This window comes from Pipistrellus kuhlii, unplaced genomic scaffold (assembly GCF_014108245.1).
Source record: "Pipistrellus kuhlii isolate mPipKuh1 unplaced genomic scaffold, mPipKuh1.p scaffold_m20_p_3, whole genome shotgun sequence".
NCBI lineage: Eukaryota > Metazoa > Chordata > Mammalia > Chiroptera > Vespertilionidae > Pipistrellus > Pipistrellus kuhlii.
Window position 1 is genome coordinate 185835239 of NW_023425529.1, and position 72089 is coordinate 185907327.

The 72089-nt window shown below is 47.2% G+C and overlaps 1 protein-coding gene across 1 annotated transcript; it reads right to left on the reverse strand.

Moving 5' to 3' along the window:
• Positions 1-7441: 7441 nt before the first annotated feature.
• NEIL3 (nei like DNA glycosylase 3) lies at positions 7442-41988 on the reverse strand. Its single transcript, XM_036456872.2, has 10 exons — positions 41752-41988; positions 32608-32723; positions 26146-26280; positions 25415-25628; positions 21581-21655; positions 18923-19089; positions 17031-17197; positions 14498-14915; positions 10446-10620; positions 7442-7895 (listed from the first exon to the last, which is right to left on the reverse strand). Exons 1-10 carry the CDS (start codon positions 41893-41895, stop codon positions 7734-7736), a joined length of 1773 nt encoding a protein of 590 aa, XP_036312765.1. The 5' UTR covers positions 41896-41988; the 3' UTR covers positions 7442-7733.
• Positions 41989-72089: the final 30101 nt, after the last annotated feature.

Below are 72089 nucleotides of genomic sequence, written 5' to 3' on the forward strand. Positions count from 1 at the left end.
CGCAGGCAGGCCCAGGGAAGTCTGGGGGATGCAGGGACGGCACTGTCCTGCCAGTCACACCTGGGAGCGGGCCACTGGCGATCTGAGACATCTACTCTCCCTCCCTCTCTTGGCTCACATGGGGCTCCCGTTGCAGGGATACACTCTCTTGGCTGCTCTGCGTTCTCTCCCTCACGTGGCCCACAGACACGTGGGCCCCCCACGATGGACGAGGGGACTGCACTAGCCTGAGGCTGACCCGGACTGAGCGCCACCTGGAGCGGAAGCTCTGGCCCAGGCTCTGCCTCCAGCTCTGCTGATCCGGCTGCACCTCCTCCAGGCCTGAACTAAGGGGAATGGGCTTCGCAAACCCAGGCATGTAATTCCTCGCCAGTGACAACCACTCATCCTCCCTTGTGGTTCTCAGACAACTCCTTTTCTACGGATACCGTAAGGACCCCGCCAGCCGCAGAGAAAAGCACCCCACGCATTTCAGCGAACATTTGTAAGGAGTTGTCTCCGCCGCCTCCGCTCTGTGACAAAGGAACAGATGGAGGGTGGGGGGAGAAGAAGGACGGGGATGGTTTGTTGCCTCTGCAGTCTGGGACTTGTCCCCAGGCTGGGGGAGGAGTGGCCAGAGCAGGAGCCTCACCCCTGGATCCCGAGGTGAAGTCGCCCTGCCAGAGTCCAGTCAGGAAGATGGAAGACGTAATGGGTGAGATGTTTTCTGTAGAAAACACACGCCCTGAGGAATAGCCAGAACGCTGATGGGCAGAGCTTCCTAAACTCCCGGAGGAACCGGACAATACAGAACCTTGATTGTCCCCAAGCATTTCCAGCAACAACGTGATCAAGGTAAGTGGACGGAGCTGTAACACAATCAAGCCTCACGGCAATCAGTTATAGCGGATGGATCGAGTGCTCTAATCACAATCAATTGTATTGTAACCCACCTGAAGAAAGGCTGTACTCAAGGTGGCAGTGTTGGGGGGGCAGTGTGTGTCTGTAGATGAAGAATCATGAAACCAGAAATCAGCTGAGACTCTGGCTCCCCCCCAGTGTGAGAAGCGGAGGCCCCAGAGCAGCACTGAGCAAACAGGTGGAGTCAGGGCTGTTGCCATGGCACTGAGGACCAAGGGCTTGTGCACAGGTAGACTCTCTCAGGAGAGAGGGCACCTATCAGCAAAGCAGCAGCCCTTGTCAGGTCTGAGGCCAGAGGACGGCATGTTTAGAATTATAGTGATAGCCAAAGCGCAGGCACGGAAATAAAGTAACTGGGCAATATTAACTCAACCACCATTTATGGCAAGCATGTCAAACCCACGGGCCTCATGTGGCCCATAAGGAATATTTTTGAGGCCCAGCCAATATAACGGTATGTAAAAAACATTTTAATAAAAATGTCATAACTTAAGTTTTACGGTATCCTATTATATATAATTATCAATAATGAACTACAATGTTTGCTAATGACTGGTCACTCTAATCACGTTGCATCCATTTCCCTTCCACACCTTCCATGCAGGTGCACCATTTCCCTCCACTAATACTATCAGCAAATATATTAGCAGCCGATGGCCACATCGTTAGTCTTGGACTGACTTGTTTGGTGTGCGCAACAGGAAATATTTCGCTTTCAGAGAACAAGAAAAATAGGTTTATTTGCATTAAACTTCTTAATTTATGCAGTTATTCTGTGTCTGGTAAGCTAATGTTCAAGAAAAAAAAAACCATTAATTTTTATTTAAATGTTCTATTATTTTATGTTAATGATTAGTCATTTATTTTAGCCCTTTGTGTTCAGCATGTCTCTATCGGAATAAACCTGCATTTCTTATGAAAATCGAAGCTTTTGTTTTTTTGCGGCTCACATGAACTAAACCTTATTTATTTGGCCCTTATCAGCCTTTGAGTTTGACATGCTTGGTTTATGGAATTCCTGCTATATTCCAGCCACTGGCCTGGGAGCTCAGGAGTCAGCGTTGAGTGAAAGAACATCCATGTCCACAGGGAGGATTCATTTAAAATTGGCAGACAGACATGCACCAAACAAAGAATTATACAATAAGTCATTTTTTACGATTTTGATGACTTCTAGTTTATCAGTGAACTGTGTGGGTGGCCTTCCTCCATCCATTGCTAGTGGACTGAGGTTCTGGGTTGTATCGCTGGGACATTTCTGGAGGCCCTCCGGGGAGGCGGAGCTTTAGTTGTGTGGCATTACATCCCGGGTTTGTGAAGCCCATTTCCTGAGTCCAGTCCTGGGAGAGGCGCCGCTGGGGACTCAGCAGAGCTGGAGGCAGCGCCAGGGGCCAGAGCCTCCGCTCCTGCAGGAGCCGGATCCGCTTTAGCAGGAGTCTGGCTGCAGTCCGGCAGTCCATTGTGTGAGGCCCCATGGCTGTGGGCGAGGGGAGGGGCCGCAGGGGGACCAAGAGCACACCCCTGCAACAAGAGCCCCAAAGCCCCAGAACACTGGAGCAGCCGGGAGGGAGCACACTAGGGCAGGAACGCCAGAGCTCAAGAGCAAACCGAGAGGATAACTAGAGAGAAACCAACAGGAAAGACCCACAATAAAAGCAGTTCTCCGTGCGTGAAAATCATCGTTCTTAATTATATGTTTACCATCTATCCATCCATCTTACCCATCTCCCTCTCTACCCACTTCACCCTAGGGTGGCCTATAAATAAAATGAAAACTAACTTTTATTAAAAAAAAAAAAAAAGCAAAGAGCAAGTGCTCAATGTAACTTCACAGGAAACAAAAGCATCACAGAAGCATCCAAATAAGCAGCACCTGAGCTTTCAGCGTCATATGACGATGCATTTCTTCCTGCTGAACTGTCTCCTGTGGAGGGTTAGTTCCTACAATGTCCTGCGGCCTTTGCTGGACCCTGAGATCCCTTCTAACCACATCCTCACGCGGAGGAGGGCGGTCCCTGAATGGATCGGAGCACAGCCCTGGCAGGCTCTGAGCGCCTCCCAGCGGACCCATCTCAGTTCTAAGAGCTCCAATTTTAAAGTTGTGGGCTTTTAGAATTAAACCGGTGTCTCTTCATTCTGTTTCCCCGGCCCTGTGTGAAATGAACACATTCTTTCTTTCTCCTGTCTGGGCTCAGATTCCTCCAGGTGCTCACTGCGCTCTGTCAGCATGCTTTCTGAACTAAAAAAGGACAGAGAAGAGGAGTCTGCACTGTTTAGTTTAAGAAAGAAATTACTTAAGTACCTTTGTCAATTCAAGCGCAACTGTACACTTACTGTGCATTTCATCACTCAGATATGAGTCAATACAGTTTCATTCAGAAGGGCTATAAGGGAAATGCGTAACTCAAATCTGATCTAAAAACAAATAAATATGGATGATGCAAACCCATCAAAGGAATCTATCGACTGATTCCAGTATGATCCTATTTCGTTCCATTTCCAGATTTACAAGCGATTTTTTGTTCATGGTGATATCCTCGGCTTTCCTAATTTTCACCTAGCCGCATGTGGCTCTCAGAAGCATCGGGGGGAGTGTAAAATGGCAGGTGCCATCAAGTGCTGGGCTCTGTCCCTGTGTGTCCCACGGTGACCCTCCCACCCGGTTCAGGACAGAGCTGGTCACCCGCCCTGCCACCTCCGAGTCTGCACCCGGATAAAAAATAGAAAGCTGGAGTCTGTGCAGCTGCTCCGGAGCTAATTATCAGCACTCGCTTCTGATTACTTAATAGGCTGTGGTAGGGTGTGTGTTTGCTGCTATGTTGGGTTTACACATTAGTCTTTAATGCGCTGATACGGTTAATTGTTGTCTCGCTGCTGCCTGCTAATAGGCCATTCCTGAAAATGAGACCATAGCTCAGCGGAATGCGCTTGTTTATTTTAAATAAGTAATAACCGCCAACTCAGACCCTGGATCCAGCGATCACCACGTTCAGAACGCCTTTTTAATGCCACATCATTTCTAATGCATTTAAATTATTCACGTCGGGAGAAAACGAGTTATCAGACTAATGAGTCAATAACCAACGCAAATACTTAGAGTTGACACGTCTGCTCTGTACAGTTTCCCAAGTTGTTTTCCACCACTGAGAGCAAAATAAATTCCTTTTTGTGCTGAATATAATAACCTAATCATGACGAAAATAGATGCATATTGAAAGCAGACAAGTATGTAATTTTTAAAAATATATTTTTATTGATTTTCCACAGAGAGGAAGGGAAATGGATAGAGAGCTAGAAACATTGACTAGCTGCCTCCTAAACACTCCCTACCGGGGATGTGTCCACAACCAAGGTACATGCAAGGTACAAGGAATAGAACTTGGGACCTTTCAGTCCGCAGACCGATGCTCTATCCACTGAGCCAAACCAATTTCGGTGACAAGTATGTATTAATCTGTAAACCGGAATGCCGGAGGTGGCTGGGAGGGGCACAGTGTGGACTGGAAGGTGGATGTACTATAGGATCGCCGCAATGAGGCTGCTGATTCGCTCTGCAGTGTGGGGTTTATGACAGCATTTGGTCCTCATAGTGAAAGTGTCCTGTTAAAAATTCAGAAGGCGGTGTTCTGGTTGACTGCCCATCAATGTGTTTCTGATGTGTTGTGGATGGAAGGGCTCCTGCAGGTGCTTTGAGGGTGTCCTTCTCTTTCCCTTTCACAAAGTCAGTTTTTCCTATCGTCACTTTTTCATCTCTCTAAACCTCCTGTCTTTCCCCTCCCTTCCTACTCTTCTATTAGAGAAGGCGATAGGGCTCAAATAATAAAATGTTTAGACCCCCCAAGCCCTTGGCTCTCATTCTTCAACTTCCAAGAAGCAACAACATTTTCTGTTCCTTTAGATAGAGTCCGTTTTAGGTATTCTGATTGCTTCTTGAAGATTTGAACTTTCATCTGGAATCGCTTTCCTTCAGCATTTACTTCAGCGGTCACAGCAGCTTTGAAATTCTTACTTGCTAATTCCAACGTCTCGGTCATCTTGGGTCGGGCTGGTGGATTGTCTTTTCTCTGAAACGGGGTCACATTATTTGGCTCTTACGTTGCATAACTTGGAGCGACTCCTGACCTTTGTGAGCATCACGTGGCGGAGACCGGGTTTGGTCTGTTCCTCCAGAGACCGGATGTTTCTGTCTCAGCAGGCAACTCATCGGGTTGGAGTCAAACCCTGATTTTTCCAGATCAAATCAGGGTTCAGTTCTTCTACCTTTAGCTGCTCTGTGTTCAGTCTGCCCCACCCACTTGTGTGTGACTCAGGGGTCAGCCAAGGACACAGAACTTGGGGCTCCCTTTCTCAGAATGTCTCCTGAGAGCTCCCTCTTTCCATGGCCCGTTTCCCAGATGGCTGCGAGCCCTGCAGGCCTGAGGGGAACGGGTTGTCAGCAGAGCTCCGGCCAGCCTGCCTGAGCCTGACCTTCTCCTAGGGATAAAATCTGTAAAAATCGAAAAATCACCTCCAAGTGCTCCCTTTTCCACGGCTCACACCACTCCACAATCTGCCTGCTCCTCTCCACATTCCAGCGTTGTTTTCTATTTTGTCCAGAACCTGGACTTGGGTTCAGCTAGAGCTTCCTCCACAGCGGAAGCAGAAACCTCCTTGAGATTTTGGCATGAAATTTTGTTAAAACTCAAAATTAGCTTTGGAAGAATGCCATTTCTGAACATCTATCCTTGCCCTGGCTGGGTAGCTCAGTGGGTTAGAGCCTCATTCTGATACATCAAGCTTGCAGGTTTGATCTCCGGTCAGGGCACATGCAAGAAGCAACCAATGAATGCATAAATAAGTGGAACAACAAATTAAAATAATCTCTCAAAAATAAAAAAAACAAATCCTTTCTAAACAAGGTCCTATTTTGCCTATCCGTCTGGCTCTTCAAAGTCCCGCAATAAAGTTTTCTTCATATAAATCCTGCACATTTCTTATTAGAGAAGCACGTAGGCTTATCATATTGAAATTGTGTCGTTTGCCTGTATTTCCTTGTAATTACTTGGCTAATTTTGGAGATGGGACTTGATGGCAGCCAGACTTGGAGCAGACCTTGCCCTGATCCATGGGCAGTTTCCTTCTGAAAGCACATGCTGGACGTCACATGGCTTCACTAAGGCCATCAACGGTCCAGTCTGGTGCCTGGTCTGCCCCGTGGAGTCGCTGCCCCCTTGAGATCTTTGGGTTAAGATCCCTGATCTCAGGTTGGTTCTGATTTTCTCTCCAGTGCAGAGTTCAAACGTAAGATGACTAGAGGCCCGATGCACAAAATTCATGCAAGCGGCTCGGCCCTTGCAGTCCAGGCTGCCTCACAGGTCTCCAGGCCCTGCCCACTAGTCTTCTGAAAGGTCATTCTGCTGTCCTAATGAGCATATTAGCTCTTTATTATATAGGAGTTAATGGGCTCGGTCTTGCTGATAACTTCACATGCTGTTACCTTCAAGACCTCTGCATGGACAATTCAGACAGAATGCAAGCCATTTTCCTTGGCTTTTTTAAATTTTTATTTTAAATTTTAAATAGATGTTACCACCCTGAATGGAAATTTCCCACATATATGCAGAAATACCTTAAGATTGAGTTTTTATTTTCTTTGGGATAAATATTCATCTGGTTACCTGAACTAAATGTGAAGAATAAAAATAAAAATAAAAAGGAGAGCTAATTTAAAACTAGAAACAAAATATAGCTCATTAGTGAGTTTTTGAAGTTGACTTATTTTTAAAAATTAATTAATAGATATTAAAATCAAGATAAGAAAAGTCTAAATGAACTTGTCTCCTAAAGCTATCCAGACAATTTCTGTTCTTCCATGGAACTTGGATATTCTGAATAACTGCAGCTTTCCATGAAAATGCACTTGAAGTTAGGCAAATGCTTGGTATATCTCTAGCATCTAACAGGAATGTGTTTGTTGAATAAAATACAAAGTAAAAAAGAAAACATTCTTTTCCATAAAGAAGATCTAATTTCTTAAATGTTATTTAGAAAAACAAAAAGTTCCTTTAATCGCATACCATATTTTTCGGACCATAAGACGCACTTTTTTCACCCCAGAAGTGGGGGGAAAAAGTCCCTGCGTCTTATGGTCCAAATATAGCCTACACATATACTTTAAAAAAAAAGTTTTTTTACTTGCCCGGCTCTGTGTGGTCTCTGTGTGCTTGCCCGGCTCTAAAATGGTTCTAAATGCTGCTGTTTACTTTACAGGGTTGATTACATGTGTTTATGACTGTGATGTTGGGTTTTAATGCACATAAAATATTTTAGGACACTATTTGTTTCAGAATCTTTTTTTCTTCATTTCCCTTCTCTAAAAACTGGTGCGTCTTATGGTCCGGAGCGTCTTATGGTCCAAAAAATATGGTAAGTAGTGGTGATACCTGAGAAAATTACTCATTTAAGACAAAAGAGCTTAATATTTTATTGTTCTGCCTAATCCTCTCCTAAAAGAAATCATTTCTTCCCCAAAGAAGTCACAAGAGACCAAGAGCATGCTAAAAATACTTTATTGTCATTAATAAACACATTAAGTAGACATAGTAAGTGTAACACACTGTACATTTGATGAAACACAAATAGCATTCATCAAGGTTTAAAAAAATGCAGCCATAGAATGGAAAGATGAAACGCACACAAAAAAATAAACAGTTTTCAGATGCTGCATGACTTCACCATGCGCCATAGACAGTCTGCGGACTTTCTATAAACTCCAGGGGACTGAGCAGGCGTGGTTGGGAGCTGAGCTGCCGGATCTTCTGCAGAAGGAGGAACGTTAGCGCCAGGAGCAGTGCTCACTCCGGGCCTGGGGCCGCCCACTGGAAGAACCGGCACTGAGCTTCTTTACCAAGCGGACACACGAAAAACTGCTTCCCGTTGTTGGGGCCCATCTTCAGCACTGTCCTCAGGATGGAGCGTTTGCCGTGGTCGCAGAACGGGAAGGACAGGTCTGCCCACTACGGGACAAACAGAGAGAGAGGAGAGCATGGAGGAAAGCGAGAAGTACCCAGGGGCTCAGCCTGGGCCCCTTTGATCAGTGCCACATTGCCTCATTGCCTTGACTATCAATTTGACGTCGTAAAACCGACTGGAGTCATTCATTGTTACCATTAAAAAAGCATATATATATATATGCTTTTTTTATATATATATCTCCTGTATAATAAAAATGTAATATGCAAATGGTCTTCAGTGTAACGACTGACCATGTAACGACCGGATCATGGATCAGCAGTGAGGGACAAGTGGGTGGCAGAGCTAAAGGAGGGGGCAGGGCAGTAAGTTATGGGGGGGAGGGGCGGGAGGGCAGAGGGAGCTGCTGGTGAGCTATTGGCAAACGGATTCATGTGCAGGGCTACTCATATATATATATGATATATATGTATATAAGTATATATGTATATTTTATATATAAATAAAAGCCTAATACGAAAAGTGTCCTCTCAAGAGTTCCACCTACCTGGGAGGTTGATAGCTTGCTGTGATGTGCGCTGACCACCAGGGGGTGGCAAGGAACAAAGGGAGGCCCCAGCCAGCAGCCTGCAATTGCTAGGACCCTACCCATGCACAATTTCATGCACTGGGCCTCTAGTATCCTATAAGAAGCACCTCTTACAATTTTGCTATGATCACACAGAAAATTGCCATAATTCAGAGCTTTCCTTTGTCTTGCTGTGAAGCAAACACTAATGTTCCTGCAGATCTGTTTTAGTTACTGGTAAAACTATTAATATCATCCAGTCAGTGTGGGTTGAGCAATTACCTATGAACCAGGAGGTCACGGTTTGATTCTGTCAGGGCATATGTGTGAGTTTTGGACTTGATCCCCAGTAAGGAACGTGCAGAAGACAGCCCATTGATGATTCTCATCATTGATGTTTCTCTCTCTCTGTCTCTCTGTCTCTCTCTCTCTCTCTCTCTCTCCCTCCCTCCCTCCCTCCCTCTCTCTTTCTCTCTGAAATCAATAAAAATGTATTTAAAAAAAAAAAAACACTTTTAAGATAAAAGAACGTCCCTGATTCTAATATTAGACTTCCTTCATCTCCTAAGCAAAGAACAAATCCAATTCAGAATTACCCGAACTAATTTAGGCAGTTCCACTGTGCTACTCTTATTCTTATGAAGTTTGGCCTCAAGATGGGTATCAAGCAGGCTGTGATATGATTAACGTTTCTAATATTTCTCCATTACGCCTGTAAAAGCCTCCCGAGGAGCCAATGTGTGACAGGAGGGAGTCAATCTTGTGCCAGGTTAAGATCTGAAATCATGGTCATATTTTCCCTGGAACTTCCTGAGGAAGACCCTGCACTGAAGACAGACATTTCCCTTCTCAATACGGCCAGCATGAACCTGGTGCTCCAGCTGAGGGACAGGTCCGTTTTTCTCTTCTCTGTTACACACCAGAGGAAGCAGTTGAAAGGCATGTATCTTGAAACACGAGAGTGTTTCAAGAACTCAGCACAGTGGATGCTCAGTTCTGAGGAAAGCAGAGTGAGAATGGACCCAGTTCTTTGTTCTTGTTGTTAATCCTCACCAGAGGATATTTTTTCCATTGATTTTTAGAGAGAGTGAAGGGGGGGGAGGGGAGAGAGAGAGAGAGAGACTTTGACTGGTTACCTCCTTCAGGTGCTCCATGGGGACCAGAGATAGACCTGTAATCCTTGATCAGGAATGGAACCCGATACTCTTCAGTGGTGCATGGGCTGACCTCTAACCACTGAATCACACTGGCCAGGCCCAGAAGGACCCAATTTTTGTCTCCCATTCATATCCAGAGGCACATGCACTGATCAGTGACGTGTGAGGAATTTTCTGTGTCTGCACTGTTACTGTGCCATTACTACTGTTGAATCAAGCTCAAGCAGTAGGAGTCGCTAAGTATAGAGTAAACTCAAAGCATGGTGATGGTTTTCCCATGTACCTCTGTGCAGGGCACCTGAAGGTTTTGATAACAGCACCGAAATGAAGAGTCTGCACCTTGCATTATTTAGCCCCCTGGGAGAATTACTCAAGGCCTTTCTATTTTATAAACCAAGGGCGACACTTCTACATCGTGGCTGCAAAAAGGAGATGCTCTACTATTAATAATACAAGAGCTATCGTTTGATTAAGTTTTTTTTTTTAAATATATTTTATTGATTTTGTACAGAGAGGAAGGGAGAGAGATAGAGAGTTAGAAACATCGATGAGAGAGAGTCATCGATCAGCTGCCTCTTGCACACCCCCTACTGGGGATATGCCCGCAACCAAGGTAAATGCCCTTGACCGGAATCGAACCCGGGTCCCTTTAGTCCCCAAGCCGACGCTCTATCCATTAAGCCAAACCGGTCTTGGCTGATTAAGTTTTTTGAAGAACCACCTTGAATTTTAACTCAGGCTTTAGACTGAATGTCAACATGGCTATTTGAAATTTAAAGGTGAGACCAGAAAAGGATGGTTAGGTGCCACATTTCAATGGTCCCAGTATTCAACTCCACCAGAGCAAGACTGACAAATCTCACACTTACTTCGAAAAACCCGCACTGCGCTTCCCTGGGGAGAGGACACGTGTAGAAGGGCCTGCCCTTGTTCTCGCCGTCCTTTCTCACGACCCGGAGGACGCAGAGGCGGCGGTGCTGACTGCAGCGAGGGGCGGGAGCCATGGACGCACAAGCACCACCCGTCGTGTCCATCTGAGGTTCTCTGTAACGACAGGTGAGAAAACAACTACAGCACCTGGTGAAGGGGATCACGCACAGCTCCTCACCTCATAGAATCCGCCTGTGCAGAGTAATCGTATCAAAAAGTGGACCCTGGTCAACTCTAGGTAACCACACCACTGCTAAAGCTAATCCTTGGTTTTCCCAGGTAAGTCTAACTTACTTCCTAAGTCACCTGTGTACCCAAAGCAGGTCATTTAAATTTTACCTAATAATAGACAAACATGTAAATTGACCATACTGCTGCTATGCCCACCAGCCAATCAGGAGCGAGTATGCAAATTACCCAACAAAGAATGGTGGTTAATTTGCATATGCAATTGCAGAGACTGAAGACAGCATAGAAGGAAGCCAAGCGCTGCAGAAGAGAGTGAAGTGGCGGAGAAGGGAATGAGGCAGAGGAGAAAGGAGCGGGTGAGGCAGAAGAGAAGAGAGACCTATTCTTACAGGAATCTTCCTGCAACAGGCCTCTAGTATGTAAATAACAGCACAGCTAAATGGTGAAGCAACGTAGCCAGCTTCCTTAGCTTGCATGTGGTGGTTGGTTCTTCTTATACCCCATAGTAGTGTGGCCACTTTTATTTCCTCTAAAATATTCTCAGGCCCTGCTGCCCTCCCACCTGGCAAAGTGACTGGACGCAGTCTTCTCTCATTGTTTTCTCACCACAAGCAATCTCTCAGCAATGGCCCTGCCTCCTCAGGGGAGTCACTCCTTCCACTGTACACTTACAAACGGTTTCCTGTGCTTCCCTGAGTCAAGGCTCCTGTAACAGCCACAGCTGCAGTTCAGGGAGGAGCAGGCAGCTGGCAGAGCGGAAACGGGCCTGATGTGAAATGGGTCAGGATCCTTAGATAAGTCTATGAAAGGACAGCACTATTTTAGACTGATAGGACATGCCCAGCCAGTGTGGCTCCGTGGTTGAGCAATCCACCTATGAACCAGGAGATCATGGTTTGAATCCTGGTCAGGGCACATGCCCAGGTTTTGACGCTGGATAAAATTCAAGTGCATCTAAGGACCCATCTGAAAACAGGCCTCATCCACATGTTGATGAGATCAGTAACTAAGAGATCAAAAGGCGAATTGATTATCATACAATTATTAGAGAGAAGCAGAGTGGGCTGCACGGTCTCTGAGGGGAGCACCTGCTCTAAAGATATCCTGCGGAGACCTCCTGCCGGGCGCCCTGTCCACAAATGAATGCTGCAGCTGCCAGGCAGGCGGGGAAATAACCTCAGGGGCAGTGATTTGCGATTGGTTCCTGGGGAAGTGGCCGGGAGCAGGAGGGCTGCTGGGTAAATGCATCCCACCACGTGGCTGATTTTGTTGGCGGCTCTTGATTGGTGCAGAGGCTCAGGCCTGGGGTTCTTCATTCCACAGATGCCCAGCTGCGGCGTCTCCAGGCGAGACCGGGAGCTGTGATTGATCGCACCGCCCTCCTGCTGATGGCTGAGGAAGACATCACTGAAATTTAAGGTTCCGTTCATGTTTTTCTAAGTCCCCAATTCATTAGTGAGATTGTCTGAGATTTTCTACAAAGCACCAAGGAAATAAAAAATATGCCGGGATATTTCATCTGGGTCCAGCAAATGCCATGGTATCTTAAAATGATCACATAGGCTGCTTTTATTCTCAAAAAGGCTCCTTGGAAAGGATTTCCTTACAGGTCTGCTCCCAGTTCAGGACTGCTCCCATCACCGGCTCCTTTGTGAACCTTCATCACGAGCCATGTACTAGGGTTAGGAAGAGAAGGTGGGGTGCTGATGGAGGTAAAGCCTGGCCCCCACACTTTTAGTAAAAGCGTCTATCATTTGAGAGTATGATGGACAAAACGTAAGGCAGTCATTATAAATGACTAAAGGCCCAGTGAACAAAATTTGTGCATGGGGAGGGGGAGTTTGGTCCCCTCAGCCCACTCTGCACCCTCCCAAAATCCAGGACCACTGGCTCCTAACTACTCACCTGCCTGCCTGTCTGATCATCCCCAACTGCCCCTCCTGCTGGCCTGGTCTCCCCACACAGCCTGTTCAGTCGTCCATTAGGTTGCAGTGGTCCTTAGGCTTTTATATATATATATATAGATTATACACAAAACATTTTTAAAAGTCAGCCAGGGATAAATTATTGGGATTCACCGCTGGTAAATTTAGAGTTGGGAAGGGGGAGGGGGGGGGGGGCACACTTGAAATAGAAGCATCTACTGACCAAAACTGACTCAGAAATCTGTTAGGGTTTAAGGCTTCCTGGGGGTTGGTCTAGGAGTGTACGCCCTGGGGTCCCTCATCACGCCGCCCAGAGGAAGACTGTGCACCAGCCCAGACAGAGCTCACCAGAGACTGAGCAGCCAGACCGCTCTGAGGTTACTGAGAGCCTGCCCACCCCACGCTAACTCTCCCTGCTCCGCCCTGTGGGCGAGATGGGATGTGTGGGAAGATGACTCTTGGCCTTCACTTCATTTGGACAAAATAAACTGACACATAAAACAGGACCCGAGGCACAGAAGCAGGGAACAGACTGACCGATCTCAGAGGGGACAGGTGGAGAGAACTGGAGGAGGTTAACCAAAGAACACACACATGCATGTATGCATAGCCCATGGGCACAGACAATAGCGGGGTGAAGGCCTGGGGTGGGGCGAGAGCTAGGTGGAGGGAGGCGAAATAGGGCAGGGGAATGTAATACTGTCAGCAATTTTTAAAATGCTGAGTATACAGCATTTCCCCTCTGAAAGGAAACCTCCCAGCAAACAGCTCGGGGAAGAACCTTGTGGAGGTGGCCCTCTGACGGAGGCCGGGCCAGGCTGGGTCAGCTGGGATGCCGGGGAAAGGACTAAGCCAGGAGGGAAGGAGTGTGGACAGACAGGGCCAGCCGCTCCAATAATCACAGAACAAGAGGCGACAGTGTCATTAACTTTCTGTGTCTCAGCGACATCAACGGGGCCCTCCCCTGGAGGCCCTGGCAGCCGTGTGATGCACCCCGGGCGGGCGGTACATACCGGCTGGGGGCCCAGCCCTCTCACTGCGGACACGCTGCTCTGTGGGCCTTTGTGGTGGAAACACCTCCCCCCCACTGGCTGTCCGACACACAGCCCCTGTCCCCCCAGAAACGCCACTGAAAACATCTCAGCTCGCTCTTTAGCACAGAAGACACTTACTGATCTGCAAACGGCCGCCCCCCTTCTGGAAAAGCGATCTCCCGTTGGAAGGAAATATAATAAGATGAGAATGCTAACAGTGTGACTGAGAACCGGTAAGAGCAGGGTGCTTTAAATGTCTTCCTTTATGGACTTTCCAAAGGGGCTGATCGAGCACACACAGGGCTACAGGCAGAGAAGAGTCACTTGTCACCGAGGTGGGGATTCTGGTTCCCTCCCCTCCCCTTTCACACTGTGAACTGGAGGAGGAGGAAGCAGGTGACTGCCCGGCCCTCAGGGTGCCACTCACAGGACCACAGCCCTCAGCTCCCTCCTGGAGGGGACTCTGAGGACACTGATGCAAAAGTGAAAAGCAAAAGGTTTTAATTATGTAGAAAGGAAGGAAGGAAGGAAGGAAGGAAGAAAGGAAGGAAGGACATATTTTCAAAAGAGGAACCTGACAAAACTGCTTTATCCAGTGGCCCATTAGAAAGTGGATTTTTAAAATGCGAAAATATTAGGTATAAAATGCAATTCAAGGGTCTTTATCTGCATCTATAGCAGTGGCAAACCTAGCCCTAGGTCAAAACCCACCGCAGGGACTCAGTTTGGAAAACTGCTATTAAACCAAGTGCCTGTGATCACTTAAAAACAAACAAACAAACATAAAATAAATAAAAAAACCTTAATGCCAATGCCTTCGAGACCACGGTGGAAGCATCGTACCCATTATTAAGTGCAGGGTGGCGACTCCCGGAGGCTGGCGAGGAGCTGTGGGCGGTTTTCAGTCTTTTGCAGGCGGGTCTGTGTGAGGCAGAGATGGCGGGGAATGCCAGTGGGCTGGCCATGCTGGGTGGTTGAGTCGTGCTGTCGGCTCTTTCCTCGGAGGCGCGAGGCGTGTCCCGGAGAGGAATGTTAGCGGAAAGAGGGCTTTGCAGCTCACCACCGAGCAGCCTGTCTGGGCTTCTCTCTCTTCCCGGAGGCCTGGGTTTCTGGCTGAGATCCGTCAGGACCAGGGTTGTGGTGCCAAAGGCCGTCTTCCTGTTGATCCTCACCTCCGAGCTGGGCTTCCCGAAGCTGCTGCAGGGGTACCTCACCACGTCGCTCAGGGCAGCGGGGCTGTCCTCGCTCTCCAGCCTGGACTCTGGAAGGAGAGGAGGACCTCAGCAGAGTGCCCGTAGATGGAATACAGAGTATTGGAAACGTGGTTGTATTGGATGAAAACTTTTAGTTCACGTATTACAGTGAACTAATATGTAGAATAACACAAAGTGAGCTTGGGCAAGTCACCATTAACCTCCTTTTAGGCAAGGAAGCATAACATGCAACAAAGTTTTAACAACTCCGAGGGAACCGAGCTGGGTTTCACACTTTCACTTGCTTCCTATTGCACTGAGGCATGGGTAGATGCCAAGGGCCATCAGGGATGGGTAGATGCCAAGGGCCATTTGGATATTTGTAACATCATTTTCAGGCCACACAAAACGATCCGCTTCAAAAACCAGTCTGTTCTATTTGGCCAAACATTTCATTAACTCACCCCCAATTCCGTGGCAGGGCCAGACCAAGTGATTTCACAGGCCTAATGTGGTCCTCGGGCCGGACATTCACCACCCCTGCTCTGAAGGTTCCTCAGCTCTCACTTTGGTTACCATCAGGCAGGGGTACAGCAGTGGTAACTGGGAGGTGATGTGTCTAAAAGCTTCAGCGCCAGCAGCTAGAGGCTGTGTCTGGGGCGGGAGGGATGGGGGTGGTCAGGACCGTTTTGGGGAAGGACAAGCCACAAGCAGATGGCTCACCTTATCTAATAATAGACAAACATTTAAATTGACCTTACCTCTGCTACACCCACAGCCAATCAGGAGTGAGTATGCAAATTAACCCAACGACAGAGGTTTAATTTGCATATGGAGGTGTGGGTTGGCTGGGTGGGGCAGGAGGCCTGCTATGATGGGGAGGGCGAGGGCAGAGGGAGCTGCAGGAGCGGTGCTCCAGCTGGAGTGAGGATTTGCAGGCTCCCGGGCGGCTGGAGCAAAGCCAGGGGAAGGAAGGCCTATTCTTGTACGAATCTTCACGCAATGGGCCTCTAGTTAAAAATAAGATGAATTACAGGGATTTAACATCTATTCCAAATGTTTCCACAAAACATCCTCAGATTTTGGAATTTGTACTGTAAGGTATATTCTGGATTGTAGTTAAAGTAACTGTTTATCAGACTCAGAAAACAAACAAACAGGAAAACAGCGAGATGAGGCAGACACTGGAGGGAGAGGCAGACACAGGACAGACTCGGTCCCTTTGTCCCGTCTGCTCTGTGCCAGGGGTGGCGTGGCCCAGAGAACAAAGCGGACAAAGCGCCATCCGACAGCGAACACCGCGTGGGGTCTCTAAGTCAAGGACGAACTTTCTCATCTCTAATGGAAGGAAGAAAGAACACGCTGAGGAGACAGTACAGGCCAGAGGCCGTGTCCACGCGAAGGATCTTAATCACAGGTTTCCTCGAGGCTCCGAGTTCTCCAGATTGTGGACCACAGAGTCGTTCTGCCGGTTTCAATGGAATCAGCACAATTGTCAGGGAAGAGAGTTTAATGACAAAGGGCGGCGGCCCAAAGAAGAGAGGGAAAATGCAGCGCTGTTCTGTCCACCTGCAAAGATATTCTTACCGAGGCCCTCCCCGCCATTGAGTGACAGGCTGCAGAGCTGCTGAAATCTGCATAGAACAGAGCCTTCCTGAATAATTCATCAGCACCCAGAGCGCACATGGATCCTGTCAGTTCTCTGAGACACAGAGGCACACACTTTTCTAGTGAGCGAGAGAGAGAGAGAGAGAGAGAGAGAGAGAGAGAGAGAGAGAGAGAGAAAGAGAGAGAGAAAGAGTTTTGTTCTCCTTCCCGCCCCCCAGAACGTCAGCCTGGGGTACAGGCAGCGGAATGTCGCCCTTGTTCAGAGACATTCAGCTAGACCAGTGGTCGGCAAACTCCTTAGCCAACAGAGCCAAATATCCACAGGACAACGATGGACATTTCTTCAGAGAGCCATTATTTTTTAAACTTAAACTTCTTCTAACGCCACTTTTTCAACATAGACTTGCCAAGGCCGTGGTATTTTGTGGGAGAGCTGCACTCAAGGGGACAAAGAGCCGCCTGTGGCTCACGAGCTGGGTTTGCAGACCATTAAGCTGGAACGAGGTACGCCCCCAACCCGGTGTGATTAAAGGCCTGTGAGAAGGAACACGCTCCAAGTCCACGTTCAGGCTTACCAGCAGGCCTGGGCGCCAGGCAGGCGTCACAGGCCTGGGCAGAAGGCATGTTGATCAGGGTGCAGGCCCCACACGCCCAGGCCTCTTCCCACCTCCTGGCCACGTGGTCCCCAAGACGGTCCCCATGGGGCGTCGGGCCGACGGCAGTGTTTCTCGTTGGCAGCTGGCTGCGGAGAATTTTTACAGTTGACCATCAACGCTGTCATTGCTGCCTCGTTCTCATATATCCGGGGTATTGGGGAACTATGACAGAACCATTAATGCACCCAAATGCCACAGGTTTGCTATGGCAAACCATCTCAATGAAATGCCTTCCCTGGGCCCTGTGACTGCTGATCAAGACAGAAACACCGAATAAAAGATCTTGTTCACCATCAAGGAGCTGTGGCTTTGTTACTGTTCTTTCATACCGACTAAAAATATTTGACATAACCCCAGGCAGCGTTTCTCCAATAACGTTTTAACTAAGTAGTTCTCTTCCCAAAGCAAAACCGAAATATCTTTCTTCAGACAAGTCAGGGGAGAGGAAGTGTCACGTGGACATTAGGACATTGAAAGTGAAATAAAGTTTGCTCTAGCCATTTGGCTCAGTGGGTAGAGTGTCAGCCTGTGAATTGAAGGGTCTCAGGTTCGATTCCAGTCAAGAGCACATGCCTGGGTTGTGGGCTCAATCCCCAGTGTGGGACATGTAGGATGCAGCCTATCAGTGATTCTCACTCATCATTGATGTTTCTGTCTCTCTCCCTCTCCCTTCCTTTCTGATATCAATAAAATATATATATTGGGAAAAAAAAGAAAAAAGGTGAAATCAAGTTTTACACTTTCTTCAGGTGCCTCTGGAATGCTCCATGCAAGCTACTAAGCCCTGTGCCACTGGGCTGGTCTATAATGATGACAAGAATCCCCATCCTCCTATTATCTCACTGTGGTCCACCTGTTAAAGGAGGGGCTAGGGAGGTCAGGTGACCAGTGGCGTTTTTTAGTTCAAGGTCATCCCGCAGTGGGCCCAGTCTGTCCCTGGTCCCCACCTGTGGTTACCTCCCCTGTTCTCAAAAGCATCATTGCAACAGACAGACTCGGCTACCAGCAGAATCACCAGTCAGCTGTTCCACCAATAACACATACATTTTGTAAAGAGATCTCATTCGTGTTTTACGTTATCCTGTATAACAAAGAGGTAATATGCAAATGGTTGTTACTGAGACACGTAATGACCAATCACCAGGAGGGCGGGTCAGTGAGTGACAAGCAGGGGAGAGCTACAGGAGGGCGGGCAGTGAACTCTGAGTGGTGGAGAGCTACAGGGGTGGTGGGCAGGGCGGCCAGCGAGCTACTCGCACACAGATTCACGCGCAGGGCCACTAGTTTATAAATAAAGTCAGGCATTTGAAAATTGTCTTTCCAGTTACTGACATATCTACAAGGCCTCTTAATCGTGCTGCAAACATCTGAGCTGGGGACTTTCCAGAATCAGAAGTGGTCCAAAAGTCACCTGTGGCTCCTCCTGGTTCTTGATGTTATTTACTATTTTAAAAAAAAAATTAAATATATTTTTATTGATTTCAGAGAGGAAGGGAGAGGGAGAAAAAGATAGAAACATTAATGATGAGAGAGAATCATCGATCAGCTGCCTCTTGCCTGCCCCCCACTGGGGATGGAGCCCACAACCTGGGCACGTGCCCTGACTGGGAATTAAACCCTGACCTCCTGGTTCATAGGTTGGAGCTGAACCACTGAACCACGCTGGCCGGGCCATATTTCCTTCTTCCAAGGTTCAAACACTTGTTCGTTAGGTCTTCTTACTAACAGCCTGATAGCTATTGCACTGTGGTTCCCTAATGAATGGCCTTTCATGAAAGTGGGGCCACTGCTACCCCAACCAGACGCCTCACCCTCCGTCGGCCCGGTGAGCATCTTCTGGCTGGCAGTGGGGACAGAAGTACGTCATCCTGCTGTTCTCTCCCAAGCGACACACGGTTATTCTGCTGCGGCACCGGCCACAGTGAGGACGCCCGTAGACCTTATAGTGTTTGGAGACGGCCAGTCCTGCCTTACGGCACTGAAACCAAACAAAGGAACAACGTTATAACGCTATCCACAGAACTGTTGCTAAGGAGCCAAAGACAAGTTCTTGAAAGCCATTTCTGAAAATAGTTTAAAAAAATATATATTTTATTGATTTTTTACAGAGAGGAAGGGAGAGGGATAGAGAGTCAGAAACATCGATGAGAGAGAAACATCGATCAGCTGCCTCCTGCACACCCCCCACTGGGGATGTGCCTGCAACCAAGGTACATGACCTTGACTGGAATTGAACCTGGGAGTTATCAGTTGGCAGGCTGACGCTCTATCCACTTAGCCTCACTGGTTAGGACTGAAAATAATTTTTTAAAAAAATGTACATTTGTATATACTAGTTGTCTGGATAATCTTTTCTTTCATCTGAGAAAAAAAGATACTGACAAGATTCAGCAATATTTGTTAAATAAGATTTCCTGTGACATAATTAAGTAATTATTTTATTACTTATTAGTATTCACAAATTATTCTCTGAAAAGCTTTACCCTCTTATCTAAATGGGATATAAGAGTTCCATAATTCAAAATGTCTTCCATGCTGTTAAGGTTTTAAAAAATTAAACGTAATTATGTAGTTAAAAGAAAAAGAATAGATTAGCGCTAAATCCGATTATCTTGGGAACTCGGAAGCTGTCCACTTTGTTTCAACAGCCACCTGAGAATTTATGGAGACCATCTTCTTTGTTGATCTGACAAAGGAGAGTTTTCAGTTTTTAATCCTTGATTTGCTTAAAGGGAAAATAAAAATTCAAATGCCATCCTAGTAGAGAACAGGCTCCATTTTGGTCTAAGCTCTATTTCAAAAGACACTGGAGATTCTCCGTCAGTTTTGTTCTGTTCACATGAATCTAAGGCTCCCACAGGAAGAATATTTTGGGTTTACATCAGCAGTGTGAAATTTCAAAAGCCCAGAAATATGGTTCACCATAAATAAGCTGAAAATTATACACACACATCCCATTAATTTAAGCAAAGTATTGAAATACCCAACTTAATAGAAATAGGAAATGGGTAGTTGTCTACAATTATACTAGAGGCCCGGTGCATGAATTCGTGCATGTGGAGGGGTTCCTCAGACGTCCCTCAGAGATCGGACCCCAGCGTGTGCCCCCAGCCTCTCAGGCCTGCAGCCCCTCCTGGCATCCTGCCTTGGCCTGGCACTGCCCTTCACCTGCTCCACCATCCCACCATGGTCTTGCTGTTGTTGGGGCCCATTGGGGCTTGCAGCACCTCCATTGCCACCCAATGCCAGCACTACCATGTTCAATGCCACGCCCTGGTGGTCAGCATATGTCACAGTGAGCAGTCGAACTCCTGATCTCCTGGTTCGACCGTCCGAGGGGACAATTTGCATATTAGGTTTTTATTATATAGGATTTCCTTAGAAGAATAAGTGAGAATGCAAAATACTAGAGGCCCAGTGCACGAAATCCATGCATGGGCAGGGTCCCTAGGCCTGGCTGGCGATCAGGGCTCATTGGGGCCATTTGGCCCAGTCCCTGTCAGGGTCAGGCTGGCCAGGACCTGCTGGCTGCCAGACAGAGCCGGAGGGACATGGGGAGAGAAGGGAGGAGGGACCGCAGGAGGTTGGCTGGCTGTGGGAGGTTGGCTGTGGGGTGTACTGACCCCTATGGGGCAGCTCCTGCATTGAGCGCCTGCCCCCTGGTGGTCAGTGCGCGTCATAGCGACTGGTTGACTGGTCGTTCCAGTTGTTCAGTGGTAACCGACACTGAGGCTTTATATATATCAATGAAAACAACCATAGATACTCAAGGCAGATAGGTAAAGCAAGAAGTTCATTAATATGTTAGGCAATTAATGAAGAGTTCCACAACACCAGCCTTTCTGAACATAGTAAAAGTAGAAATTTGGGATACAGACAGTGGACCGTGGAGAAAAAATATTTGTGATGCTTTGCTTAAATGATAAAATGTGTTTATTGAACTCTCTATATATGCATGTACATACGTATATATACGCATAACTATAACTCACAAAGTTATAGTTTAGCAGGTATTTATTTCATTCTCAAAACAGTCTTTGTGGCAGATTCCGATGGTCCCATTTTACAAACAGAAAGCTAAACGTAAAGTTATCTAAATAATCTCAACCACACAGACAGTAGTGGAAAAACCTGACTGAAATGAGGGCCGTTTGAAGAAATTAATCCTCTCCAGGCCTCCTCTATTTTACTTTATATGCCCAGAACAGAACAAGAGTTCAAGTCGAATGCTAACATAGTTGTTCCCCAACGTAGCATAAAGATACTTTAATATAATTGTAGTTGGATAAGTTCGGACTGGCCTGTGACCTAAAATTTTAAGATGTTAATTAGGCCCCTAACAGGACACGCTCTGTTACTGTACTTCCACACTCTGACCACTAGGTGGCTATGCACTGCCTTACCATGTCTGGTAGAATGGAAAGGGAAACCATTGACCTTTCCCATAACTGAAAAACACTTGGTCTTACCTTGTAGAAAAGAAGGCTGAAGTCACGTGTCATTTTCACTAGGCGTTGGATCTGTTCTTCTGTTAACTGACAAACCTGAAAACAGAAAAATGACCGAGGACAGTTGCATAGTTTGTGAACGATGGGAAAAATGATACGCGTCACCAGTGCTAGAGAACTGTAGATTTAAAACACTTCGCCATCTTCTGGAACTCTGTCTCAGACAGCTACTATTTATTGTCATTAACAGTGGTTTTAGTTTTGTTTTTTAATTTAAAAAATATGTATTTTTTATTGATTTCAGAGAGAAAGGGGGAGGGGGAGAGAGAGAGAGAGAGAGAGAAGCACCGATGATGAAAGAGAACCACTGATTGGCTGCCTCCTGCACACCCCAACACTGGGGATCGAGTCCTCAACCTGGGCCTGTGCCCTGGCCAGGAATAGAACCGTGACCTCCTGGTTCATAGGTTGATGCTCAACCACTGAGCCCTGCCAGCCGGGCAACAGCGGTTTTATTTTTAATGCTAGTAGTACAAATTTTAAAAATTCCTATTTATAAATTTGAGTTCTATTTCAAGTGTTTATTGAATACATCTTCTGTATAAGATATCGTCAAAGTCCCAGCACAGACTGTCAATCACCTTAAAATTCTTGCTGGGTTTGCAAAAAGAGAGAGAAAAAGAAAAGGAAGAAGGAGGAGGAGGAGGAGGAGGAGGAGGAGGAGGAGGAGGAGGAGGAGGAGGAGGAGGAGGAGGAGGAAGGAGGAGGAGGAGGAGGAGGAGGAGGAGGAGGAGGAGGAGGAAGGAGGAGGAGGAGGAGGAGGAGGAGGAGGAGGAGGAGGAGGAGGAAGAAGAAGAAAGAAGAAAGAAGAAAGGCACAGAAGTAGTTGATCATCAAGGTCACTACCAGCTTTCAGAAGGTATGAATTTATATGCATGCATTAAGATCAAAGGACTTGTTAGCACATGGAAGACTCAGGCACAGACGTCCCTGCAGAACTCCTGTGACGCGGCCTGGCATACACCCATCACCCTCGCAGGATTAACCATCACGTGGCACATGTGCCTGCCATGGTAATTTCAGAAGAAAAGCTGCCTGATGACTTAGCCTGTGCCACGTGTATGAATGTACCTATGCCCATACACGGCAAAAACTAATGTATTGATGACTGCAAAATCTAAAGCCCTCCAATCAACAAAATCATTCTAAAAGCATCATATACTTCTCCAATTATCTACTTCATGTTTAAAACGTAGGCACTTCTGAAGCTCATCTTTTTCTGACCATAGCTTATGTACTACTATATCCGGTTACAGCTTGAAATGTTGAACTGCTTTTTCAAGGCTAATAGTTAAGCTCCAGAAATGTCATTAATTTTTAAGCCCTCAGACATTATGGGCAAATGACCTTTTACTAGATGAATGGCTGGCTTGGATGTACAGATAAAAAAGTAAATAATCAATTTATCATCAATAATAAGGATAGTCTAGGTGGCAATACTCTGTGTTTTTTTGTTTTTGTTTTGTTTTGTTTGTTTTTTCAGAAACATTTTCCATAGAGGTCTAGGTCAGTGGTCAGCAAACTTCGGCTCTTGAGCCACATGTGGCTCTTTGGCCCCTTGAGTGTAGCTCTTCCACAAAATACCACATGTGGGCGCGCATGTACAGTGCGATTGAAACTTCGTGGCCCATGAGCAGAAGTTGGTTTTTAGTTCTCAAAAGCAATGTCAATTGCTGTACTGTAGATATGTGGCTCTGCTGACTAATGAGTTTGCCGACCACTGGTCTAGGTGATTGTAAAAAGCCTGTTGTTAAATTGTTTCCTTGTTCCCACATTACAGACATTAGGCAGTTTGTTTCAAGTATCAAAAAGCAAAACCACCTGGCTGGTGTGGTTCAGTTGGTTGGAGCATCATCCATACTCTGAAAGGTTGAGGGTTTGATTCCCGCTCAGGGCACAAGCCTAGGTTTTGGTTTGATTCCCTGTACCTGTCCGCACATGTGCCCGAGGCAACTGATGGATGTTCCTCTCTCTCTATTTCTCTCCCTCCTTCTAAAAATCAATGGAAACGTCCTCGTGTGAGGATTAAAAAAATAAATAAATACGGCCGAATCTCACCGAGAACTATTATTAACTGGTTTCTTTTAAAATTTATTTCCTACTGATTTGGATTTCATGAAGACTGTCCAGAAAATAATTATAATTATATACACACACACACACACACACACAGACCCAAAAAGAAAAGAAAAGAAAAAAAAACACACAATATCTTTGTATTTATGTTAAAAAAAAAAAAAAAAAAAAAAAAAAAAAAAAAAAAAGACTTATTAATAGGGACCATGTAAGTCCCTGCTAAAAGCCCTACTGGAGATTTCTTCCTTGGAAACTAAAATATATGTATCCCCCACTCGGCTTAGGTCCTAACCTCTCCGACTGTCTCACAACTTTGTCCTGCTAAACACCCTTCTCTTTTCTACACTTTAACCTCTCCCATCCAACCAGGATTTCTCTCTCAACATAAGAATAAGTTCACATCTCTCCAGTTGAAAAACCAGAAAACAACAATAAAACCAGTCCCTGTCCGTCATCTTCCTTTAATCTAGCATGTTCCCTTTATTCCAGCTGTTTTAACAAGCACGGCCACATTTGGGTCCAGTTTTCACCAGTCACTCACTCTTTAGTCCCTGCTACTTGACTTCCATTCTCATCATTCCATTAAAATGGCCTTTCCTAATAAGCAGGAGACACAAGCCTGGCTGGTGTGGCTCAGTGGTTGGGTGTCACCTATGAACCAGGACGTCACCATTTGATTCCCCATCAGGGCACATGCCTGGGTTGTGGGCTCGATCCCCAGTAGAGGGTGTGCAGAAGGCAGCCGATCCATGATTCTCACCACTGATGTTTTTCTCTCTCTCCCTCCCCCTTCCTGAGATCAATAAAAAAATATATATTTTTTTAAAAAGGAAACATAAGCATGCATTGAGTGTGAATTTAATTTTCCAGATACAAAAAGAAAGTTGTGTGCTGAGTTCACTCATACAGCCAACACATCTTTCTTTAATGCCAACCCTGTGCCAGGCGGTGTATTCTGCACGCGTGGGTACACCGTGAACAGACACACCTTCCACCCAAGAGTCTGCATTCTAGCAGAGAGAGAAGTCAAACAGTAAATATAACAAGCAAAGATCAGATGATGTTTGAATATGATCAGTACGGCAGGAGGAAAATAAAAAGCAGAGCAAGTTTAGGGAAGGCTGGGAGTATGAATGGGGAGGAGGGAATGCAACAGAGATTGTATTACATAATTTTTCTTTTATATTCTCATCCGATATTTTTCCATTAATTTTTTTTTTTTAGAGAGAGTGGAAGAGAGAGGGAACACAGAGAGAAATATCAATGGGTTGCCTCCGTGGTACATGCCCTTGACCGGGACCCTTAGGTTCACAGGCAGACGCTCTGTCCCAGGGGTCCTCAAACTTTTTAAAGTGGGGGCCAGATCACGGTCCCTCAGAGAGCTGGAGGGCCGGACTATATGAACTACTAATTCCTACTGTAACACCTCGGCTGCGCTCACTGCCCAAAAAACCTGGCGGGCCGGATCAGACTCCTCTGCGGGCCGCATGTGGCCCGTGGGCCGTAGTTTGAAGACACCTGCCGGTGTCCACTGAGCAACACCAGCTGAGCACAATAGCAATTGTAAATAGTGTGGTCAGGGCTGGCTCCATTGAGAGGTTGACATGCGATCTGCTTGGGGAGAAGGTCACCACCACCCCTGGGAGTGTCCCGCGCTGGGCTCTCACCAAGTGTAAACACACGGACAGCGTTCCCAAACCCGCGTCACCTGTCACCTACCCTGAGCGTGGGGTGGAGGCCGCTGTCGCAGAGAGCTTCGTTCCTGATGATGTTGCCGACCCCAGGCAGCACCCGCTGGTCCATGACCACGTCGCAGAGCACCCGTCCCTGCTGCTTCCGCACTTCCCTCTCGGCTCGCGAGAAGTTAAACTTAGGCGAACACACGTCTAATTCCCCCATCATCCTGACCCTCCGCTGGCTCTCCGCTGAGTCTCTGTGGGGAGGGATGGGAGACACGTTCACTGTCGGTCTGGTGACGTCACAAAGGCTCACTGAACATGAGCATGGATAGGAATGACACTTCATGTTAACCAGGATATAAGAGTTATACAGCCAAGCGGTGAGGATCCTAACAAACTATAGTATTTGAAGTCTCTTTGAAAATGAGGAATTGCCAGCTGGCATGGCTCAGTGGTTGAGTGTCAAACTATGAACCAGGAGGTCACGGTTCGATTCCCGGTCACGGCACAGGCCTGGGTTGTGGGCTCCATCCCCAGGAGGGGGTATGTAAGAGGCAGCAGATCCAGGATTCTCTCTCATCATTGATGTTTCCATCTCTCGCTCCCCCTCTATTCCTCTCTGAAATCAATAAAAAATATATTAAAATAAAATAAAATGAGGTTTTATCAATTATAAGACATTTTGGAAAATTTATTTATTTCCACACGTAACCAACTGTAGACCCAACCTTTAGAGTTTTGTAGCTGGAGGGCTTTTATTTTATTTTTCACCTGAGTTCTACCGATGAGTCAAAGAAGCAAATCCGATCCTCGCTGAGCTGGACTTCCAGCACTGGACAAACTCCATTTTTACTTTCACACTCAGGTGGGTTGATCCTGACGTAGCCTTTCATTCCAAAATGGACCCTAAATGAAAGCAAACACATTTCTGAGCAGCAGGACGTATATCCTGTGTCCCACGTGTTCCTTCTCCTCACTGTCTGGCTTCTAAGCAAACAATGTCAGTCAGGACGGCACTCTGAAAGGGCCACCATTTCCTGTTCCGGCTTTGTCCCTCCATAACAACTAGAAGATGTGACGATCCATTTTTCAATCCACAAATAAAATACATTATGAGAGAAAGAATAAGACCCTGAAAATAAGCACAAGAAAACCTCCCCGGTTCCACCATCTTGAGAGACAAAGCGTTTTTTATTCACGGGAGAGTCTAGCATCTCTCAGCTTCTGCTCAGATTCAAAGGTTGGGGATGTGTTTTTTATAAATTCTGCAAACCCACCAACACTCAAAGTCCTTATTTCCAGCCACAGTGGCTTGGAAATGTTTCCCACTCCAAAAAGGTATCTACAGTTTGAGACACGTTTTGTTTGTTTGTTTGTTTGTTTTTTGCTCCCCCCTCCCCCCAAGTTGGGGATATACAATGAAATGATGCTCTGTAAAACGTTAAGCATTAAAAAAGAGACAGGTCAAAACGATGCTATCTTCCATTCTCCTACCTTCCCATGTATGGGGAAGAGGGGATATATAAATATTTACGGTGAACTTGAAAGCCACAACGGGGTGATAAAAAATTCAAGACCTTTCAGTTATTATAGGATTGATTAGCATGTCCCATAAAGAAAAAAAGGCAGGTGGCTCTGTGAGGCCTCTGATGAGGAAGATCAAACAGCATTCTCAGGCTGAAATCTGGCCTGCTGCCTCCACATCCTTCTCCTGATGGCTCCGTGAGTTAACAACTACAGCTCCTCTGGCAGCCAATGTTACCGCCGGTGCCTGATTCCACAGCTCTGTGCCCTAACCTGCAGCTCTGTGCCCTAACCCCGCAGCTCTGTGCCCTAACCCGCAGCTCTGTGCCCTAACCCCGCAGCTCTGTGCCCTAACCCGCAGCTCTGTGCCCTAACTCCACAGCTCTGTGCCCCAACCCCGCAGCTCTGAGCCCTAACCCCGCAGCTCTGTGCCCTAACCCCGCAGCTCTGAGCCCTAACCCCACAGCTCTGAGCCCTAACTCCGCAGCTCTGTGCCCTAACCCCGCAGCTCTGAGCCCTAACCCCGCAGCTCTGTGCCCTAACCCCGCAGCTCTGAGCTGCAGGCCGGGGCAAGGTGAACCCGCCTCACGTGAAGCACGGGCTTTAAACTGTGTGCCCTGCCATCCAGCAGGAGTGCCTTTCCCATGCCCGTGGCTCCCGACAGGAGGGACTGCAGCCGTAAGCACTCCGTGATTTACTTTATGGGGCTCGACCCGGCCAGAGGTGGGCACCGTCGTGCCCGAGGGCCCTCGCGCCTCAGATCCCCTCCGCGGCCTGGCTCGGAAAACGGGTTCTAAATCACTCTCCGTAATGAAGCTGCAGCCACGGAAAACAATCGCGAAGGTGAAGACGCTGCTCAAACGCTGGCGTGGCCCCAAGGAGGACCTGAATCCGAGAGCCGGGCCATTTTTGGTCTTCTAAGGCAATCTCTTCAGTTCAGGGGGAACTATGCCTAGGATAACTATTTTTTTTAATCTTCTTTTTATTAAATAGCTAAATTTTGTGATAGCAGAGACCCGATACACCAACGGATTTTGTGTTTATGGTTCAGTACCTTTTAACGTAGACTGAGAAAAATCTGTGCCATGAAAACGTTCCAGGCGCAATCAGCACCTAGACTGTTGTCACAATGGCCACACTTACTGATCTTTCATAGACCAGGGCACAGCCTCATATCACATTTCCATTCAAGCGGTAGATTTGCTTTTCAAGATTTTTCTAGCTGTTGTGCCCTAGCTGTTATGGCTCAGTGGATAGAGTGTCAACCTGCAGACTGAAGGGTCCCGGGCTTGATTCTGGCCAAGTGCACATGACTGGGTTGCAGGCTCAATCCTCAGTGTGGGGTGTGCAGGAGGCAGCTGGTTAATGATTCTCTCTCATCACTGATGTTTCTATCTCTCTCTCCCTCTCCCTTCCTCTTTGAAATTAATAAAAAAAAAATATCTACACTAATAAAAAAGAACCATTCAAATAGACCATCACTTTGCTATGCCCACCAGCCAATCAGGAGTGAGTATGCAAATTAAGATAGTGGTGGTGCTGCCCCCCAGCCGCGCCAGGCCTGTGGGCACATGAATGCAGGCATGGAGTGGCTAGTGGCTGCTATGAGAGGTAGGGCAGGGGCAGCGGGAGCTACAGGAGCGGCGCTCTGCCCAGAGCAAAGACTGAAGGCTGCGCAGAGCGAAGGCCTGGGTCCCGGGTGCCAGAGGAAAACCGGTGCTGGCAGCCAGGGGAAGGAAGGCCTATGGCACAAATCTCTTCATATGTGTAAATAAAAGATTTCTCATTGTGCTGAAACAGGTTTGGCTGAGTGGATAGAGCATCAGCCTGCTGACTGAAAGGTCTCAGGTTCGATTCCGGTCAAGGCATGTACCTTGGTTGCGGGCACATCCCCAGTAGAGGGTGTGCAAGAGAAAGCTGATCAATGATTCTCTCTCATCAATGTTTCTAACTCTCTATCTCTCTCTCTTCCTCTCTGTAAAAACCTAATATAATATATATATATTTTTAAAAAAAGTTTTCTCATTGTAAAATCCTAGTTTAGGGCAATTGTATTGGAACCTTATTTCTATCTGCTGATGCTCTCAAGCGCCCTCCACCCCCAGCCCAGCTGGCTCCCTGAGATCACTCACTGTGCCTGGCCACAGGGACCCTGGGCCCAGCCTGGAGTGGCCTCCTTCCCCTCTGTACAAACAGCTGGCCCAGGAAGGGATAGCTGTGTCCCCTGGTCCCACCAGTACCTGAGCCGGGCCCATCAGAGTCCGCCTGATGAACTGATGGGTTTGGGACACAGAGAGATCCGCTTCCTTTTAGTTTTGAGAGACGTGTGCTGTGGGTGGAAATGTCTCCCGTCCTGGACAGACAGGGGCCACGGGAGGCCTGGCTGCAGAGAGGAACCCGCAGCAGGTGTCGGGGAGGACCAGCCACGAGCTGCGGAGTCTTCTCTGCATTTAGTCTGCTCCCAGTTCTCCCTGAAGCCTGACTCATCGTCTTCAGGGGTCACATGACACCCCAGACCCTGACAACACCTAACTACCGCACTTGTCTGAGTTGGGCATCGTCACTGGCAACCCAGGTTCTGATATAAAAATAATGTGCACATTACGGCCCCTCTAGTTCAGTGGTCCTCAACCTTCCTGATGCCCCGACCCTTTAACACAGCTCCTCATGTGCTGGTGACCCCAACCATAAGATTATTTTCATTGTTACATCATAACTGTAATGTTGCTACTGTCATGAATCCTAATGTAAATATCTGTGTTTCCTGATGGTCTTAGGCTCTACAGCAGCGGTTCTCAACCTGTGGGTCTGTGGGTCATGACCCGCAGAGGGTGAGAACCGCTAGCAGGGTCGCCTAAGACCATCGGGAAACACCGATACTTAGTGGGCATGCCGGACAGACCACAGTGGGTATTTATGCATGTGAAGTACAGGGTTCAGTTAGGATCTTTATCACATTCTTTTTTGCCTGATATGTTACAGATGACAAAAACAGACTGAAAACGCCTGTGTCTAGATGGTCACGCTGTCAGCGGCACATGAGGAGTTCCATAAAAACTTTTCAGCACGCCGAGAACTGCGGGACGCGCTCTTGCCTCTCTGTCTGGAGGACCGTTATCGCCGAAACAGCAATAAATTACAAAATCGATAACGCAGAAAGCTGCTCCCCGGTGGCAGGGCCCCTCAGATATTCACATAGAGTGTCTGCGTGGCTGTGATAATGGCAAGCCATCCGTCACATCCATCACAACCTGGAAAGAGAGGGTCATTAAAAATATATATCCTTGAAACGTTGGTGCAAGAGGCAGCAGCTGTGTTCACGTTGATTGCCACCCTCGAGGGGCAGCTTGTTGGGTGGGTGCGTCTGAGTGGGAGGACTGACAGACAGATGTGTGCACCCCCGCACTGGCAGCAGATGCTCGCACCAGTCACAGAGAGCACACCTGGCGGTGGGCCCGTGGATGTGCCAACGTGCTGGCTCTTTAGTTTCTCTCCTGGGTGTCTGTTGCCCATATAACAGCACATTGAAAAGGCTGTCTGTTTGGGAAGGATGAAGAGCGCCTGGAAGTGTCCGGAGCTGCAGGTATCAGCCACACATGCTGCAACGGCACAGCTAAAGCAGGAGTGCACGGCACAGTCCGCAGAACCAGCATTGCACGGTGCCGCCAGGAGCACGTGAGCGCCACGGTGCATGTCTCAGGGAGAGAAACACCCTCTCTGATGTGTATCTCTCGGAAGCATGCACATTATCACACTGCACGGCCCCACACGGCGGGCCCTGCCTCTGATCCAGATTCACAGCCCATGAGCCCCAGGAAGACGTACGGGCTGCCCGGTCCGAGGCCTTCCAATCCACGGGTGATTTTAAGGGTGCAAAGCTCACGCCTTCGGGGCACACCGTACACGGGCACTGAGCTTCTGGCCCTGGGCTCTCGGAGCCGCAGGCACCAGTGGGAGGAAGACGGAAGTCAGAAGGGAAGCCTGGGTGTCTGTCTCCCGCTCCCCGTCTGCAGCCTCACGCAACCAGCATGTTTCTGCGGCAGAGTCCTCCGTGCTCCCGAGGAGCGTGGGGCGGGCGTGCAGCGCTTTATCTTCACTGTGAACGGGGCTGCCCTGGGCTTTAGGGGCTCAGTTATATTCCAACTCCTGGTCTGCCATTGACCTTGAGCCGTTTGATCAAACAGTCATCAAGGCTGCAGGGAGTGAGAGGCAGCCGCTGCCACACTCCTCCCCACGATTCCCACCCCACACTCCTCCCCACGATTCCCACCCCACACTCCTCCCCACGATTCCCACCCAACACTCCTCCCCAGGGATCCCGAGACTTGCCCTCTCCAGGGATGGGCCCTTGGGCTCTGTGTGAAGAGGAGACTTCCCTTGTCCTCCTGCTGATGGCCCTGCGCTAGCAATGACTGCCCCCTTATCAGCCGGGCGGGAAACCCTTGATAAGACCTGCCTCTCACCCTCCGGAAATAAACCTGTGCCTTACACTGGAGAATCAATATCATGCGGATGCTCTCCGCCGATCTTACAGGGACTCCATTGTGTCCTACTGGGCTCACGGCCGGAGTGTTCAATCACCCAGCCTGGGACAGGGAGGCGGCCCACAGCGGAGAGCGCTGAGGAGCCCGGTGGGCCGAGCTGATGCTGCAGACTCCAGGTGGGAAGTGATGGTGCTGACCAGGGTCAGAAGCTGCTGACAGAGGCCAACACCTCCAAGGACGAACAGCAACATAAACTTGGAATCCTCCAAGCATCCTGGAGGCGAGATGCAGTGAGTATCAATCCTATCGATCTGATTGTCTCTCTCTCTCTCTCTCTCTCTCTCTCTCTCTCTCTCTATATATATATATATATATATATATATATATATACACACACACATACCTATCTATATCTATCTATCTAATCTATATCTATATCTATATATGTATGTATATAGATATATATATATAAAATCAGTATCTATATATATATATAAAACCATCTCTTTCTCTCTCTCTCTCTCTCTCTCTCTCTCTCTCTCTATATATATATATATATATATATATATATATATATATATATGCTGTGTTTGATAGACCTGGATTAGACAGCATATTCACCCAGGGGCCTTATTTTTTTCTTTTTCTGCAAAAGTTAAGAGGCAATTACGTGTATTCCAACCTTTTTATTATTAAGGCAACCGAGGCAGCAGGTTGCGGGCCTTAGCGAGCAGAACAGCGGTGGATTTCCACGGGCCCCTGAATTCTGCAAACACGTTTCCAGCTCTGTCCGAGGCTTCCGAGAAAGAAAGCAGGCAGGAAAACACAAAAATCTAGAGGACCATTTAATCCACGCGAGGGGCTGTCATAAACCTTGAGAGGCCGGTGTCGCTCAAGCAATAAACACTTGGTGAACAGAGAGGGGACGAGAGCTGCGCAGGGAGTTTGAATTAAGAACCACGCTGGGCTGTGCTGCTTGAGCATCTCTTGGGAAGTCCTCCGAGCCCATCAGTTTTTTAAGAAAAGAAACAGCCCCGCCCTCCCCATAACCAGGACATCACACTTCCTCCGGCTGCTGCTTCCTGCTTTCTGTGATGGCCTCCCTCTCCTACCAGGCCCTCTTCCAACGGAGCACTTCCACCGGATCCCTGGTGACCCGGCCCCGCCCGAGAGCCTTCCCCCGCCGGGAAACGGAGGGCATGGCGGACGGCACGGTTCCTCTTACCGCAGAGCTTTCGGCCCGAAGAACAGAAAGAGCTCCTTTCCCAGCGTGTCCACGCCGCTGTACGTGTGTCCGCTCAGCAGCCTGCCGGAGTCGCCGTCCCTGCTCTGTGCGGCAGCCTGGCAGAAAACACACACACACACACACACACACACACACACACACGTAAACAAAATTGTAATCTAATTCCTTTTTATTGATAAATATATATATTACTGATTTTTTACAGAGAGGAAGGGAGAGGGATAGAGAGCTAGAAACATGGATGAGAGAGACACATCCATCAGCTGCCTGCTGTACACCCACTACCGGGGATGTGCCCACAACCAAGGCACGTGCCCTTGACTGGAATTGAACCTGGGACCCTTCAGTCTGCAGGCTGACGCTCTATCCACTGAGCAATACCGGTCAGGGCATAATTTAATTCTTACATGTGTTCCTGGTGCTTCCTACCCAGGCGCATCCCAATGAGAATTATCTCCAACAAGCCCATGTAATCAACTGTTCACATACAATTTGTCAAATGACTAGGCAGTCCTTTTTAATAAAAAACAGAGAGGCCAAAGACCGAGGTGGAAAAACAGAAAAGGAACCGGCGCACAATCACAGCGAGTTTCTTCCAGGACCATGCAGCTCTGTGGACGCGGGAGGGAAACACAGACAGACGATGTGAATGTCTTAACGCCAACGAGGACACGGCCTTCCATGGCCAGATGTGCAGCCGAGGTTCCCCAAAGGACCTTCAGATGGAAACGGCTGAAAATGGCGGGTAAAATAGAAGGAAGATACTCTGAGCCGCAATGATGAACAAGGAAGCCAGCGAGTAAGAGGACAAGGAGCTCCCGACCCAGTGAGGGGGGTAGGGGAAGCCAAGGGAGAGCGACACCCCAGCTGCCCTGTCAGGGGCGTTTATAAGGCCCACAGCAGGGAGCTCCGTTTTCACATGGGTGGGCGTGGGGAACCAGAGAGCAGAGCCAGAGGAGAGGACTCCAGCCCGAGGCCTGCTCCTCCCTCCTCCCCAACAATGCCAACAATAAAGGAAAAGAACACCACCGCCCTGCCCCCATCACCACGCAAAACAAAGTGCACAGGGATGAAGGGGTAACAGGTATTAAAAAAAGAAAAAAGATTGAGAAATGCCAGGAACTGAATTTTGTCCCTTCAAATCTTGAAACCGCCTTGAGCCTGGGTTTGAAACAGGGCCTTACAGATGCAATGGAGGTTTGATGAGGCCACAGGGTGGGGCCCTGACCCAAGGGGGTCAGTGTCCTTCTGAGAAGAGACAGCAGAGTGCTGGCCCTCCTCCTGGGAGCTCGGAGGGATAGGCCTTGTGAGGAGAGAGCAGGTTTCTGCCGCTAGGAGGCGAGCTCTCACCAGAAACCAAACAGGCCGAAGACCCTTGACCTTGGACTTCTAGCTTCCAGAATGGAGAGAAGATAAGCATGTGTTTAGGCCTCCAGGTCTACAGTACTGTTATGGGTGCCCACCGCGGACCAAGACAAGAACAGACAGAACTGTTCCACTGCTCCCGTGGTCGGCAAACTTCGGCTCGCAAGCCACATGTGGCTCTTTGGCCCCTTGAGTGTGGCTCTTCCACAAGACACCACGGCCTAGGCGAGTATTTTGAAGAAGTGGCATTAGAAGAAGTTTAAAAAATGTGGCTCTCCAAAGAAATTTCAATCATTGTGCTGTTGATATTTGGCTCTGTGGACTAAGGAGTTTCCTGACCGCTGCACTACTCCATTCACAGCGCAGGGGCCTCGTCAATGCCAGAGCTCCCCGACTGCCCCCAGTTCAGAAGGTCAGGGGAGCGGGGTCAGTCCCCTCCTTCCCATAAGAACTGGGGGGCCACCACAGGTGCACGGTGACCCAGGCACAGTGCACAGGGGCACCTACAGAGGGCAGCCTTCCTGTTCCGCACAGACCACTCGCAGGGCCGGTGGGGATCCCAGCACCAGGGCCACAGACGCACAGGTCACCCCACCCTCGGGAGGCCTGCCTCTGGTTTCTCTGTCTTCCTGGAGGAGCCCTGGCCCGGCAGGACGGAGGCCCAGGGAGGGAACACACCTGCCTGGTGTTTGTAAAGGAGCCTGTGAGCCCTGAATTGAGAGGCATGGAGAGTCCCCGTGGGTTTCTTCCGAACAAAAGCCGCCCCCTGCCACTCACACAGCCTCCAGCCCAGTGCAGGTGGGTGCTGATGCAGGTTTCCATGACAACCAACAGGCAGGCAGGAAGTTCTTATCAACGCGCCAGGGCACTGTAAGCAGATGATGTGGAGAGCAGAGGAAGATCTGTGAGGAGTAAACTTCGCCTCCACGTCGTGAGGTTTTATCCTCTTAGGATCTCGAATGCACGACATGTTTTAGCATCTTAAGCCTTCCCTTCTGAGCTAATGGCTCGCAGTCCTGCTTTCCCACGGCTCCATCCACAGCCTCTCCTCCCCTCCTGGCATTCCTTACCAGCGGCTGTCTCACCACGTGCTCTGGTCCTCTGGCTCCTGCTGGGTTCCCAGCAGAGGCTGGTGGGCGTCTGTTCCCGTCCCATCCAGGCACCCCAAGACCCACAGCCCCTGCCCCTACTTCTTGGTAGGGAGGACGTTTGCTGCTACGGTCACTCCAGTGCTTGAATCGCCCCTAAATCTTTAAGTTTCCCAAGTTAAATCTAAAACGCAGCCCCCACCACAGCTGTTGGAAAGGCCCTTCTGTGCAGCCCATCATTTCCTCCATCAGCCAATCAAGAGTAAGTATGCAATTGACCCAGCAAAGATGGTGGGTTAATTTGCATATGTGGGCGCTGGGTGTTCTATACAGCCCCCAGCCACTCCAGGCCTCTGGGCAGCATGGGAAGGCGGAAAGGCGGCTCCAGCCTGAGTGAAGGTGGTGCCGGCAGCCAGGGGAAGATGGCCCGTTCTTGCAAGAATCTTCGGGCATCGGGCCTCTTGTAACAATATATTAGAACACTCTGAAAAGAAATTAAGATGAGAAAGAGATCAAGGTTAGGGGAGGGCGTAGCAGGCTGCAATTTTAGTTGGGCTGTCCTCGCTGGGAAAACGATATTCAAACACATCATGAGTCAGCCACAGCTAGACAAGAGGAATGGCAACCAATACACATGCCCTGTGGGGGCGGAGAGTTCCCTGGGTCCCCAGGAAACAGACACAGAGCAGAGGGAGGACCCAGAGGAAGTCTGACATCATGAGAATCAGATCCTGTGACCACCAGGTCCATGCTGAAGGCCTGGCTCTTCCTCTGACAGAAATGAGGTGGAGAGCAGATAGGCTCTCCATCACTCTTCTAAACTCTCTTCTCTCCGCTGAGCAGAATTCCCGCTAAGGATCCAGGGCGGAAGCAGGAAAAGGAGCACCCAGACAAGAGCTGGAGGTAATCTGGATGATTTAAAGTCACCTCGTTATCAAAACGCCCAAATCTGACTCCGCAGTAACACATGGTCGGATGTTGGTGGAACTGGCTAACCAAAATATTTCAGAGTACAATTCGTTTCAAATTTTTCTGTGCCAGTCCTTCTTAACTCTATATATGACATACATTTCAGAAGAGAACAATGAAGTGAAAGAGTAAAACCCGGTGAAAAAAGGCAGGTTCTTCATGAAAACCTCTTTTGGCCCAAATAGTGAAATGCTCTGGGCTCCTAACAATGTTTATTAGGAAGAAATTCAAACCCAGCTCATCCCGACTTCTGTCCGGGACCTTCCCAGGGGGTTTCTAGATGCTGAGTCTCTGAGGCCCTGCCTCAGGCTGGGACAGAACCCACAGTGAGCTCATTGGGCCCATGTCCCAGCACAGCCCAAACCTCTCTAACCAACGCTGAGGGGTGGGTTAAAAAAAATCCAGGATTACCCCCTCGGGCATCAAAGCAGTCCTGCAGCAAACCTCTCTCTACTCTCCAAGTGACTGCCACCTGCCCGCAGCCTTAGCCTGGGAGTGGATCTGCCCCCGGGAAGACTGGCTCCTCACACAGGGGAAGTCGCAGGGGCCAGCCCTGCAGGACTGGACGTCTCCCGGGCTGGGAGCGAACACGAGAGCGCAGAGCGTGCCTAGAAACACACCTGCACTGCGTAGCGGGAGGCGTCAGAGCACAAAGGGCTGTGGACTTAACATGCATGAGACCACTGACCTCTCCGCAAGGCTGTCCGGCCAAAAGGAAATGTGTTGTCCCGGCTGACAGAGCCTCAGAGGGAAGCGAAAGCCAAACACTTCAAGGTGTAGTGTCTTGTCTTACTTCCTTTACTGGTGTTTTGTCCTCCCCACAATTAAAAAGAACATGCAGTGAGCCCTCCAAACAAGACACGCTGAGCCACAGACATGGAGGAGAGAGGTCCACGGCCGGGCGGAGGTGACGGTGACCTTCAGCACAGAGGTGGGCAGGGGGAAGGTGGAGGAGCCCTTCCAGGGGGAGAAACCATCTGGAAACCCACAGACCCGGGGTGGCAGCAAAGGCTCCGGCTGAGGCGCTGGGTGACCTTGGCTGGGACGAGCTTTAATGCTCAGTGAGAAATTAAGATGAAGTGTTAACATAGCCCCGTCCTTGCTCACACGCAGAGTCTGTAATTCTGCTGCTGCTGGAATACCCACTCCGGCCCTCACTCCCCCGCAAGCAGAGTGACTGTGAGGCTTTCTCCCTGGCAGAGGATGGCCACAAGCACACACAGTTCACTGCTCTCAGGGATGCTGTGACTTGGTTTTCTCTCATGTATCTATATCTATATCTATATCTGTATCTGTATCTATATCATCTATATCTATATCTATATCTGTATCTGTATCTGTATCTATATCTATATCTGTATCTGTATCTATATCTATATCTATATCTATATCTGTATCTGTATCTATATCATCTATATCTATATCTATATCTGTATCTGTATCTGTATCTGTATCTATATCTATATCTGTATCTATATCTATATCTATATCTGTATCTGTATCTGTATCTATATCATCTATATCTATATCTATATCTATATCTATATCTATACCTATACCTATTTATGGTATATCTATATTTATATCTATATCTATCTGTATCTGTATCTATATCTGTATCTAGAGCTATCTACATCTATATATATCTACATCTATCTAGATCTAAATCTATATCTATCATCTATCTATATCTATATCTATATATCTATATCTATATACAGGTAATATGCAAATTAGCCGGGCATCTAATGCAGAAGCCCTGTCCGGTTCCCACTCAATAGCTCTCAGTGGAACAAACTGTCACTGGTGCGCCAGCATTTCTGGGCACAAGCTGGAGGAGGCTGCATCAGGACCACTCAGGAGGAGCTGAGTGTGCTGCCCCCACCCCAGTGGACACACACACACACCAGGAGTGGGGCGTGCTACAAGCAGCTGTGCGGTGTGGCTCAGAGCACGCCCCCGGTGGGTGGCGGCAGCAGGCAGAGCGAAGCAGCCCAGGTCCTGGGTGCTGGAGGGAAGCCGGAGCCGGCAGCCAGGGGAAGGAAGGCCTGCTCTTGCAGGAATCTTTGTGCCCCGGGCCTCTAGCTTGTCTATAAGCTCTTTGGGGACAGGAGGGATGAGAGCCCCACTCAATGCCTGGAAGCAGGTGAACATTCTGGGGGTTACTCTGCTCTCTCCTCCTCTTCCTCCTGAATCGGAGTGTGGCTTTAAAACCCAGGCCCACCGTCTCCCTACCCACCACCCCCATCCTGCTTTGCCAGCCCAAGATTTCTTGGCAAAAACTTCCACTCTGCCATCTGTTTAACCTACTTAGAAAATTAGTAACACTGCTGACTCTTATGTTCTAATTATCTGCAATGGAGTGCGATTTAAGGATAAGAGGACCAAATTCTGAGGACTACCCAAAGCTAGATAAAAACAAAATAATGTATTTACCAGCATCTTCCACAAAGGAAAAAGAGCACGAATTTATGCACTGGGCCTCTGACATATTACACATTACACATTACATATTACATATTATACATACACACACACTGAGTGGCCAGATTATTATTTGTTCAGAGATCATAATAATCTAGCCACTCAGTGTTATATTAACTACTTTTGAAGCTCCACCTTAGGGGGAAAATCCTGCTGCACGTGGGATCCACACAGGGCTTTTGCATTAAACCTAAAACTTACAAGATCTTTACTGTCCTACTGGAGAATCCCCTCTGTATGAGCTCCAGCTGCCCAAATCCAAAAATGACTTTCCGCAGCAACTGTACACAACAGCTCAGTATGTACCTGACTTTCTCCTGTTGACCCTTACAATCTGGTCACTATCCTATTTGAACATTTCATCCTCCCGGCCCCCCTGAAATAGAGCCGGGAATCTCTTCTGCCAGGACGTTAAGTGTGGTTGAGAAGGATTCACCTGCCCATAGTCAAGTGGCTTACTAACAGGAAACTGTCAAAGCCACATGGGTCCTGGGAGATGGCACAGGCCACGCTGGGCTGATAACCACGCACCTGCCTGGCCACAGGGAAGGGAAGATGCATCTGTCAGAGCAGATTAAGGCTCTTCCCAGATAAATGCTTCAGGTTCCAGTGCTTCAGGTTCCAGCTCCGCCCTCTCCCCAGAGGAAAAAAAGCTGCCCTGTTTACTCTCACCGTTTCTCCTCCTGGTTTTCCTGCCGTTTAAGACATTTCCTAATACAACGCTTTTCTTATTTCTCAGGTCACATATATGCCAATTTAAACCATCCAAGGGCCCAGGCCCCAGAACAGAGGCCTTTGGGTCCATCATCAAAACACAACCTGCGATTTTGTAAGGGAGGAACCTTCAAGCACTTACCCCCGAGGCGAAAGCTTTGCAAGGGATTTGAGTGCACACAGGATTACAGCAAAGACAAAGCCCTGGCCTGGGAGGAAAAGTAACCATCTCCGGGATGTTTCAGTCCTTTCCTGGGCACTGAGCTACCCGTTTTAGATGTTCTCTGATCTAATCCTGAGCAAATAAGCACCTACGGACAGGAAGTAAGGAGGGGGTTGAAGTTCAAAACCAAGAGAATGGAATCTTCTTTTCTGGACACCACAGAGAACGAGATGATTAAAGCTACACTGGCCACGGGAAATCACATCCCTCCCTTCCTCACGGTCGCCAGCCATCTCTTGCTCTGGATTCTACGGTAACAATGACCCTGAGGCATCAGGGAAAACCATTCTCAGCAGCCATCTAAGAAGGTGAGGAAGTGTATAATACACCCACAAAACGAAGAGCTGGTTTTGTTCCCCTGGTTCCTTCAATATTCAACATTTTGCTGAATGAGTAAGTTTTTATAAGAATATTTTAGTTTTTTAAGAGGCTATCCGAGATCCATCCATGGGACACCCGGAAGAGGTTTTAAGAAGCACTGCAATAAGAGACGAGATGCAGACTACTTATTGACATATGCAGTCAAAATAAATAAAATACAGAGGCAAGTAATTGGAAGGAGGAGGAAAACATACTTTTCCCAGTTTGAAAACTGTATTTTCTGGGCCTTAGAGCCTCATTTGTTTCAGGTTGAAGGCATATGCTAAGTTCAGAGCAGGCACTTCCTGCAGGACCGCAGGCTGCCAGGAAGCTTTGCAGGAGACTGAAGCCAGCACACAGGGCAGGCCTCTGAGGACCCCATGTCTGCACACCCAGGGGCTTCTCCAGAGCTTTGCAGGACAAGTTCCAAACTCACCCAGTGACCATCTCACCAGCAGCAGCCCAGGCCAGGTGGCCAGAAGCTGCGCTACAAATGGCTTTAAAAAGAAAGGCCTTCACTTAAGGATTTCCCTGCCCCTTCATCAGATGAGAATACCGAGCGGGAAGGTCAGAGCTAAATGTTGCATGTGCTGTTTTGGAATTATAAATTAGGTGTGATCCTCTTCACCACTGCCGATGTTAGGCCAGCAGCAGCTGGGATTGCATGCTGAAAGCTGGCCTTAAAATGTAGCTGACGACGCCTTGCCATGCTAGCGGTCAGCAGCTGTGCGTCACTGCAGGCTGCCCAGGACCAAACCAGAAAGTCCGACCTGCACCACCACCATTTGTCCACCAACCAGATCCGAAATACCATGGCTGACATATACACATAAGGAACTGTTGGACACTGAAATTGGGACTCAAAAGAACTGTTGGCCCAGACGGATTAATTTGCCTCTCAGCATAACCATTATGGCTTGTCTCATTCTCGGTTCTATAAGTGTATTTCTATCTCACATGATCTCACGCATCTAGTGGAAATGACGAACGACATAGACTGATGAACAAGAACAAACCCAGAGAAAGAGAAGCAGTGATCAGACTCTCAAACCTCAGAGGGAAGGTAACAGGGGTCCTCAAACTTTTTAAAGTGGGGGCCAGATCACGGTCCCTCAGAGAGCTGGAGGGCCGGACTATATGAACTACTAATTCCTACTGTAACACCTCGGCTGCGCTCACTGCCCAAAAAACCTGGCGGGCCGGATCAGACTCCTCTGTGGGCCGCATGTGGCCCGCGGGCCATAGTTTGAAGACGCCTGGAACCAGTGACCATGGACAACAGGGGGCGGGGGCATGTGTGGGGAGGGTTTAGGATGGGAATGGGGGGGGGGGGATGAGGACAAATATGTGATACCTTAATCCAGTGTTTCCCAAACTTTTGACATATGTGCACCCCTTCTATAATTTTCGTAACGCTGAGTACCCTCGTACTCATGAGAACATACAATTAGGCGCAGCAAAGCACGGTGCAGTGCATATCCCCACCAAACTCTGGTGCAACGGGCGTACCCCCACCAAACTCTTCCCTTACCCCTGGGGGTACGAGCACCACTTTGGGAAACACTGAAATTTAGAAAATTTAAAAATGTACTGAGAAAAAAGTCACAGGTTGCAGGGACCTGCCAGTGTTAAAGGGGGAATCCAAGCTGCAGCTGTAAGGAAGCCTTCCCAGTGGGCTGTGAGGAAGGTGAGCCCGGGCGCAGGGAATGAATGACTCCCGCTGGACCCCAGGCGGCTCAGCCTCAGCAGCTCCCGCTGCGCAGGCGCGGGCTCCGCCCCCCGGAAGTCCGGGTAAAGTTTGGGCGCCAGGGGGCCCCGGGGTCCAGGCCCGGACCGGAGAGAGGACACCTGGACACAGCGAACCGCGCAGGGTCTTCCTCCCACGTCCCCTCGCCCCGGAGCGGGTTCCGGGCCGCTCACCTGGGAAGGCGCCGCGGCCGGGGCGGCGGGGCGCGGGCCGGGGCCCCGGAGGGCGTCCCCCCGCACGGCCCGCACCGCCTGGCCCGGCCGTACCCGCGCCCGGATCCTCGCTCCGCTCAGCGTGCAGCCCGGGCCCTCCACCATCGCCGCAGCCGCCCTGCGGCCCGCGGTCAGGGGTCCGAGGGCGCAACCGCCCGCAAGCTGAGCTCCGTGCCCGCTGCGCTGAGACTTTCAAAGTTCCCGCGCTCGGGCCCGCCCGCCGCAGGCCCCGCCCCTCCCATCACAGGGCCCGCCCATCACGCCACAGACCCCGCCCCTCCCTCCGCAGGCCTCGCCCCGCCCGCCGCAGGCCCCGCCCCTCCCATCACAGGGCCCGCCCCTCCCCGCCGCAGGCTCCGTCCCTCCCTCCGCAGCAGGCCCCGCCCCTCCCATCGCAGGGCCCGCCCATCACACCGCAGGCCCCGCCCCTCCCATCGCAGGGCCCGCCCATCACGCCACAGACCCCGCCCCTCCCAGCACAGGGCCCGCCCATCACGCCACAGACCCCGCCCCTCCCCGCCGCAGGCCCCGCCCCTCCCTCCCCGCAGCAGGCCCCGCCCCAGAACCGCCAGCAGCGCCCAGGCCCCGCCCCTCCCCAACGTGCTTAGGCCCCGCCTCAGAACCGCTCACCTGGCCAAGTTCCTGGCCAGACCCCGCCCATCCCTTCCCAGGCCCCGCCCAGCCCCGCCCTGCAGCCAAGCGCAGTGAGCCCCCTCAGGCTCTGGATGTGGGGCTGTAATGGAAGAAAGGCAGGAGTCTGGTGAGTGCAGCCAGCTCCTGGGGAACCTGTTAGGAGCGGGCAGTTAGGGCCTCAGGAGCCGGGCTTCGTCTCCTGGGCTCTGAGGTGGTGCCCTTGGCGCTGAGTCCTCAGCATGTGGACGTCTGTGACCTGGTCCTCCTACTCTGTCCTGACATCCAGGGTTGTGTGGTCCCCAGGCCTCTGGGCTTTGTAAGTCCCGTTAGGAGTGGGAGGGAGGAGAGGGCTCAGAGGAGGTTATGAGGACAGGCAGCGTTTGTTTTCTCTTTCACACGTTTATCACGTCTTAGAAAACGTGGCTTTATCTCCCAGATATATGTTAGTGTCCATATCCAATACCCCTTCAGTTTACAGACCACTGTGTGTCCCATTGGTCTTCACACTTCCCACAGCAGCCAGGGGGTTGCACTTGATAGTTAACAGATATTTGTCAAATTATGACTGCTAACTTAAGATCGAAAAACAAGAAACTGGACCTTTCTGTCTCCAATACTTCTCATGTCGTCAATGTCATTCTCATGAATTGAGATGCTCAGAGAAGAGATGGAATGAGTGGGTCATTTAAGAAGTGGGGGCCGTAGGCAAAGAGAAAGACCGATTAAGTAAATTATAAACAAGAAGAAGAGGACACCATGGGATGCACCTGAGCCATGGTGATTCCAGCAGAGGTGTCGGCAGAGGAGTAGGGCTGGGTAACGTTGGGAAGATTTCTAGGGACCACGATGTGGAGAACAAGATAGGGAAGAAGGTATTTCATTTCTCGGGGGTCATATAGGCAGCCAGTGAAACTTGTGAGCAGATATGGGAACTCCCTCCCCTAAGGCCCTACATCCATGATACCCATTTACCGAAACGGAAATTCAGAACTTCAATCAAACTAGGAACCGCTCTGCAGTTGGGATCCATTATTGCTCATTCTTCGTTAGGATGTAGACGGGCCACAGGTGCTCATGGTAAGCGGGTGCGGTTTCTCACCCAAAGCTGAGTTTGAACACTTTGCCATGCATAATTCCGATTGTCTCTGTTTTCCCGAATAGCAATCCTATTGAGTGCCTCCCTGTGCCAGGCAGTGTTCAGAGTGCTTTGAAATACAAACTCTCAGTCCTCAGAGCAGTCCTCTGAGGTTAGGACTATTTTTAGTCTTCATTTTACAGGCGAAGGAGCTGGGGCACAGAGAGGTTAGGTAACTTGCTCCAGGTCACGGACTTGGGATTCAGTCAGGCAGGCTATGGCCTCAGCCAAATATTTTCAGCAACATCAATTATGCTGCGCTGGCCCTCCACCAAGTATTTTTAGCAACAACTTAAGAAATGCTGGTTTAGAGGAAAAGCAACCTTTCCCTCGGCCTCCTAAGGGCAGGAAAGACAGTCTCACAACGTCCCAGTTTTAGCCTATTACGTTTTGACATGTTTTGGATTATGAAACTTTGTTTTCACCCTTCTCCTTACAAGGTCTGTAGACAGATTTTTGTTTTCAGCTGGAATGATAAACATGTAGCATGGGGGAAATTCTTTAATTCCTGTGTTTTGCATCCATTACCTGAATACAGTTAACAAGGAGAGCATGAACACAACATCATCTGTCAAAGCCCTCTTAATTTGAGCTGTGAGCGGAGGAAACAGCCATCGGTGAACGTTACACGCAGGTGTTTTCGGTGGTATTTGCTAAAGAGTCTCCGGGTTCCACCCATCAAGAGGAACTTTGGATGTGAGACTACTGGCGGATAATAAAATGCACAGCAGCAGAGCCGGTTTTGACACTTTTATTGTTTGAAGCACATGCCAAGTGTTGAAACTTTGCAAAGCAGTGACATTCATTCCAGGGTGAAGGCTGAGAGAGCCGGGTGACAGGTACCGGCCTGCAAAGTCTCAATGGCAGCAGCCCCCCCCCCCCCCAAGCCTCCGGGGTGACAGCCACCTGCCCCCACTTTCCCAGTCCTTTAGGTGACTTAGGAGGGCGGGGCTCTCCCTGCAGGTGTGACTTGCCAAATTCTGCCAGGAAGGGAGCTATCTGATTCCTTTTTAAACTTAAGCGCATTGAATAAGTGAAGGTAGTATCGAAGCATGAACTTAATTTTGGGAAAATCAGACACTCACAAAAGATCCAAAACACTCATTTTGTGAGGAGTTCTCTCCTCGAGAGAAGATGGAAGAGTGCATTTATTTTCTATTTTGAGACAGAAAAGCGAGCTATTTGGGGTAGTACCTTGGAGCAATGTTTTTCAGCAGCCTCATCCAAGTGAAGGAGGAAACCCCCCGCTGGGCATTCATTCAGAAGACAACCTGCTGTGTTGCTGGTTGAGTGCTGGATCCCTGGCTCACAGAGAAGATATGAAATAACTCTCAGAAAAGAGGAAGTGCCAGGCCTGACAGAGGTGACTTGGAGTCTGTGAGCAGACCCCGGAGGTCACCTGGGCCTAGACATCTTGGCTGGGTTTTGAGGAGAAAGGAGTGAGAGCTCCTCACCTGAGGAATAGAGGAGGATCTTCAGGCAGCCAGGGGAGAAAACACTGCAAAGCGAGGAGCTGTGAGAGAACTACCTGTTCTGGGGCAGTGTTCTGCAAACTGCAGCTCGAGAGCCATATGCAGCTCTTGGGCCCTTGAGCTCTCCCACAAAATACCACGGCCTGGGCGAGTCTATGTTGAAGAAGTGGCGTTAGAAGAAGTTTAAGTTTAAAAAATGTGGCTCTCAAAAGAAATTTCAATCGTTTTCCTGTTGCTATTTGGCTCTGTGGACTAATGAGTTTGCTGACCACTGTTCCAGGGAACTGCAAGAATATCTGGAGGAGAAGAGGCTGGGGAGTGAGGGCAGAGGGGCCAGGGGACTGTCAGGGCAAGTCTAAGAGGATACCCTAAGGATGGCTGTCATGTGGAAAGTAACGGGGGTACAGAGTGACGTAATTGACTTCGTTAGGTGATCACCAGAAGGTGGGGGGCAGTGGTTCTCAGCCTTCTGGGGACCTTTGGTCACAAGGAGGGGAAAACGGGTGTGACTGGCATCTAATGGGAGCTGGCAGCCCAACTACTAAGTGTCTTTCTATGCACAGAACAGGCCACCACAGCAAATAATTGCCCAGATGACAGTGTCAGTGGTGCCAAGACTGAGAGACCCTGTCCTACTGTGTGGGTGAGGGCCTTCAGTACTATCCTATATAATAAAAGGCTAATATGCAAATTGGCCGGTGGAATGACCGGTCGCTATGACACGCACTGACCACCAGGGGCAGATGCTTAACACAGGAGCTGCTCCCTGGTAGTCACTGCACTCCCACAGGAGGAGTGCTGCTCAGCCAGAAGCCGGGCTCACGGGTGGCGAGCACAGAGGAGGTGGCAGGAGCCTTCCCTGCCTCTGAAGCAGCTCTAAGGACCCCTCAGTGCACGAATGTGGTGCCCCGGCCCTCTAGTGGTGAATAGTGGTGTGGTGCAAGGTACCCTTGCCTTGTTGGATCCAACAGTTCTCCAATAAACACTACCTAGCTGAGCCTTTAAAGTAAATGCTCCCTTATCCCCTTAAGGAATATTTGTTCCCTCTTTTCTTAGCATTCCTTTTTTTTTTTTCTTCTCCTTTTAATGATAAATTGAAAAGTGCAACATTTATTAAATGCGTTTTCTCCATGTATAATACTAAGGAAATAATTTAAAATGCTTTTGCATTGATGGAGCTTTGATCAGGAAACCATTGCAGCATTCCTGAGACAACCTTTCCCAATTCAATATTAATTGTCATAGATTTTGAATTTATTTGGTTAATATTTTATTTCATATTTTCTCACCTTAGTTCAAGATGTGGACTAAGACTACTTATATGCCTTTTTTCATTTTCTTGTCCAATTCTAATGTCCAGCTATTAAGCTCGTAAAATGACGTTTACATTGTGTTTTTTCCTGGAAAAGTTTTTATAAGGTAAAGCTCTCAGCCTTTTAAAGTTTGGCTTACCAACCTCTCACGGAATCTATTTTGACTAACTACCTTAGGTTTTTTGTTAGCCAGGAAGAAAAGGAGGGGTCCCAGAGCTATGTGATGGCATTTTCTAAAAGAAGCGGATGAATCCTTAAATATTTTCTGCCATTCATCATAAGTGAGCTCTGAAGACTCACAGCAGATGTGAGCATTCACACTGCTCGGCAGTTTTGGAGAGGATTTTTGTGTGTGTGGCGTTCTCATTTTGGTTTCCAGCCATTTCGAAGACCGTTTCCCTCACAATTCCTGCTAGATTATTAGTGGAAAGAATCAAAATATGTCAACAGAAACTATATTTTAATGGGCAAAGGGAAAGACAAACGGGAATCTGGGCTCAGAGGCTCAGAGGCAGCTACCAAAAAGGTGGCTGATGGCTGGCCCGCCTTTATTACAGGGTGAAAATGCGGCAAGGTAACCATTCTTCAGAAATGCAGAATTTCCACTGGAGGCAGAGGGGCAGCTATGGTGTGCCTGGAGTGGGTCAGAAAGGGGGGTTCAGTTTAGTGAGGAGCTCCCTGAGAAATTAAAGCCGAGAACAGAGACCTTAAAAGCTTTCAGCGGGAGTCTCAGGCAGGGACATAGTCACTCTAGACCCAGGACCAAGACAGTAAAGGTTTGCGATCCTTTTACTCACAGACTCATTGTTGTTATTTACTTTTTCATTGTTGACTCTATTAGAGATGTTTCCCATTTTCTCCCCTTTGCCTCCCTCCATCCTACCCTCAACCCTCCTGATTGACAGTTTCACATAAATAGTAACCGGAAAACTATTTTTGTTGTTGTGAATCCTAATTGGTGCATATTTTTTCCATTGATTTTTTTTTTTATTTTTTTTTTTTTTTAGAGAGAGAGAATGAAAGGGAGGGAGAGAGAAAGAGAGATACAGAGAAACATTAATATGAGACACATCAGTGGGTTGCCTCCCACATGGCCAGTGCAGGAATGAACTCAGGTACGTGCCCTTGACCAGAAATCAATCCTGTGACTCTTCAGGGCACAGGCCAGTGCTTTAACCACTGATAATCACTGAGCTCACCAGCCAGAATTGTAACTAGAAACCTCTTACAGTGGTTGGCAAACTCATTAGTCAACAGAGCCAAATATCAACAATTGAAATTTCTTTTGAGAGCCAAAGTAGACTCGCCCAGGCCGTGGTATTTTGTGGAAGAGCCACACTCAAGGGGCCAAAGAACCACATGTGGCTCGCGAGCCGCAGTTTGCCGACCATGGCCTTAAGACATCAACAGCCTGTGTGCTTGTTTTTAGGAATGACAGCAAGGCATGTGGAGAAGTGGAAGGAGGGACAGAGTGGGAGGTGGCAGCTGACAAGAAGAGCAGAGACCAAGCCCATTCCTTTTGGCTCACAGGACAGGTCTTGAGGCTGAGAATGGGCCTGGCGTTTAAAATGGAAGTGATGAATTATGTCATGATGCCACCTTATCTTCTCGGTGGACACCCGAGCTCAGTGTGGCCGCTTCCAGGCATGATTGGAGTGAGGCGACAGCGAAATGGGTAGCTGTGAAGTGACAGCGGCAGATGGATCTCACTGGCATGAGCCGCCAGAGGTGTGCAAAGTTTAAACAAATGCTCCCTCAAGAGCATGACAGACCGTAGAGGACAGGTGACCTCATTAGCGAAAGGCCAGGCATAAATATAGCGAGCTTGTTGGAGGCAGCTGGGCATGGTCTGGCCTTAGCCACTCACGTTCACCTACCTGTGAGATAACCTGGCAGCTCTGTGTGTGTCCATCTCTGTGGAATTGAGTCCAATCTAATGTGGTTGATGTCTTAATGAGAACACAATGGTTATAATATATTTAAATTAGAGGCCCAATGCATGAAATTCGTGCGCTTGGGAGGGTCCCCTCAGTCCGATTACGAGAGGGTGCAAGCCAGGCCAAGGGACCCGACTGAAGCAGCATCAGGGCTATTAGGTTGACCAGCTGGGGAGGGACTGCAGGAGGGCTCCAGGGTATGTCAGGCCTATCTTGATTAGTCCTGATTGGCCAGACCCAGCAGCAAGCTAATCTAACAGTCGCAGCATCTGCCCCCTGGTGGTCAGTGTATGTCATAGTGAGTGGTTGAGCGGCCTTAGCATATCATTAGCATACTAAACTTTGATTGGCTGAATGGCCGACAGTACGATGGGACACTTAGCATATTAGGCTTTTATTATATAAGATTAAAATGGATTCACCAACAGAGCAGAAGGGTCTGTTTCAGCAGCCAAATGTAAGCTCGCTTCCTGCCCAAACTTTTGGCACATAATTTTAATCAGCTATGGAAGTCAACAGAAAATCTCAGTCGTATACAATTTGTAGATGTCTTGAAACTCATGAATAAAATCAAGGGCAATGTTTTGATAGTGTTAATTTTATGCAGACAAGGTTCAGAGTTCATCTGTTAAGCCTCAAGAAGGATTCTTTGGCATTTCTGATCTGATTATTACTGGCTTGGACTCTAGTTTAGACTAGTGATTAAGCCATAATAGGCTTTAGTTCCTATTATTAATCTCTTAGACTGGAAGGGCTTATCAGACCCAAAGCTATTAAACATTTAAAATTCTGGAGTTTTTCCTTACTTACTGAAACCGGGAGGCTTTTGGTTCTACTGCTTTCATTTATGAAGCGATTGGAAATGTATGTGTGTCCACTTCCATGTGCTCACACACTCATGTGCATTCACATGTACGTGTTCTATAGTCTTTCAGGGCTGAGCAGTCACCTTTACAAAATACTAGAGGCCTAGTGCATGAAATTTGTTTGTGCACTGGAATGTGTGTCCCTCAGCCCAGCCTGCACCCTCTCCTATATGGGATTCTTCTCACAATCCAGGACTGCTGGCTCCCAACTGCTCACCTGCCTGCCTCCCTGATTGCCCCTAACTGCTTCTGCCTGCCAGCCTGATCACTCCTAACCACTCCCCTGGCAGCCTAATTGATGCTTACTGCTCCCCTGCCAGCCTGATTGCCCCTAAATGCCCTTCCCTGCCAGCTTGGTGACCCCTAACTGCCCTCTCTTGCTGGCCTAATTGAGCACAACTGCCCTCCCCTGCAGGCCTGATCCATCCCAACTGCCCTCCCCTGCTAGCCATCCTGTGGCCATCTTGTGTCACAGGTGGGCAGCCATCTTGTGTGTTGGAGTGACAGTCAATTTGCATATTACTCTTTTATTAGATAGGATTGTAACTTAGATGAGCAAAGCTGAGAAACACTGCAGTCTGTTCACGCATAAACAAGGCTTGGGCACCTAGGGCCGCATCCCAAGGGCTGCATCCCAGGGGCCGTGTCCCAGAGCTGCCTGGAATGAGTCCATCTCAGATGTGGGAGTGAGCTTCCGTAGGCATTGCTGTGCCCACCCGCTTCTAAGTGGCCTCACTCCTCAGCACATGCACGTTGGGACTTGCTTCTGAGTTGAGTGTTAATGCCAAAGGGATCTGCACTGCCTTTGGGACTAAAACTCCCCCAAAGAAAAGGGGTGAGCACCACTTCAACTCGGAAGAGGCCAGCACAGTTACAGAAGCACCTGGCAGCTATGACGGTCGTTTTGCACATGTCTCACCTCGAATGGTCTTTGGAACCGTGTGGTGAGTTGAATTGTTTCTCAGAAGCCAGCCATCTTCCTGGGCTCCCTGTTTCCTTTTACTGAAAGTGCTGATATTTCAGAGAGAAAAAAGTGCTTCTCGGAGGACTTCAGATGACCAGCATGGAGCGTAATGGGAAATCGCACCGGGTTCCGTGTGGGGTAACGTAGAGAGTGAGAATGTGTGTTCCTGTGGAAGCTGTTCTAGAGGAATAGAACATGTGGACGTGCAGCCCTTGGGCAGAGGTTGGGATTTACCTTTGGAGACGGCCACTCCTGTCTTTAAGGGTTTCTCTTTTGGTCTAAGTCAGGGCTTACTGCAGCTGCAGGGACCGGAAACACAATGACAGTGGCGTCCCCGACTAGGGGTTTCTTTTCTCATACCGTAAGTCCAGACAGAGATAGGCCAAGGTGGCTGGAGGATGTCGTCACATCCTGGACTTACTGTGTCTTTTTTAAATAAATCTTTATTGTTCAGATTATTGTAGTTTTTCCTCTTTTTCTTCCATACATAGCTCCCCTCCACTAGGTTCCCACCCCACCCTCTGCCCTTAAACCCCTCTCCACTGTCCTCATTCATAGGTGTACAATTTTTGTCCAGTCTCTTCCCACACCCCCTGCACCCCTTTCCCCCAAGAATTGTCAGTCCACTCCCTTTCTATGTCCCTGATTCTATTATATTCACCAGTTTATTCTGTTCCTCAGATTTTTTCTTCACTTGATTTTTAGATTCTCTTGTTGATAGATATGTATTTGTTGTCATAATTTTTATCCTTACCTTTTTCTTCCTCTTCTTAAAGTACACCTTTTAGCATTTCATATAATACTGGTTTCACGGTGATGAACTCCTTTAGCTTTTTCTTATCTGTAAAGCTCTTTATCTGACCTTCTATTTTGAAGGATAACTTTGCTTAATATGTCTTGTGGTTCCTTGCTCCTCATGGTTACTTCATGGTCACAGGAGAGAGTGCTTACCCTCTGCTCTCTCTCCTGCAGCCAGACAGGAGGAGCAGGAGAGTGCCGAGGAGGAGGAAGGGCAGGGCCTGGCTGCTGCGGACCCCAGCGGCGCTGTGCCAGAGGAGCAAACCGCCTCTCCCCGGGACGGGAAGCACTCCAGAGCCCACCAGGCTTCAGGAAGAAGGTCTGTTGTTTTCTTCAAACCATCTCATATGCTATGTTCTTTCCATGCAGTGCAACTAAAGACCCTCCACTCTTGTTTCATGTGCTTTCCTTTCCCGGTCCATTTGAATCTTGATTCTGCTGACTTATTTTATGAGCGAGTCCTCCCTCAAAACAATAGTTTTCCAGATGTTACCATTGCTCCGAACTCTCCTGTCCTTCAGTAGTGGTTTCTAGGGAGAGACCGTCTCAGACACGTGTGTCCTCACTGTTGTTCCTGGGCTGTGGGCATGCCCGTGCCCCTCCTGCCAGCCTCGCCCTCCCCCCGTGTTATTCCCGAGGCTGCCCGCTGCGCCTTCACTTCCTGGGGGTGTTTCAGAACCCGGCACCTCCCCTCTGTGTGTGACGACTGCAGGTGGCTTCTCTGTCGCGTGTTTATGTTCTCGAAGTCCGTGCTGCTGAAGCTGAGGTCCCCTCTCACTTCAGGAACCACTCAGCTCAGCAAGAACCAAACATTTGTGGAATGTGACTGCGGGTGACCCCACCGTGCCTTCTGTTTTTCCTCTTTCTGCTAATCCCACTGGTATTGGTTTTAGACTTCATTATAACGTTAGGAATCTTGAAGATCATCTCTGCACGCTCCCTTCTTTATGGAATAAAGGGCACAGGGGCTGATCCCTCTACGAACTATTAATGGCAAGTGTTTACATGAGAGACTAAAACCCGAAGAAGTAGCATGCGTCTCTCCTGTGTCTTATCCCACACTCTGCCTCTAATCCGCTTTTCCCACCCGGCCCCAGGAGATGCACCACATGTTCGCAGCCTTTTCAAAGCATTTTTCTCCATTGAGCCTCATGCTGTCTTAATAGCCAGGCATTGACTTTGACAGGGACTGGACTGTTACTGAATAATAATATAATATTTTAGCACGTGGGCTCTCCTATAATTATATGGTCAGTAGGAGAAATGATCAGCTATGTAATATAATCTGGTAGAGACTAAAATGAAGTGTAAAAGCTGATATAAATATACTTTTGAAATAAATAGACCAAGGGAAGGAAAGCAGGCTTGTGTCTTTAAAAAAAACCCAAAAACAAAAAAAACCCACCATAAAATTAAATATAAAGGAATAGTACAAAGCAGCAGCTGTCTGCAAAATAGATGGACATGAAACATCGGGTTACTGGATATTTTTATCACAGGATCATGACATAAATTTTACACACTTGAAGGAGAATAGGCAAGAATTAGGATTATCTATAGTAAAGGACCGAGTAGAGATTGAACAAGGTATCCAAGTGGTTTACACAAGTGGAGTGACGGTCAATTTGCATATTACTCCTTTATTAGATAGGATTGTAACTTACATACCTGAGATCTAAATGGTGGTAAGACAGGCCCTGGTGTGCAGGGCTCGTTGTATACATTGATTGGCTGCCTCCTGCATGCCCACCACTGGAGAATAAGCCCGCAACCCTGACATGTGCCCTGACGTTGAATTGAACTGTGACCTCCAGTTCATAGCTTGGTGCTCATCACTGAGCCACACCGGCCAGGCAAGACCAGGGTCTTAATGCGCCTTTCCACTGATGTAGTCAGTCACCCACAATGAGGAGGACGAGTCAGCCTGGCAGGAGGAACCCAGTTAATTGCTCTATCACCTCCTAGAAATTCGCGTTATCCGAGTGGCTTCATACAATAAAGAAAAACTAATTGGATGTGTGTATGCGTTTTTCTCTTCCTCACCTTCCTGCTGAGTAGTGATTGTTGTTATTTATAACCAGAAGGGGAGTTGGTTATCGCTCTACCTGGCAATATTGGTCTCCTCCACCTGGCATCTCGCTTCTTGTGATAGCAACCGGAAGGTGTCAATCGCGTCCCAGTTCCCAGCATTGAACCTGGGACATGGTTCAGCCAGGCAGGCCCATGGCTGTTCTGGTTCTGTGTTGCCAGCCCCACGCTGAGCCTGCCGCTAATCCCTGGCTCACACAGGTCCCCGGGCGAGAGAACGAATGAAGCATTGTCACGTTTGAGGCCCATGACATTATCCCCATTAGACAGATGAGGGAAGGGAGGTCAGACAGGCTAATTAAGGAACGTTCTACAAGGTCACGGTGATGATAAGTGATAGCCGCGGACTGAAGCCGGCCTGCAGCCTGGAGAGCCATTATCTTTTCAATTACCCGCCGCTTCTCCCTCAAACCATTAAAGCGGACAAGTATTTAGGGCTGACCCACAGAGCCGCGTTCTTTCCAGAGATTGCGTTATGAATACTTCATGCTTGGTCTCCACACTTTGGTGATGATCGGAATCATAAAACAGGCACAGCCTGCCTCAGTGCAGAAGCAGCAGGCAGGCCATGGGACAGCGGCACTAACTCCTAATGTGTCTGCAGAGGACTGGGGTGCCTCCATCCTGTCAGGTGCTTCTGTCCACTTGGGTCTGTTGAGAGGTTTGGGGAGGCCAGGGTCCACTTTTGTGCTGCCGAGGCAGGTATGGATCTGAGCCTCTGGTTTCTAAGTCCCAGGGAAGGAAATGGCGATGGTGCCCTGACCAGTGTGGCTCAGTGGATAGAGCATCGGCCAGTGGACTGCAGGGTCCCAGGTTAGATTCTGGTCAGGGGCATGTACCTTGGTTGCGGGCACATCCTCAGTAGAAAGAGTGCAGAAAGCAGCTGATTTGTGTTTCTCTTTCATCGATGTTTCTAACTATCCCTTTCCCTTCCATACTGTAAAAGATCAATAAAAATATATTTAGAAAAAGAAAAAAAAATGGTGATGTGGGACTTGCTGTGGGGAACTCATCTGGAGAAAGAGGCTCCCTGACCATAGGCAGGCATTTCCGAGGGAGCAGCAGGGCCGTGGCCTCCGCTTCCAGGCAGAACCGCAGGCCTCAAAGGCAATCTCCATTTTCCGGAGAACAGTTCATTCTCTCAGAAACGCCCCGTGATGGTTTTCTGTTAGTCTGTGCTGCTTAGAAGGACCACTGATGGGGCTCTGTAGTCAACAGGAGAGAGAAAGAAAAGAGAGAGCAAGGAGCCCAATGATTCCCCCATGGCCTCAGGCAGGGGACTGAGGGGGTCTCTCACACACAGCCCAGTCCTCCGGGGGATCTGGGGGAAATGCTTAGCATCAGGATGAGGCACTGGCTTCCAGCACTGGCGCGGGGAGACTGATTCGAGCAAAATGCGTTCTTTTGTTCCCAGAGAATGTCTGTTTTCCTTAGTGTTTTTAAGAAATCCCTTTAAACACACTGAGATCTCCGTAATCAGATGCTAATCTCTAACATTAAGAATTGGATTACATTTACTTACATCAGCCAGTCTTGGCTGCTGTTACATTCAGTATATGAATTATTTTCTGTTGACAGTTACCGTTAGTAACTCCACGCTTTCTAAACTTGTGCTATTAGGCCTTAGTGTATATAACGTCTGTCTGTGTGTGCCTGTGTGTGTATGTATGTATGTATGTATGCATTTATTTTTAATCCTCACCCGGGGATATGTCCTTATTTATTTTTAGAGAGAGAGGATGGGAGAGAAAGAAACATCAATGTGTGAGAGAAGCATCAATCAGTTGCCTCCTGTACACTCCCTGACCAGAGACTGAACCTGTCACCCAGGGGTTTGCTCTGACCGGGAATTGAAGATGTGACCTTTTTGGTGTAAAACATTCCAACCAGCTGAGCCACCCAGCTAGGGCAGTATTTGTTTGTTTGTTTGTTTGTTTGTTTATTTATTTATTCATTCATTTATTTATTTATTTATTTTAGGGAGGAAATGAATAGGAATTTAAAACTAGTACCAGCAATTCCATCAATATTTTGGGACCTCTGTATACTGTTTTGGCTATAATTTTCCCTCTACCCTTCTGAGTTCTTAGCTGAGGCCTCTGTAATAAAAGACAGATTAGCAAGAGTAAAAAAAACAAAAAAAAACATGTTTGATAAACATGTATACCTCATGTATACCTGGGGGATACCAGAGGAAAGTGACCTGCTCAAAGAGGCGGCTTAGGATTCAGGCTTAACTACCACCGTAATAGGGAAAGGGGAGGGCGATGTAGCCTTTTAGGCAAGAGGAATGGGACTGAGAAGAACATGCTGATGGAAGGTAAGGTTGTGACAGAGTGTGTCTGGATGTGAGTCCAACTTCTAGTCTCTCCTGTGAGAAGAGTCGGTCCTGGCTGGTTGAGGAAAAGCTGGGAGGAGATTTATGACAATGAATCTCTCTGGGAGGGTCGATCTGGAGGCAGGTAAGGGAATTCTGAGAAAGCCTCTCCCTGCACTTACTGTTTCCAAGTGCCAGGAGCTCCAAAGAATCCATATGGCCAAGCAGCACTTTTCGAGAGGGTGTGTTCTGCTGCTCTGCACCTGCTCTGCATCTTCCCTGTGGGATCCCCGTAGGTACACACAAATGCCCCAACTCTGTGTGCTTCCTTCGAAACCCTGTGATTCTCTGTGTTAAATTAATTCATTTATAAGTAACTGTGCCTACTCTATATCTGTAAGATTTATATTCCAGGTTGCAACTAAACACCACCTTCCATGCCCAGGGATTGGCACACTAGGGTCAAATCTAGCCTTTGGGATGTTTTTGTATGCCTGTAAGCAAAGGATGATTTTTACATTTTTAAATGGCTGTCACATAATAACAAAGAAGAATATGTGAGAGAGGCTATGTGGACCACACAGCCTGAAGAATTTATTATCTGGTCCCATACAGAAGAACGTTTGCAGACCCAGCTCATTATTAAGGATACTCCTTTTCTTTTCTTTTCATTTCTTTTCTTTTCTTTTCTTTTCTTTTCTTTTCTTTTCTTTTCTCTTCTCTTCTCTTCTCTTCTCTTCTCTTCTCTTCTCTCTTCTCTTCTCTTCTCTTCTCTTCTCTCCTTTCCTTTCCTTTTTTTTTTTTTTTTTCCTGCAGTAGTTCCCCTCATCTGTGGTTTTGCTTTCCATGGTCTGATCTATTACCTGGAAAACTCCAGAAGCAAACCGTTCACACACACTTTAGTCTGAATTCAGACCGGTTTGTGAAGTGAGGCTGTCCAGGGAGGCAGACCCTCCTCATTCCTCCTCTTTTACTAGCAGAACTCCTATTTTGTTTGGTTTATATTGTCCCTACCTCTAGGGATGAAATGTGGCAGGTCAAAACCAGTTTTGACAACCGCATTCATCATCATTAGGGGTTCATCCGGGGTAGGCATGTGACTCATTGCTGAAGATGACATGGCAGGGGACGGGGGAACGTCCAGGGCGATACCTGGGAAAGATTTTACTCCTCTCTGAAAGACAAACGTGTGGAAAGGAATATACATGTTCGCTCCCACTGCATTCATTCTTACCGGGGACTTGGTTATGTACTGACACGCGGCCATCTCTGACCTTGAAGAAAGAGAAAGCAGTTCACAGTGATGCTGAGCTAACATGCTCTTCCTGTTTGGCCGCTGGACTGGCCCCAGAGCCACCTACCTTCAGCTCTCTGGTCACATGACATCGTGGTTCAGGCCATTATGAATTCTGTAGTCTGACACTTGCTGCCAAAATATCCTGAGTTTTTCAGGTTTTACATTATCTTCTAACAGCTAGATTAAATTATTAACACATTGTGGACCAGTAGTTTTATTGCCAGCTTTACCCAGTGGCCAGATACGTTTCTATTGAATGAGTACAAAAAGCGTTTTACATAAATGTTAAAGGCACACTTTAAAATTAAATACCCATAGCATTTTGAAGTTATTTCTCATATGTTCTTACAAGCTAATATCTTTTTAAAGAATTCTCGTGATTGGCCACAAGCCTTAGAACAGGAAACACAAGAATTCTAGTGATCCGTCTGCAGCGTGTTAAAAGTTTGTTTGCCATGAGGCGCTTTCTCCAATACTTGGAGTCATGAGTGCAACTCTAGGGTCGTCTGGACAGGGATGGATGTGGCATCAACATGGAGATAACTGTTTGAGCTTGAATTTGTTTGAGAAGTAACCATTTGGAGAGCAGAGTAGATTTAACCAAGACAAATCCATTTAAACTTCTCATCTGATTTAGAAGCATGTGTGTGTGTGTGTATTTATGTGCATGTTCTGGGTGAACATAGAATGCATATTTTCCACGTAAGCCGATATTGTTCGGGATGCATTAGACGAGGAATTAAGGGGAAGATGCCTTTGTCCTCTCCAGAAAGATTTATTAATTTATGCTCTAAACTTCCTGCTCTTGTATTTTGCCAGGAGCCCCCAAATGGCTGACATTTCAGCATGGATGAAATTCAATGTTTTATGATATCGTTTTACTTTCTTTCCTGTGACATCCCAACCTGGTCCGTTGCATTTCTCTGCCACACAGGAAACTGCCCGGGTCTCACAACTGCAGCATCATGCCCGTGAGACTTCTGTTGGCTCCACTTCTGTTTTGTTAGTTCTTGTGGCCCAGCATTAACTGAGATTGATTGCTTTTTGGAAACCTTTCCAGTGATGGTATGATTGAGATGGTTCTTTTCTCAGTTGCGTGCATACCTTACTCATGCATGTATGGCACTAAAAGCACTTGGGTGACATTTCTCCCCCATCACTGCCTCGTGTTGCCTTCTGTCATGGATCAGCCTGAACTCTCCTGGGCCATTCTATTGCTGACCATTCTCAGAACTGTTAGCAGGTGCACAATATTCCTGAATTTGGGAAGAGACAACTCTCTGCTCCCCACCACACTGCTTTCATGTAGCAAATCAAGAATATAAAACTTATTTATCTAAAGGGGAAAAGGGTGCCCTAACCGGTGTGGCTCAGTGGATAGAGAATCAGTCTGTGGACTGAAGGGTTCCAGGTTCGATTCCAATCAAGGGCATGTACCTTAGTTGCAGGCACATCCCTAATAGCGGGTGTGCAAGAGGCAGTTGAACGATGTTTCTCTCTCATTGATGTCTCTAACTCTCTATTCCTCTCCCTTCCTCTCTGTAAAAATCAATAAAATATATTTAAAAAATAAAAAAATAAAGGGTTTCATGTCCTATAATGAAATTCTAACATGTACATAATGATTTATGGTAAATGTGCATTCATGTTTCTTATCCTCATAAAAACCCCATAACATTGACAAGGTATTGCTTTTTAAAATCAACTTCATGTTTAAACAAATAGAGGCTCGGGAAGTTTTAAAGGCTTGTTCAAATCACTTTCCTTTGAAGAAAGAGCTCTTACCTCAAAAAAGAGATCTCCTAATTCTCATCTCTCCCAGAAATAGGACTTTGAATTATTTTTAAAAATAAGTTTTTATTTATTTTAGAGAGAGAGAGAGGGAGAGAGAGAGAGAGAGAGAGAAAGAGAGAGATAGAAACATGGATGAGAGAGAAGCATCAACATTGACCTCTGCCTCCTGCCCGCTCCCTGCTGGGAATGGAGTCCACAGCCCTTGCATGTATGCTGGCCAGGAATCAAACACTGCCTCTCTATGCCAATCAAATGAGCCTCACCAGGCAGCTTCTCTCTTTTGTTTTTATCACCATCTTTTGTTGTTATCACCTCCATCTTTTTTAGTGGCATTGGGAAATCATTTCTGAGATATAATTGTCAGATGTGGCCAGCTAATGAGGCCAGCTGACACCTGGCATGGCCACTGAAAACAGCGAACCTATGTAAACATCTTTCCACCGACTTCTGTTTTAGAAACATGTAGCAGAATGTACTGACATGTTTTTGGTAACAGCATTTGGAATTGTTTGAAGTATACACTGCACATGAACTCAGTAAACAGCTAGATGTTCTGCCGGTACCATGTGTCAGATGTCAGAGCCAGCTGAAGGCTGTAATAAAAAGTCCCAACGTGAAGGTCCCCAGTTAATTTGCGATGCCACCTTTTCCCGCCTGCATTCTCACCCGGTGACAGAGCTCCATGTACCTGACCGCCAGGCTTCATTGGCGGTTCACATACGTGCGATGTGCATTCTGTGTTAATTAACCTCGGGACTCCATGGGCCAGAGCTGGCTCCCTAATCATTTTCATGAAAACCAGTGATCAGCCCACAAATGAAGGTTGAGAGAAAACATAAGCCACCAGAGCCATTGTGAAATCTACTAGAAAATATGACCGACTTTAAAAAAAAAAAAAAAAAAAAAAGACTTTCATATTATTTAACTTTTGTTGAATGGTGTTACAGGTAACTCTAGAAATGACTCGTGGGCTAATTCTTTTTGTACATCTGTGTATCAGCACACGCGCGCACACACACACACACACATTCGTATATTCAGGGCACATTAAAGAAAATAGGCTCTATTTTCTTCATAGGTAATATTTCTCGTCTCCATAATGCGCATGAGAAAGTATTCTTGTTTTATCCTCTAAAAAGAGCTGAGACCAAAAACAGAAAGCACTGCTCTCCACAAGCCGGCCTTGGCAGGGAGCGCCAGGATTACCTTCAGGATCAAGGCTTCGCGATTGAGATCAAATAAAAGAGCCTCTGCCGCTCTTTATGTAATTAAATGCAGTCATTATGGAAGTTTCTCCGCGCGGCTGTTAGGCTGGTAGAAATTAGCATTATCGCTAAGCCCTTCATAACTTTGACAGGATGCGTAGCTTCTCGGCGGTTCCCCGTTCTGAAAACGAAATGGCCTTTGAAACCTTCCATACGTACGCATGGCTTAGATCTGCCTTGAGAGCAATTCTGTCCCTCGTTTTTTAAATTCAGTGAAGCATTCAAAGTGAAACTGCCAGGGCTTGGCCGCTTATTTACGTGGTGACTGGCAGATAATGGGTCAAGCGGCCAAGCGGGTCATCACAGAATCAATTCAGTTTTGTCTTAAACGTTTAGACAGGCTGTTGATTAGGCCCTCTCAGGTCCTGAGGTAGGTGTGAGAGGGGAGGTTATGTTGGCCCAGGGTAGGGAGCTGATGTATCCATGGTTAGGGAACTGGGGTGATTGATGTATTACCTCATATCTAACAAAAGTTCCCCCAATACTAGTAGATTTATTAGTGTTTAGACTATATTTTATCTCCTTGTTTGTCTAAACCTCTAATGATCCTGAACTTGGGTAGAAAAGATTGAGGTGCAGTGTGTTGGGGTCCTTAACACCCCCAGATGTTAGTCCAAGCTCAGACCCACAGGGTGGGCCTGTGTCCTTCAGGGAAAGACGGGAACAGAGATTGGCCATGCCACAGGTCCCTCCTGAGGGCATCTGCAGAGTGTCTGAGGGACTCTTGGTCTTGAGAAGTGATTCCCGTCTAAGCCTCAGATGAGGGGCCCTCTAGTCCTTCACGATGAGAAGTCCGGCTTCTGCTTACAACAGGGTTTCTTTGTTTATTCAGATCAAGTTGGACCTTAGTCCTCTGGCCAACTATTTTAGTCTAAGAGGTAACCATGGCGAAATGGCAACTACTAAGCATTCCCATGGTGCAAATTATTCAGACCACCTTTCTGCCCCGGCTGCCTATTTCTGTAATCACGAGCCCCCCGTTACAGGAGGAAAGTGCTACCACTTAGACTTTTATACCCTGATGTCCTATCAACCCCCCTTCCCCAAAACCGGGGAGCCTGGGTCTACCTCCTCACCCAGCCTCCTAGGTCAGTGGTCAGCAAACTGTGGCTCGTGAACTGCCGCGGTTTGTCACTCTGTTGACTTATGTGTTTGCCAACCACTGTCCTAGCTTGTGTCACCAGAGAGGAAAGGAAGAGCCATTTCCCCTGCCAAGGGATGCTTTCCGGCCTCGAAGGACTCAGAGTGGCCAGGCTCCTCGGAGTTACCACTATGTGCCCCGTCAAGGTTCTACTCTCTCTCAATACCAGTAAATGCTCAAGCTTTCACATATGGGGCGGGGCAAGGTGTTGAATCCATGCTATGCTGGGACTCAGCAAACACTAGGAACCGACTCCGTGTCTGATTTCTGGTCCTGGCAGTTTTGTGGCCGTGAGAGATCATGATGGATGTTCCCTCATCTTCTAAACACATCTTGAGCTGAAATTGAAAAGTCAGAGCTTGTCCTATCTTTTTTTGTTGTTGTTTCTTCTTTACTCTCCAGTGTAAGGAGAAATGGCTGGAGGCCTGTATTCTTCCTTCATTTCCCCGTAATGGTTTGTCACAGCAGTCCTCTGGTCTGCCAATCCTTTCACTCCAGGAGGCACTTTATTTCAAGAGACTCATTGTGATCCTATGAGGCACTCTGGGCTCTGGGCTGTGTTTTCCCTTTTTAATGGGACTGGGAGCCATCTTTCATGCCCAAATGGGTCTCATAGCCCCAAATTCCATTCCTTGAGTTTTGTTCCCAATTACTTCTATGTTAAATACTGTATCAGTCAGAACTCAAGGTAACAATGGGGTCCACTCCAGATTTTACAAAGAGGAAAAGGTGAAACAGAGGATGACAGGCTTCTACTGAGGAAGGCTGGAAGGACAGCTTCCACCTGGGCCACCAGAAATGCCTTCCGCAACCAAGGACAGATGTGCAGGGGACACAGCACTATTTATCCTAGCTGCAGCGGATAAATGTTTTCAGCTACCCCACATCTCACTCAGAGGTAGAGTGGAATCCAGGCTGAAGGAGCCATCCACAGCATTTAACACTCCCCTGGGGAGAATCGCCACAGACGCAGGAGCATTCAGACCCATTTATGCACTTTTAATGCTTTGGAAGCAGCCAATACTTGACTCAGTCCTCATAGTGCCTGCCTGGTCCCCAGATGTGATGAAGCTCACGAAATGCTGGTTCTCAGTCCCACAGACAGAAATCCTTGACACCCTTTTTCCTCTTTTGCTGATACTTCTTAAAATTCTGAAACTAAATGGCATCCAGTTCATGGCTAAAGTGTTTTCATACTGAGCTTGATACTTTTTTTTATGTGCTTTTTGTTTTGTTTTGTTCATAATCACCCCATGATATTTTTCCCATTGATTTTTAAAGGGAATGGAAGGGAGAGAGGGAGGAGAAGAGAGGGAAGCGACAATGGGTCTGATTGCCTCCTTCATGTGCCCCAACAGGAGCCATTGGGTGGAAGCTACAACATGATGCCCTTGACTGAGAATCAAAACCATGACCCTTTGGTGTGTGGGCCAAAGCTCTAACCACTGAACAATGCCAGCCAGGGCTAGCTTGATAGTTTTTAAAAATTATAGTTAGCATACAATATTATTTTAGTTTCATATGTTGAATGTGATAATTAAACTTTTATACCTTAAGACATGAATACTACACTAAATCTACAGTAGTAACTGTCACCATACATAGTTATCATGATGTTATTGACTAATAGCAGCCTGATGCACAAATGTTTGTGCAAGAATGGGTCTTCCTTCCCCTGGCTGCCGGCACCGCCTTCGCTCTGGCATGGAGCTGCCTTTCCACCTTCCCACACTGCCCAGAGGCCCGCAGCAGCTGGGTGGTGCAGAATGCCCACAAGTGCCCCGCCCCCAGCCACTGAGTGCCTTTGTATGCAAATTAACCCACCATCACCATCTTTGTTGGGTTAATTTGCATACTCACTCCTGATTGGTTGGTAGGCATCACGAAGGTACCATCAATTTGCATCTATCTCTTTTATTAGTGTAGATATTTCCTGTGCTGTATATTACATCCCTGTGACTTGTTTTATAACTAGAAGTTTGTCCTTCTTAATCTCCTTCCCCCTTTCTTCCCAACTCCCTACCCCCTTCCTCTCTGGTAACCATCAGTGTGTTCTCTGTATCTGTGAGCTTATTTCTCTTTCACTTTGTTCATTTGTCTTGTTTCTTAGATTCCACATATAATTGAAATCATATGGTATTTGTCTTTCTTTGTCCAACTTATTTCACTGAGCATAATACTCTCTCTTCCCATCCATGTTATTGCAAATGGCAAGATTTTTTTCTTTTTTTGTGGCTGAGTAATATTCCATTATATATAATCATTTTCTATAATAATATATAATATTTCATTATATATATATTATATATCCCATTATATATGTAAATATATCCCATTATATGCATAACTTCTTTATCTACTCACCTGTTGTGTTGATGGACACCTTGTTACTTCCATGTCATTACTATTGTAGTAATGCTGTAATGAACATAGGGGTGCATATATTTTTTCAAATTCATGTTTTCATTTTTTTTTTATAACTACTCAGAGTGAATTACTAAAGTCATATCGTAGTTCTATTTTTAACTTTTTGAGGACTCTCCACACTCATTTCCTTAGTGTCTGCACTAGTATGCAGTACCACCTGAGGTGTAAATGGTTGCCTGTCTCCACATTCTTTCCAGCACTTGTTGTTTATTGTCTATTTGATAATAGCCATTCTGACACATGGGAGGCGATGTTTCCTTGTGGTTTTGATCTTCATTTCTTTGATGACTAGTAATGTTGGACATCTTTCCTTGTGTCTGTTGGCCATCTGTGTATTTTCTTTGGGGAAATGAATATTCAGGTCCTCTGCCCATTTTTTATCTGGATTGTTGTTTTTATTGATACTGAGTTGTATGAGTTCTTTAAATATTTTGAATATTAAACCATTCTTGCATTAATCATTAGCAAATGTCAGTAACTACATTTTATTATTTATTTATTTTTTTACTTTAGGGAGACTGGAAGGGAGAAGGAGAGAGAGAAACATCAATGAGAGAGAAACATCCATTGACTATCTCCTGTACACCCCCTTATGGGCATCGAGCCTTCAACTGGCATTTGCCCTGACTGGAATGGAACTGAAATCTTTCAGTGGATAGGACAATGCCCAACCAACCAAGCCACACTGGCCAGAGCTCAGTAACTGCATTTTTAGCTGACACTGAAATTCATAGGGTAAACATGAAAAATATAGACTGTAGGCTAATTGGCTTTGAAACATTGGGGGATTTCTTTTACTCAGAAGATTCCACTGAAAGATAAATGGACACACTCAGCATGGGAAGTATCGACCACATGGAAACCACAGGCGAAAGCTCAGTTGGTTTGCACTACCATGTGCTCCAAAGGTGCATGTACACACACTCACTTCCATTGTGTTCTTTTTATTTGTACTTGTTTACCTCATCTAAGCAAAGACCTCTTATTTTAAAAAGAATTCAATGAAAAGGGGGGAAAAAACTAAAACAGGAGAAGAAACTTTAAAATATCTTTTTGATATCTTATTTTAAGGTGTTCATTTTGTTGTAAATAATTTTGTTACATGTTATATTTTGACGTATGCTGGAAAACTTTTGTTAGTTCACACATGAGCCTTTGGAATTCATGCCCAAGAATATTTGTTCCCTAAGCTTTGATGTGAACAGAGACTCCAACTATGTAATAAAGAATATAAGTGGTTTCTGGTTGGTGTGGCTCAGGTACTTGGGCATTGTCCCTTGCACCTAAAGGTTGCCAGTTTGATTCCCAGTCAGGGCACATGCCTGGGTTGTGTCCTTGATCTCAGGTAGTGGGTATGCAGGAGGCAGCCAATTGATATTTTACTCTCACATTGATGTTTCTGGTTCTCTCCTTCTTCCTTCTTTTCTAAAAAGTAAAAGTAAAAATAAAAATAAAAACATTTTTAGAAAAAAAGAAAATTAAGGTGGCTACATATTAGTCAAAGTTTCAGTTAATATCTGGCATTTTCTTTAGGATTAGCTGACACTTTCCCAGGCAAAGTAGAGTTACAAATATCAATGGTATCAGGATGAAAAACATTGTCACTTCTGATCGAGTGTCTGGAAGATTCACTCCACTCTGTAAATCTCTCTAAATTATGTAGATTAATCTTTGGAAGAAATAACATTAACAGCTATTCAAATTTTAAACATTAATTCCCGTGATATTTTCAAATTTACTGAAAATAAATATTAATGATATCACAAAAACCAGCAGATAATCCCAACTAAAGATAACAGCATAAAACACCTAGGAAATATCACTGTAATGACCCAAAAAGGTACTTAATTTTTGTTGCAGAAGAATTTAGATCAATAGAGCACCTAACTATACATTGCACTTCTAAAGCAATAGAGGACCCATAGCACTAAACATCAGAGCTGGCTCTTGAAATGAGCATTGGAAAGAAATGTGGGAGCTAACTCGTGTAGTGATTACATTGGAGTGCACCTTTGCAAGGACGAATAGTTCCCAGAGGATCCCAGTGGATATACTCACATCAGCTTTAATAAAGGCCGAGGCCGTGGTAGATCAGGAGAAAGAAGCCACGGGAAGTCATCAATCATAGAGACATCCGAGTATTTCCAGGCACAGTCCTTCATGTCCTTCCTTGGCCATCAAGGGTGCATTTTATTTTTGCATCTCAACCACAGAGACTTGTCTGAGGTACTTGTCAAGGGAATCCAAGCTCAAGTTCACCAGGGGACTTGAGTAATTTCACATCATACAGGTAAAGCCAGGATGGGAAACTTGTTGAGCAAGGAGCAAACTCCATTCTGTGCCTGCCTTATAAACCTACTAGTGGCCCAGTGCACAAATTCGTGCACATTGAAAGGAAATTATTTAGAATAAACATTTTAATATCACTATTCATGCTTTCTCTATAGTAGAAGTGTCAACCAAATTCATGATTTGACAATAACAGATTGAAGAACATGCGTGTGATTGGTGTCAGTGAGAGCTTTATATGCATTGCGCATGTGCAACTCAACTTAGCCTTTTATAGGTATAGAATAAACTTGCTTAATTAGACCTGCTTTCTGATGTAGTTAAACTTTTTCCAGCTCAGTGAAGCACCCCAACTTCTCTTTCAGGTAATTGTCAGCAACACAGCAGTAAATATCAACACAAAGGAGATTATTATTGTAGATCACGCAGGGAAAACAAAGGGTAAAATATTTAACTGCAGCAGTATTTGACTATATTCTGCACAGTGAGAAAACCTGAAGTCATTTTCAAGGTCTACCATTTCTTCTTTTCAGTTGGGTCAAGTTTCTAAACTTTCTAAATCTTTGTTTTCCGGCTAATGCAAAGAGAATAGGATTCTACTGAGTCTCCTCTCTACCTACTCCTGGACTAGTTTAAGGATCAAATGAGATGAGGCATGGGAAAATGCTTCACAGGCATTTGGTTAAAGTGAATTGTTTGCACTTGACTATGTATGTATATAGACTAGAGTTCTGGTGCATGAAATTCATGCACAGAGGAGTGGGGGTTCTCAACCTAGCCGGCACCCTCTCCACTATGGGACCCCTCGGGGAATATCGGACATCCCTCTCACAATTCAGGACCACTGGCTCCTAATTGCTCACTTGCCTTCCTACCTGCCCCTAACTGCCCCTCTACCCCCTGCTGTCTGGTCACCCCAACTGTCCCCACTGCTGAAATAGTTGCCCCCAACTGTCCCCCTCCCTGCTAACCTGGTTGCCCCTACCTGCCGCCCCCAGTGACCTGGTCACCTGTTACTGCCCCCTCCTGCCCACCTGGTCACCCTGAACTTCCCCCCCCCTTCTGAGAGCCTGGTCGCCCCCAACTGCTTCCCCTGTGGGCCTGGTCGCCCCATACAGCCTGCTGTTCCATCATTTGATCCCCCCTCCCTAAATCCCTGCCGGCCTGGTCACCCCACACAGCCTGCTGCTCAGCCATTTGATTGTCCCTCACTCACCCCCCTGCCAACCTGGTTGCCCCACGCAGCCTGTTCTGTTGTTCCTTGGATTGCAATGGTCACTTAGGTTTTTATTATTATAGATGAGCACACCTATTCAAGTCCACATCTCTCCCATTGGAGCATTTTTACTTCTCTTCTTGATTCACAGTCTATCTGTATTTTTGGATTCCTGGTGTTTATTAATCATTTAATAAATTAATTATTTATTTGGGAATTATTTAATAAATTAAATGATTTATTTGGAAAGGACACAAGAGAATAGTTGCCTTATATGATCCTTAGATGCGGTGTATTCATTGTAAATTCATCCGTTATATATGGAAAACATCTTTTGGTTAGATAACATTGACTGTGATAAGATTCTGTCTTCATTTTCCATTTTTATGTTCTCAATCTTTGGAGAAAGCCCAAGAGATCTTATTATAGTAGAGTTCTGTGCTCAAATATAGCCAGCCGTGACACCATTTGCCACATAGAGCATGTGCAATTGCTTTTTACTGTAATGTCATCGAGGTTGGCTGGGCTGAAACAGCATTCTCCTGTCACTATCATGGCCTTCAACATTCTCCTGTTGACAGATGCCTGATTCTTATCCAACTGCCTTTCTTACAAAGTCTGGCTTGATGGCCTGTTGACCCAGGGCTCGTTTCAGAAGTTGCCGGAATTACTTAATTGGTGTTTTTAAGCATGTTTAATGTTCTGATGAAGTTCACTGTGTCTCATGTGTGTTCTATAGAAATCAATGACTGGCATAAAGACTTTCTTGGTTCATCAGGATGCATATATTAAGAACAACGCTGACAACACTAACTTCAAGTACCCACCACATGTCAAGTTCTGAACTATACAAATTACATGCATTGATTTTTTGAGTCCTCAATAAGGTTTTGAGGCATTAACTGTTATTGTGTCCATTTTACAGACATGGAAACTGAAGTATATAGAGGTTTGGTACTTTGTCCAAGTGCGTACAGTAGGAAAAGTCTGACTTGGTATTCAAACAAGTGTATCGTGAAAAAGACCCCAAGTCAACAGAAGATGAAACAGAACAAAGCAAGAAAATCCAGAGTAACAATACACTAAAGAGCTTTTCTTTGACGATGGTTCTTCATACTCATTTGTCCACGGACTGTGCATTTTGACTACTGCCCACTACTAAAAGTGCACACTTTGGGAAAGACTCTATTAATTTAGTTAGATTCACTATAGAGCCCAGATCAACTCTGAAGTTCTTAAGTTGCTCGGGGAAATTTGAATAAATAGGTATGAAATTTCCCAGGGGAGGGGTGAGGGTTCAAAATGTTTCATCACATTTACTTTAGGAAAACACAGAAAGTTGGCGATTAGCCTGTGACTGTTGGCATGCTCCATCCAGGCAAGCATTTTTCTTTGTGTTGCTATCTCCCATATCGCTGAGAGCTGGAATAATGCCTAGAATACCGTAGGTGCTTAAAAACACTGGACAAACAAATGAATTGAACAGATACCATGGCTCATAACAGACACTAAACTTATCCTAAACTCTGGAGAATAGCAGAAAAGAGACTGTCCTTGTCCTCACTTTACTCCACAGTACTCAAGAATATTCATGCTGAAACCAGTTTGGCTCAGTGGATAGAGCATCGGCCTGCAGACTGAAAGGTCCCAGGTTTTATCCCGGTTAAGAGCATGTACCTTGGTTGCGGGCACATCCCCAGTGGGAGGTGTGCAGAAGGCAGCTGATAGATGTTTCTCTCTCATCGGTGTTTCTAACTTTCTATCCCTCTCCCTTTCTCCCTGTAAAGAATCAATAAAATATATTAAAAAAAAAAAATAAAAGAATATTGACAGCCATGCCCCAGGGAACGGGAGGAGGGCCTTCCGTTGACAGAATTGTTGTTGTCCTTTTGTGAGGACAAGGTAGGTTTTCATTCACTCATTCCAAATGGTGAATACTTTCTGAGGGCTCATTATGTATAATAGTAGCCATTGGACAAATAGGAAAGAACATACAATATATACCCTTCACCTCATTTTACATGTGAGACATGAAGGCCACAGAGCTCGCGACTGGCAAGCTGGGATCGCGAACCTCATCAGCCCACATTAGAGCTATGCCGGTGCCAGCGGTCGGTGGTCCCTCCTCGGATTCGGTGGAACTGAGCAGGTAGTCACAAAGCCTACGAGAAGGTACAAATGCCATGCGCGCTGCAGGACAGCGGACAGCGGTGTGAGAGAGGGAGGCTGAGGAAAGGCCTTTGGCTGGGGAGAGAGGTGTTCTGCCAGGCCGGCCCTCTTAGGCCTTTGAATGTCTGTGAGCTGTTTTTATTTCAGTGGGAGGTCCTGGTAGGTTTTTATGGGCATGGGACATGATCCTATTTATGTTCTATAAATGCCACTCATGTAGAGGATTTGTGCTTTTATAGACTAGTCACCATGATTAAAGGCATATTCTTGACAGAATATTTCTTCCTTCCAACCTACTTTCTCATTATGTTAGCTCATTCACGTGTCTTATAGATGGTATTTGGAAAATGCTTTTGAATCAAAACCATATTGAAGACTATTTTGGGATTGATATGTTGTAACATAAATAGATATGATGTGCATGAGAAGCCAGGTTAGAGGATTTGTACATGTTCCTGTGATTTAAATTTAAGGGAAAGACCTGTGGCAGAGGTACCAGTAAATACCTCACTGCACCATTGATGAAAATTAGTAACAGTAACTTTGCCAAAGCTATGCAGTGCTTATTGTAGGTTATGTTCCTGTTAAATCATATTAGCATATTTATATATTTAGACAGTGTTTTCTATAAGTAGTGCTGATGCTGGCATATGGAATTATAATGTAATCATATTATATAATTGTAATCTAAACTATTAAATATATTAACATATAATTCTATAATAGAATTAACCTGACTCAGGTTTACTGCTTCACGCACCTTTTAAACACAATGAAGTAAAGTTGAGAACATCCGGATGTTAGTGGACCTCAGTAGAGAGAGTGCTCACTCTGGCCTGCATGGTGAGCTGCTCAGCCTGCCAGGTTTGCGCTGGTGTTATTGCTTGTTCTCTGCAGAGCCACCGCCTAGGAAAACAGCCCGGCCACCTTTAGGGTGCGCGGTGTTTGTATCTCATTCGTATAAACAAGTTGTCGTTTGGAATCAGAAGTAAGAACCGTGGCCTTTGGCGCTGGTTAAAAGCTGAGGCTGTTGCTGTAACAAACACCATTTCTCTTCCCGGGCTGCTGGGAGATTGGCAGGGAACAGCCCAGGCAAGCTCACGGTCCGGCAGCGCCCCCTGGAGGCCAATGGCTGAACAGCAGCCTGTCCAGCTGCGGCGGGAAGGCCAGGAACCAGTTTTCTGAATACACTGTTGGAGCTGGTGGGTGAGGCAGAGGACCCGGGGAGAACAGGGGGAAAGGGGCAGCTTAGGCAGCAGGAGAAGGGGCATGGCGCAGAGCCAGCTAATGATTCTAGCAGCTTTCTTCTTCTTTTTAAAAAATATATTTTTATTGATTTTTACAGAGAAGAGAGAGGGATAGAGAGTTGGAAACATCGACCAGCTGCCTTTTGCACACCCCCTACTGGGGATGTGCCCACAACCAAGGTACATGCCCTTGACCGGAATCGAACCTGGGACCTTTCAGTCCGCAGACCGATGCTCTACCCCTGAGCCAAACCGGTTTCAGCTCTAGCAGCTTTCTGACGCGGAGGATGCTCCAGTTGGTGAGAGAAGGTGGCACTGGTAAAGGATCTCTTCGTCCCAGCCAGGGAAAGCCTCCGAAGGTTTGGATGTCATTGCCTCTCAGGACAGGCAGAAGCTGCATACGGTGAGCATTCTGCACGAGCTCCCGTTGGTTAAGGTTGTGTTACTGAATCTGCCACCCGGCAAATCTGAGAGTGCCGATGAAAAGAATCCTGTGGGTCCCACCGGAGTATGTGCCCGGGATTCCGCTGTTACAGGGAAAGGCTGTCCTTTTGGTGAGTTTGCCATTGCTAGAGTTGTGGCACAGCCTAACTACCTCTGGGCTCTCACCAAATAGGACTTCCATTCCTATTTTAAGGTGGCCAAAAAATGCATTGTAGTCAGATAATTCTTATTTTATGTGGTTGGTTTTTCAATTCAAACCTTTTATTTCATTTTTTTTTTTTTTTTTTTACCTTTTCAAAAGTTTTATCGAATTTATTCGGGAATGAGGGAGCCTCTGAGATAACTCTGGAGCATCATGGGGGAGCACGGTGTGATGGGGATGGTGGTCACGGGCCGCACTGTCATCCCATCTGTTCCTCATGCAGCATAGATACTCTTGTTTTTATGTTTGATTGATTTTTTATAGAGAAAGGAAGAGGGGGAAAGAGATAGAAACATTGATTGGCAGCCTCCTGTATATCCCCTACCCCAAAACCAGATGTATGTCTTGACCCAGAATCGAACTGGCGATCTCTGGGTACATGGGATGATGCTCTATCACTGAGCCACACTGGCCAGACAAAGTAGATGTTCCTTTTTAAAAAATTAACAAGTCCATCTCTTATTTACTTTCACAATCAAATTGTGTAGGTATGGGCTCTCTCTCCCCCACCCCCCTCCCTCTTACAGATAAGGAAACGGGACTCAGAGATGTTGAGTGAGTAGCATGCCCTACATCTCCAAGGCCTGACACAAATGCTCATGGCCTTAGTAGCCACATTCAGTGCCCAGGGATGTGAGGCTGAGGCAGTGAAATCCATAGCCCAAAGCCATTCAACTGTCAAGCTCATGTTTTGGCACTTCTCACCCAATTAAACACACACACACACACACACACCTAGAAAATGAAAGATTTTGAGAAGGAAATAGTGAAGATAATCAGGTCTTTAACTTGCCCAGATGCTGGTGAGATCCCGGGGTGGGCATCACAGGGCTCAGCAATGGTGGCCCGCGCTGTCTTTGTCCACTTGGTTCTGTTGCTGCTGTGAAGGGTCCCAGGTTTGATTCCTGGTCAGGGCACATGTCTGGGTTGTGGGCTTGAACCCAAAAGGGGGCATGCACAAGGCAGACAGTCAATGATTCTCTCATCATTTCTCTCTCTCTCTCTCTCTCTCTCTCTCTCTCTCTCTCTCTCTCTCTCTCTCACACACACACACACACACACACACACACACCTCTGGGTTGCGGGCTTGAACCCTAGTAGGGGGCATGCAGGAAGCAGACAATCAATGAGTCTCTCTCATCATTGATATCTCTCTTTCTTTCTCTCTCTCTCCCTCTCCTTTCCTCTCTGAAATCAATAAAAACATATTTAGAAAGAAAAAAAAATCTCCTGGACATGATAGTGATTAGACATGAACCTGAAAGAGGAAGCTGTTTCTCAGTGA

What these genes read in the sequence shown, in the direction of transcription:
- NEIL3 (XM_036456872.2), bottom strand. Translation starts at nt 41,895, where the DNA reads ATGGTGGAGGGCCCGGGCTGCACGCTGAGCGGAGCGAGGATCCGGGCG. An exon ending in GCTCACCGGGCCGACGGAGG is followed by an intron (nt 17,198 to 18,922) that starts GTGAGGCGTCTG and finishes AATTCTCCGCAG; the next exon opens with CCAGCTGCCAACGAGAAACA. An exon ending in CACCCTGCACTTAATAATGG is followed by an intron (nt 10,621 to 14,497) that starts GTACGATGCTTC and finishes CTGTCGTTACAG; the next exon opens with AGAACCTCAGATGGACACGA.